The 69,929-nt window shown below is 51.8% G+C and overlaps 1 protein-coding gene across 5 annotated transcripts; it reads left to right on the top strand.

Moving 5' to 3' along the window:
* Positions 1 to 29,800: 29,800 nt before the first annotated feature.
* On the top strand, positions 29,801 to 64,894 carry LOC100598628. Of its 5 annotated transcripts, XR_004028005.1 has the most exons (9): positions 29,801 to 29,910; positions 32,406 to 32,513; positions 32,731 to 33,445; positions 35,136 to 36,356; positions 39,482 to 39,621; positions 39,907 to 40,040; positions 49,338 to 49,413; positions 49,757 to 49,982; positions 64,554 to 64,642. XR_004028005.1 is itself a non-coding variant. In XM_030803879.1 (8 exons), exons 4-8 carry the CDS (start codon positions 36,270 to 36,272, stop codon positions 64,639 to 64,641), a joined length of 525 nt encoding a protein of 174 aa, XP_030659739.1. In that variant the 5' UTR covers positions 29,801 to 29,910; positions 32,406 to 32,513; positions 32,731 to 33,445; positions 35,136 to 36,269; the 3' UTR covers positions 64,642 to 64,894. The 5 variants fall into 5 exon arrangements, 1 of the variants encoding a protein (XP_030659739.1); XR_004028006.1 differs by lacking the exon at positions 39,482 to 39,621 and having other exon boundaries at positions 35,136 to 35,249; positions 56,387 to 64,894; XR_004028008.1 differs by lacking the exon at positions 49,757 to 49,982 and having other exon boundaries at positions 35,136 to 35,249; positions 64,554 to 64,894.
* Positions 64,895 to 69,929: the final 5,035 nt, after the last annotated feature.

Below are 69,929 nucleotides of genomic sequence, written 5' to 3'. Positions count from 1 at the left end.
CAATTTTTTGTATATTTGGTAGAGACAGGGTTTCACTGTGTTAGCCAGGATGGTCTCGATCTCCTGACCTCGTGATCCGCCCGCCTCGGCCTCCCGAAGTGCTGGCATTACAGGCGTGAGCCGCCGCGCCCGGCCGCAGATAGCTCTGTTTCTAATAACAGAGCTGCAAAATACATGAAATAAAGTCTGGGAGAGCTGCAAGGAGAAATTGCCAAGTCTGCAAATAGAGTTGGATATTTCAATATCCCTTTTTCAAAACTTGATGGAACAAGGATATAGGACACTTGAATAACACTATCAGCCAACTTGACCTGACTGACATTTATAGAACACTCCTCCCAACAACAGCAGAATACAAATTCCGTTCAAGCGTACATGGAACATTTATAAAGATAGATCATATTCTGCGTCATAAAATAAGTCTCAGTATATTTAAAAGGATACAAGTCACACAAAGTATATTCTCTGACCACAGCGGAATGAAATTAGAAATCAATAACAGACAGATGTCTGGGAAATTCCCAAGCACTTGGAAACTAAATAACACATTTCTAAATAACTCATGAGTCAAAGAGGAATAAAAAGAGAAAGCAGAAAGTATTTTGCACTGAATGAAAGTTAAAATACAACATAGAGGCCGGTCGCTGTGGCTCACGCCTGTAATCCCGGCACTTTGGGAGGCCGAGGCAGGCGGATCACCTGAGGTCAGGAGTTCGAGACCAGCCTGATCAACATGAAGAAACCCTATCTCTATTAAAAATACAAAATTAGCCAGGCGTGGTGGTGCATGCCTGTAATCCCAGCTACTCGGGAGGCTGAGACAGGAGAATCGCTTGAACCCGGGAGGGAGAGGTTGCGGTGAGCCGAGATTGTGCCATTGCACTCCAGCCTAGGTGACAGAGAGAGACTCCATCTCAAAACAAAACAAACAAAAAACATAGAATTTATGGGATGTCTCTTAAGTTGTACAAAGGCAGAAATTCTTAAATTCCTTTTAAAGAAACACACTATAGGCCGGGCACAGTGGCTAACACCTGTAATCCCAGCCCTTTAGGAGGCCGAGGTGGGCGGATCACCTGAGGTTGGGAGTTCGAGACCAGCCTGACCAACATGGAGAAACTCCATCTCTACTAAAACTACAAAATTAGCTGGGTGTGGTGGTGCATGCCTGTAATCCCAGCTACTCGGGAGGCTGAGGCAGGAGACACCTGAACCTGGGAGGCGGCAGTTGCGGTGAGTCGAGATCGTGCCATTGCACTCCAGCCTGGACAACAAGAGTGAAACTCTGTCTCAAAAAAAAAAACAAACACACACACACACACACACACAATGAAAGCTCATTCAAGTAGATGCAGATCACCTAAATAGTTGTATGTACATGAAAAAAAATTGTTGTTAGAAACTTTCCACCAGAAGGCCTGACATAGTGGCTCATGCCTGTAATCCAAACATTTTGGGAGGCCCAGGTGGGAGGATCGCTTGAGGCCAGGAGTTCAAGACCAGCCTGGAGAACACAGCAAGATTCCTTCTATACGAAAAAAAAAAAAAAAAATTAGCCTGGCATTGTGGCACATGCATGTGGTCCTAGCTACTTGGTATACTGAGGCAGGGGAATCACTTGAACCCAACAGGTTGAGGCTGCAGTGAACTATGATTGTGCCACTACACTCCAGCCTGGGCAAGAGGACAAGAGTCTGTCCCTAAAAATAAAAATTAAATTAAAAAAGAAACTTTCCCACAGAGAAAATTCCAGGTCCAGATGGCTTTGATAGTAAATTCTACCAGACATTTAAGGAAGAAATAATTCCAATTCTACAAAAACTGTTTAGAGGATTCAAGAGGAGGGAATGCATCCTAACTGATTCTAAGAGACCAGCATTAATGTGGCTTTATGAAAACCAGATAAAGTTATTATGAGAAAAGAAAACTGTAGACCAATATCTCTTATTAACATAGACACAAAAATCTTTAGCAAATTTTAACAAATCGAATCAAACAATATGTAACATGAAAAATATTTATTATCAAATGTGGTAATTGTATTTTAAGAATATAGAATTGATTTAACATCTGAAAATCCATCATCAATGTGACCAGGTGCCGTGGCTTACTCCTGTAATTGCAGCACTTTGGGAGGCCGAGGTGGGAGAATTGCTTGAGCACAGGAGTTCAAGACCAGCATGGGCAACATAGTGAGACCCTGTCTCTACTAAAAATAGAAAAAATTAGCCAAGTGTGGTGGTACATGCCTGTGTTTCCAGCTACTCGGGAGGCTGAGATGGGAGGATTGCTTGAGCCCAGGCAGGAGGCGGAGGTTGCAGTGAGCCGAGATTGTGCCACTGCACTCCAGCCTGGGTGATGGAGTGAGATCTTGTCTCAAAAAAGAAAAAAGAAGAATATCCATCAATGTAATTCACCACGTTAATGCATTAAAAAAGAAAAACCATGTGATCATCTTAACCGACATAGAAAATGCATTTAATGAAATTCAACATTCATTTCTAAGAAACACCCTCTGCAACTAGGAATAAAAGAGAACTTCCTCAATGTGCAAAAATCTTATAGCCTCCCTCAGACTTAGTGGTGAAAGATTGAATTCTCTCCCTTTGAGAAAAGTAACGAGACAAGGATGTGTGTTCTCACCACTTACGTTCAACATTGTTCTGGTGCAATGACACCAACAAGACAGATGAGAAAACGGGCAAAAGGAAAAAAAGATAAAGAAATATATGAAAGGCACTCGGATTGAAAAGAAAGCAGTAAAACTTTATTTGCAGATGGCATGATCATCTATGTTGGAAATCTCATGGAATCTATTACAACAAAGCTCCTAGAATCAATAAGTGAGTTTAGCAAGATTGCAGGATACAAGATCAATATAAAAAAATCAATTGCATTTCTACATACTAGCAACAACTAATCAGAAATTGAAGCAAAAAAATGCCAATAACATCAAAATACATGAAATATTTAGGGATAAATCTGACGGGAGATATGACAGGTCTCTACAAGAAAAACTACAAAACATTGCTGAGAGAAATTAAAGATATAAATAGAGAGATACACTTTGTTCATGGGCTGGACGACTTAGTAAGATGTCATTTCTCCTCAAACTATTCTATACACCAACACAATTCCAATCGAAATCCCAGCAGGGCTTTTAAAAATAAAAATTGATAAACTCATTCTAAGTTGGTTCTAGAATTCATATGGAAATTCAAAAAGACCCAGAATAGTCAAAGCAATTCTGAAAAAGAATTTTCATTGTTTATTAGGATAATGCCACTTAAAGCAATTCTGAAGAAGAATAAAATTGGTAGGCTGATACAGCCTGATTTCCAGGCTCATTATAAAGCTATGGAAATTTTTTAAAGCATGGTCTTGGTAAGAAGAGAGACAAACAGATCAATGGGACAGGACAGAGAACACAGAGACAGATCTACACACACAAAGACTCCTAATTTTTGACAAACATGCAAAGGCAATTCAGAAAAGAATGGATAGTCTTTTCAGGCCGGGCGCGGTGGCTCACGCTTGTAATCCCAGCACTTTGGGAGGCCGAGGCGGGCGGATCACGAGGTCAGGAGATCAAGACCACGGTGAAACCCTGTCTCTACTAAAAATACAAAAAATAAAATTAGCCGGGCATGGTGGCGGGCGCCTGTAGTCCCAGCTACTCAGAGAGGCTGAGGCAGGAGAATGGCGTGAACCCGGGAGGCGGAGCTTGCAGTGAGCCGAGATTGCGCCACTGCACTCCAGCCAGGGCGACAGAGCAAGACTCCGTCTCAAAAAAAAAAAAAAAAAAAAAAAAAAGAATGGATAGTCTTTTCAACAAACGATACTGGAACAGTTAGATATTCATATGCAAAAAAAAAAAAGAAAAAACCACAGCCTGGTGTGGTGGCTCATGCCTGTAATCCTAGCACTTTGGGAAGCTGAGGCGAGCAGATCACTTTGAGCTCAGGAGCTTGAGACCGGCCTGGGCAAAATGGCAAAAAATACAAAAAAATTAGCCAGGTGGATGATGTGTGCCTGTAGTTTCAGCTACTTGTGGGGCTGAGGTGGGAAAATCACTTGAGCCCAGGAGGTCGAGGCTGCAGTGAGCCGAGATCATACGAATGCACTCCAGCCTGGGTGACAAAGCAAAACCCTGTCTCAAAAAACAAAACAAAACCACCACAACAAAAAAACTCCCAAAACAATTCATACCATACAACAAATACAAAATACAAAACTTACTTCAAAATACATCATAGACCCGAAGGTAAAACCTAAGACGGTTAAACTTCTATATGAACATACAGGAGAAAATCTTTGTGACACTGGTTAAGATTTCTTAATGATGGGCCGGGCGCGGTGGCTCACGCCTGTAATCCCCGCACTTTGGGAGGCTGAGGCAGGTGGATCACAAGGTCAGGAGATTGAGACCTTCCTAGCTAACACGGTGAAACCCCGTCTCTACTAAAAATACAAAAAAGCCGGGCATGGTGGCCGGCGCCTGTAGTCCCAGCTACTTGGGAGGCCGAGGCAGGAGAATGGCGTGAACCTGGGAGGCGGAGCTTGCAGTGAGCCGAGATCGCACCACTGCACTCCAGCCTGGGCGGCCGAGTGAGACTCCGTCTCAAAAAAAAAAAAAAAAAAAAATTCTTAATGATGATACCATAAAATAATAAATTGATAAATATGACATCATTAAAATCAAAACTTCTCTTCCTGCAACACTTTTAAGAGAATGAAAAGATAAGCCACAGACCTCAGAAAATATTTGCAATGTATGTATTTGAAAAAGAACTTTCATCCAGAATATATAGACCCTTAAAACTTAATAATAAGAAAATTAACAGGCTGGGCACAGTGGCTAACACCTTGAATCCCAGCACTTTGGGAGGCTGAGGTGGGCAGATCACTTGAGTCTAGGAGTTCAAGACCAGCCTGGGCAACATGGTGAAACCCAGTCTCCCAAAAATACAAAAATTAACTGGGCATGGTGGTGTGCACCTGTAGTTCCAGCTACTCGGGAGGGTGAGGCAGGAAGACGGTTTGAGCCCGGAAGGTTGAGGATGCAGTGAGCCATATTTTTGTTTTTGTTTTGTTTTTGTTTGAGACAGGGTCTCGCTCTGTCGCTCAGGCTGGAGTGCAGTTGCACGATCTCCGCTTAAGTGAATGTTGTGCCTCAGCCTCCTGAGTAGCTGAGATTACAGACTTGCATCACCACGCTCAGCTAAGTTTTGTATTTTTAGTAGAGTCGGAGTTTCGCCATGTTGGCCAAGCTGGTCTCGAACTCCTGGCCTCATGTGATCTGCCCACCTTGGCCTCCCAAAGTGCTGGGATTATAGGCATGAGCCACTGTGCCAAGCCTTCAGTGAGCCATGATCATGCCACTGCACTCCAGCCTGGGTGACGAAGTGAGACCCTGTGTTAAAAATAAAAAAGAAAGAAAGAAAACAAACACCTCGATTTAAAAAATGGGCAGAAAATTGGAGCATATGCTACACCAGTGAAGATCTGTGGATGGCAAATCAGTACACAAAAATCTGTTCAACATCATTATTTAATAGGAAAATGTCAATTAAAACCATGATAAGATTCCATCACACAGCTATTAAACTGACACAGAGTTCAAAGATTGACCCTATCAAGTGTGGGTGAAGAGGTGCAGGAACTGAAACTGTAATATATCACTGAGGGGGCTGTAAAATGGTGCTACACTTTAGAAAATAATTTGGCAGTTTTTTTAAAATAAAGAACGATACACGATAGTCCTTCCACCCCTAAAGATTACCCATGAGACATGAAAGCAGATACCCAAGCAAAGAATGAGACCCGAAGGGTCATCCCGGCTTTATTTGTAATAGCTCCAAACTAGAAACAGCTTTAATGTCCATCAACAGGTAAACAGATCAACAGATGGTGGCATTTTCCAACAAGGGAGTTCTCGGGAATGGAAAGGAATGAACTGCTCATATTGGCAACCATGTAGATGCGTTTCAAAATAATTAATGTGCGGGGAGAGAAGCCAGGCTCAAAAGAGTACATTTTTATAAAACTCCGGAAAATTCCAAGGAGTCTATAGAGACAGCACACCAGGGGTTGCTGGGGAACAGTGCAGCAGGGCGGTCAACTGAGGAAAGGGGGCCAGCCTCTGGGGATGATGATCTGTTCCCTGTCCTGACCGTGGTGATGGTGTTACAGTTGTATACCTAAGCTAAAATGGTCCCCTTAGTACAGTTTAAATATAAGCAGTTTATTGTATGCCAAGTCTACCTCCATCAAGTTAAAAAATACAGCTACAAACCCTCGTCCTTTTGGTACCGCTGGGATGGAGTTAAACAGGTCTCCAGGTTTCCAGTGAGAAAGCACCTTCTGGAGAGTTAGGCTTGGAGGAGACTTCCTTGCCCTCAGTAATTACGTGATGGGACTGAGAACCTCGGCTTGGCTGCGGCATCGCCCTGCCCTGCTGGAGGGAGAACATAGCTGGCTAAGTGTGGGTTTGCCAGGAGATGGAAGAATGAGGGCTGTGGCCCCTTTCATCTTCTCTGGGACAATTTCAGTGGGGCCCACAAGGTGAGCAAGAGAAGGTTGAGATGAGGCTGATGGCATGTGTTGTGGGGCACAGAAGTGTCCAGAAGTACCAATAGATAACTCTACACACAGTTTCCATCCTCCACCCACATCACTTTGACATTCATTCGTGCCTGAAAATGCTCCGGAAGGCTCTTACAGAGCCTACCCAAGAGAATCTTATCGTCAGAGAATGTCTCCGTGGGAAAGGGAAACTGGGGGGCGGCCCTGTGGCTGGCTACAGGGCTGAAGAATATGCCCTGGAGCCACCAACCAATGAGAAAACAGCAGAGTTTGCTGGACCCAGAAGCCCATTCCCCTCCCATATCCCTCTGGTGTGGGCCAGTAAGCACCTGTTACTGTCCGTAGTTCCAGCTGGAGTGTCCTGATCACGGAGGAAGCTACCTTCACTTTTTACTCACAGGATTCTCTGCGGTGCAACTCTCTGATAGCCGGGACAAAGCACATGAGAAAATGAAATTAAAATAGCAGAGGCTGGTACGGTGACTCACGCCTGTAATCCCAGCACTTTGACGGCCAAGGTGGGAGGATGGCTTGAGCGTAGGAGTTTGAGACTAGCCTGGGCAACATGGCAAAACCCCATCTCTATACAAAAGTAACTAAGTACATAATTAATTAAAGAAAAATAAATAAAATTGCAGCGTTATTATGAGGCCTAAAGGAGAGATGGTTCCGTCTAGAGCTTGTGCCTGGCCTGTGGGGAGGATTGGCAGGGAGGGCCCCGGCCAGGAGGCTATGGGAAGAGGACGTCGCAGCCGAGCTGTCTTTCTATGGGTATGAGGACAGCGTGGAGGGCCTCCGGGGAAGTGGCTTCTTGGGAAGTGGCTTCCTGGCTCCCTGACTTTCGCTTGCTCCGCATCTCCTGTCCTCTTGGTTGGCTGTGCTGACCTAGGACTGGGGAAGCCCCTGGCCCAGACAGGAAACAAAACGGGACACGTGCCCATGGAGTTGCACGCAGCGGCCTGCGCTGCTAGACCCAAGCCGTCCCCCTGCACAGGGCTTGGGACGAAGGTGCTTGCTCAGCCGTCTCTAGGCCGCCCCTGGGTGCACCCTCCTTCTGAGGGTCTTTCTCCTTGACACCTCCCTCAGGGGCTGCTCCTACCCGGCACAGACAGAGCCCCAACAAGTATTCCCTCTGTCACCTTCTCCTTCTGGTCTTTAGGACACTGGCCAGCGCTGTCTGTGGGCCACACCACCGGGTGGTGTCAGGCATTGTGTTCCAGTGTCCACCACCTGCTGCCCATGCCCACCCTGACCCCTGGGTGCTGGCCCTGGCATGGCTGCCAACCTTCCCTTGGGGACCCAAGGAAAGCTGTGAGGCCGAGCTCAGCCTTGTGCCCTGCAGGTCTCCCTGCTAAATGGCTTCCTGGTCCTCCTTGAAAGGCAGGGGCCGCCCGGAGCTCCCCTGGACCTGACAGGGAGGCTGTCTTGCTCACGTCCGTGGACCATCCACCCACGGTGGAGCCCTAGGGATGAGGAGGGACATGAAGTTGAGTGGTGAAGGGGAGACCCCATGGGAGGTGAGAAGCAAGCCCAGGGAGGAGGGTGTACAAAGTCTCCTTTTTTTTTTTTTTTTTTCCAGGCCCCTTCCAGCCCATGCTACATGACCCATGAGAAAGAATAGAGCTGGGATGCAGGTCCCCGGGACTGGCACCTTCGTGCTGCATCACACAGTGGCCTTTCATCGCCTCCTCTGTTCAAGGGAAACCAGCATACCTGCTCCCTGGACTTTGTGGGACTGAGGCTGCTACTCTGGGGAAACATTCCATCCAGTTCTGGACCCAGAAGGGCTCATCAAGTATTCATCTCACTCCTTTGCATTTCAAAAGGGAAGGTTTGCGGGCAAGGTGAGCTTGCATTCAAAGGAAAGTGCATCTCTCAAAGTCAGCAAAGGCCCCCAATCCTTTCTGGGGTTCAGCTTTTACCCCATGCTTTATGTAATCTACCTGGTCAGGGAGGGATGGCTTCACAAGACACAAAGGTGAATCTGCCCGCATCCTCCCTGGTCCTCCCCTCAGGCCACAACGACACCCCTAGGCCTGTTAGAGCTAGCGGCACCTTAAAACTGAGCATGTCTCCCGGCCCTCCAGGGGTGACATTGAGCTCTATGGAGAAGCCCTTTCCTCCAGGACTGTCTTCTGAAATGCCAGGCACCCAACTGTGTGTGACAGGGCTGGGGGAGGGAGTTTAGAAAGGGGCTGAGAAACCACACTCTGCACAGCCACAGACCATTGCGTTCTTTTTTTGTTTTGTGTTTTCTCTTTTCTTCTTGACTCTCTCTCTCTTTTTTAAACAAGAAACAAGAATTATTCCTGTAATTGTCTTAAAGGTTAAAATATTATGACAGTTCCCTGACTGGGCTGTTGGGAGAATTAAATGCAATGAGGCTCCAGGGAACGTCAGTGTGGCTTTGGGGACCGTTGCGGCTGTGTACGAAAAAGGACGGCACTTCTACCACCAGGATCCTTTCCCTCAGTCATCCACGGGGAGCTGTTTGGGCCTCTCAGTTTGTCACTCGTCAAATCCTGGCTCCTGGCATCTTCCACGCGTCAGAATCCCTTACCAGTACTCCAGGGAGACCCTGCCTGCATCCTAACGGCACACTTAAGTCTTGGAGTGGAATTTTCAGTCATCAAGAACTTTCGGGGCCAAATTCTTACTAGAATATTTAAGCGCTCTGGATCTGACAAGCTCCTGCCCCCAAACTCCTTTCTCCAGCAAGGGCTTGTGGCCCCTGAGCCCCCAACCCCCACGTCAAGTGTTGAGAAGCTCCTCATGGCTGCCCTCCCCATCCCTGTCTCCATGGTTCTGTGATGGGGGATTTTGCACCCCAAAAGTTGCCTTTTCAGCAGCACACAGAGGCCCGGGACTGTCACAGGATTGGGATCTAACCTTAGCGCTGCCAGTGGAAAAAGTCAAGTGACTTCACTTTTCTTTTCTTTTTTGAGACTGAGTCTTGCTCTGTCACCCAGGCTGGAGTGCGGTGGTGCGATCTCGGTTGACTGCAACCTTCGCCTCCCAGGTTCAAGTGATTCTCCTGCTTCAGCCTCCGGAGTAGCTGGGATTACAGGCATGCGCCACCACACGCCTATTTTTTGTATTTTTAGTAGAGACAGGGTTTCACCATGTTGGCCAGTCTGGTCCCAAACTCCTGACCTCGGGTGATCCTCCTGCCTCGGCCTCCCAAAGTGCTGGGATTACAGGCGTGAGACACGGCACCCGGCCGCTTTTCTAGTTAGGCACCTATAATATTGGAGAATAACAAAAATACACCTCCAGGGATTCATGTGAGGATGCAGCAAAATAAATGTCAGGTCAATCCCCCCTGAGATCTCAGCAAATTAAAGAGTTGGCAGCAATCTGGCAATCTGGGGGTCCCTGAAGAGCCCTCCTCACAGTGGAGTTGGGTGGACGTCTCCCCAGCCCCCAGGAGACAGTGATGAGCCGGCCCAGCTCCCAGCCTGAGCTATCCAATCCTCTGAGCTCCCTCTCCCAGCCTGGGGCAGGGGTGGTGCTGGCTTAGCAGGAAGCGAATGGAAGCAAACTGCCCTGGGGGTGGTGGTCTTTGGTCTGAGGAGCGGCTCCTGGCTGTTGCTTTAAGGAGAGAAGCACTGGCCAGGCGCGGTGGCTCCTGCCTGTAATCCCAGCACTTGGGGAGGCTGAGGCGGGTGGATGACCCGGAGGTCAAGAGTTCAAGACCAGCTTGGCCAAAATGGCGGAACCCCGTTTCTACAAAAATACAAAAATTAGGCTGGGCGCGGTGGCTCACACCTGTAATCCCAGCATTTCAGGAGGCCGAGGCAGGTGGATCACCTGAGGTCAGGAGTTTGAGACCAGCCTGGCTAAATGGTGAAACCCTGTCTCTACCAAAAAATACAAACACTAGCTGGGCATGGTGGTGGGCACTTGTAATCCCAGCTACTTGGGAGGCTGAGGCAAAAGAATCTCTCGAACCTGGGAGGAGGAGGCTGCAGTGAGCTGAGATGGCGCCACTGCACTCCAGCCTGAGAGACAGAGCGAGACTCTGTCTCAAAAATAAAAAAAAAATAATAAAAGAAGAGAAGATTGGCTGTGGTGGCTCATGCTTGTAATCCTAGCACTTTGGGAGGCCAAGGGGGGCAGATCACCTGAGGTTGGGCGTTCGAGACCAGCCTGACCAACATGGAGAAACTCCATCTCCACTAAAAGTACAAAATTAGCTGGGCGTGGTGGTGCATGCCTATAATCCCAGCTACTCGGGAGGCTGAGACAGGAGAATCGCTTGAACTCGGGAGGCAGAGGTTGCAGTGAGCTGAGATCGCGCTATTGCACTTTAGCCTGTGCAACAAGAGCAAAACTCCGCCTCAGAAAAAAAAAAAAAAAAAAAAAAAGACGAGAAACAAGCAGAATTCATTTTCCACCACTCTAACCTGGTCATGCTAGCTTGAAAGTGTCCGAAGGTGGTGGGGTTGAGAAGGTAGGTGATCACGACGGGAGGCCTGCCCAGCCCCAACCCCTTCTTAAGTGCAACCCTGGGGAGTTTGGAGTCAGGCTTTAGGGTCACCCAAAGGCTGCTGAGATTGAGAGCAGGGACCCAACCTGCAGTGTTGCGGTTTGCCCTGCATCATGCCGCAGAGTGCCAGGCTCGCTCGGCCCACTGGTCACTGGCACGCTTGCTTCCCACCACTATTCACGGTGTTGTGGTCTTCTGGTTCCCATGCCTGGTGGGGCTTTGGTACCCCGTGACCTCGCGTTGCCATGTGCCTTGACTCTCGGCATCAGCTCACTGCAGGAGGGTCCCCGTGCCCCTTACAGTGCTGGCGCCAACATCGTAGCAGCTACATTGTGTTTCATTCATTTGCTTACCGGCTGGGGATGGGGTTTGGGGTTTGGGATTGCTGGAAGTCTTTGTCCACACTTATGAAATATTCCTCCACGACCCCAAAGAGCTTTGCCCTTCAGGCCCTGGGCGAGAACAAGATAAATATGCTTAGTACTTGCTCCCACTTTGAACTTGGTAAATTTCAATCCCAAACCACCCCTGAGAGCCTGTCTGGAGATACTTGGCTCCTTTAAGAAGAGAAGCCCCACAGGGTTGGAGAAGATCAACAGCCCAAGGAATTACCTTCTGCTCTCCCACTGTCTCGCAAATAGCTCTGTCAGCTGGGGGCCTGAGCACTGAAACTGGCAAAGCACCCCTATGGAATGAGAATGGACTCCTCCCTTGGGGAAGAGTACACTCCTCTTTTGTTTTTTTGGCCCTAGGGACTATAGAATCGAGTTCTGCATTTTTGATGTAATTTGACATTTGCAGGGTCCTCAAGACCTCCAACAGCGCTGAGCCCAGGAGCTGGATTGGGCTACTGGCTACTAGGTGACTAGGAAGTGAGGATTTCATGTCCCAGATCCTAAATAGGGGATCACAAACTTTGCAGGTCTGTGAGAGGCTATTTTCCTCCTGCCATGATTCGCCAGTGGCGCGTGGTTCGCCAGTGGTGCGTGGTTCGCCAGTGGCGCGTGGTTCGCCAGTGGCCCGCGGTCTGGAACACCATAACTGTGCGGGTACAATGACATTCCCTGGGTTCTTCTTTTCTCCCTACTCCACTGCTGCCAGACTGTGTTTTGCTGCTGCTTTTTTTTTCCCCCAAGATGGGGTCTTGTACTGTTGCTCAGGCTGGCCTTGAACTCCTGGCCTCAATGGATCCTGCTGTGTCAGCCTTTTGAGTAGCTAGGATCACAGGTGTGAGCCACCACATCTGGCTCAGACTGTGGTTTGTGCCCTCAGTTCACCATGAATTGCCAGGTGTTCATTCATCTCTGATCCTTGGAGTGGTGTGTGGCCGTTCCCTGATCTAGGGGACTGGTGTCACCAGAACGACTTTCCTCACCCACACCAAACTGTCCAGGGTTCACTCTGTGCTTCTCCGACCTGGGATGAGAGGACTAGAACAACAAGAACAACCCTTCCCTGGGATGACTTTGGTAAATCTCACCCTTCGAGCAGCTCTTTAAAGCCTGCTGGGGATGTTCCTTTAAGAAGAGGAATACTAAAAAGCCCACTGAATTTCAGATGAGGCTTCCCACTCCTCTTACTGTTTTGCAAATGTCTTTCTCTGCCTGAAGGCTCCGCTTTGGGGCTAGCAAAGCGCTCTCCTGGCCCCCTCCGCCCTGAGGGAGACTTGCTGTCCTCTCTTCTTTTCATCTCTGGGGGCCAAGGAATTGAGTTTTGGGGTATTTGAGGAGATTTGGCATCTGCAGCTTCATGCCAAGATGCTAACTTCTCCTTGGACAAGAGAGCACATACTCCTACCACTGAACTGGGTTCGCCAGGAGCCCACGGTTCGCCATTTGCCCGCGCTTCACTGATACACTTTAATTTGCTACAAAGGATCTGAGCTGCCCTGACCCGCTAGGCTTCCTGGCCCTTCTCTCCACCATCCTTCCCTGTGATTCACCACACTTCACCCTGGTTTGCAACTTAACGCGTCTCTGAGATTCTCAGATCCACAGGTTATCATTGCGGGGTATCTGCGTGAAATAATGCCAACCACTAATCCCGGGTAACTTTTTGCACCCTTTCGAGTATTTGCTGAAATTCTGCAGTAGGAATTGCCTCAGACCTTCATCCTGGCTTAGGGAAACCGTTCTGAGGGTCCCAAAGACCCAGTTCTCCTGTCGAAAGCCCACCTGTGACCCCAGTTCTTTTCCTTGATGGTTTTTGCAACCCTGACCTGCTCAGTGAGCGAGAGGTGCCAGCCAGTCTGGTGTTCTGTAAAACTGGAGAACGGAAGACCCATTTCCTAGCATTGTTGTACTGAATAAATGGAATGAATTTCATGGTATAGTCACTGAAAACACTACGAATTGTATAAGCGTTTTGGTACCCATTCCCCTTCAGAACCACAAAATCCCTGATCCGCAGCTGGGGCTTGGGCGACCACACTACACTAGCTTTTCTTCATGTGTAGGGCGGACAGGTGAACCAGGTGAACTTTGCCCGGGTAGCTCCTTAATGTCTTGTGTCCACTCTGAGGCCATCCCATGTGGGATGAGGCAGCATAAGAAAAGCAACAACCATCCTCCCTGCCACCTCAAGATGAACTCTGTAAATTCTGTTCCCTACAGCCTGCCTAGGGACACCCTGTTTTTTTTATTTTTTTTAAAGGGAATCTCACTCTGTTGCCCATGCTGGAGTGCAGTGGCACGATCTCATCTCACTGCAAGCTCCGCCTCCTAGGTTCACGCCATTCTCCTGCCTCAGCCTCCCGAGTAGCTAGGACTACAGGCACCATGCCCGGATAATTTTTTGTATTTTTAGTAGAGATGGGGTTTCACCATGTTAGCCAGGATGGTCTCGATCTCCTGTTCTCGTGATCCGCCCATCTCGGCCTCCCAGATTATTGGGATTACAGGCATGAGCCACTGCGCCTTGGCCTGGACACCCTGTTTTTTAAGAAGAGTAAGATAGGGTAGAGTTTAAAAGGCTAAATAAAGAAAAAAAATAAAGAAAAGAAAGAAGGAAAAAAACCAACTTGAACACTCTTGAACACCAGGGATGGGGCTACCCCCACCTGGCGCTGCTTGTTATGTAAATGACTGTCACCCGAGGAGGCCGGCAGACGCACCTGGCAGCTGGCTTGATCTTCCCTGAGAATGAAACCTGTTTTAGGTCTGAGTCTGAGTTATTGAAATTTGGGGTCTCTGAGGAGATTTGACACCTTTAGCTTCACCCCAAGACTGCTAGCTCCTCCGCGTCCCCAAGTAGAGGGTGGGCAGCTGGGCATCTTGGGAACTGGGGCATTGTTTACACCCCAGGCTGGAATTGCTAAGAGTTTGTGGATCTGTGAGAAATGACTTCGCTCACTGGGCTGGGCCTTGCCAGTTGCCTGTGGTTCACCAGTTGCCCGCGGCTCACCAGTTGTCCGCAGCTCACCAGTTGCCCGAGGCTCACCGGTTGCCCGTGGCTCACCGATTGCCCGCGGCTCACCAGTTGCCCGCGGCTCGCCAGTTGCCCGCGGCTCACCAGTTGCTTGTGGCTCACCAGCTGCCCATGACTCACAGTTGCCCACGGCTTGCTAATTGCCAGCGATTTGCCAATTGCGAGTGGTTCGCCAGTTGCCCGCGGTCCGCTGAACCCGTAATCCCGTGGTACTGTAACTGGCCACAATGGACTCGCCCTCTAGGCTTCCCGGCCCTCTTTTGCCCAAATGCAGTTCTCAGCAGTGCAGTTCACTGTGATTCACCACAATTCGCCATGGTTTGTGATTTCCTGGGTCTTGGTGATTCTCAGACCACAGGTTATCTACGGTCCTCAGGCAACTTCCTGCTTGCCCGTTTGGAGGCAAGCTGCTGCCAAATTGCTCCAGGCTTGTGTCCTGCACCTCCCCCATCTGAAACTCTACATTTCAAGAGAAATGGAAGCTTGATGCTTAGGCAACCCTCCCCCAAAGCTCTTGGTTACAGTGAATTAGCCAGAACTCAGCCCAAGGAATCCCTGCTGGCAGCCAATAGTGGGGGATGGTGGAGTCAGAAGTGGGAAGGGCAGCACCTCCCATTCCCAGGTCCGCTTCTGCTCTCTCTGAGCTGTTTGAGCAGAGGTGGTGGAGACTGGGGGTCCTATCATTGAGGCCTAGGTGGGTGTGGTACTTCTGCAGGCACAACGCTGAGCTATCATAAACTGCAGCCCCAGCCTCATTCTCATTCCAACACACAAGAGCACGCCATGGCCACACGCACACTCACACGTATAATGCACACGCACACTTTTGACTGGAGCAGCTCCATCGCCATGAGATAGATATTGATTGTTTCCTGGATCAAAAGGTGCAGGGGCTCAAGCCGTGTGTTATCTGAGGAGGAGAATGAGTTATTCCTGGTCCCCGCCATTGGACAGAGCTGTGGATCTTGCTTTTCCAAAGGGGAGAGCAGCAAGGCTGTCAGGAGACAGAAGAGGCTGGGAAGACCCAAGCTCACTGGGCAGAGGACCCCTTGGTTCTGTGGCCCCTGAAGCAACTGCCTCAGTGAGATGAGGTTTTTGGGACAGTGGTGTCTCTCTCGGGGAGAAGTCATAGCTTGAAGAATTCTCCTCTGCCCTGGACTTGCCCTACCTTCCCTGGGCTCTTTGTCATCCTGTTTGTGTCAAAAAGGGTGGATCTTGTCCTCTGTTTGAAGCGAGAAAAGGAAGTATCTGAGTGGTTAGCCCTGACGGAGCCTTTTCCTTTTGACCTTTGACATTTGATCTGTTGCCAGTGATGGCAGGAGAGAGATGACTCTACAGGACCCGGCATGGCAGGGCCCCAGTGCTGGGCCTGCTTGTCCTCTCAGTGTCTCCTTCTCAAGCCGGTCACTTCCCTTGGGGCAGTGGAAGGAGGAGAATGACCTGGATGGCCACAGATTGGCACTATCTCAGTGCTCCCATACAGAGCTGGGACAAGTCTCTGGCCCTCTGTAAACCTCGCTTGAGGCATCTGTAAAAGTGGAGGATGGAAGCTCTGTTGGGCAGGATTTGGTGGTAAAAATAAATTTTAAGAGGAGTCCCGAACTAGTAGCACGGGGAGCCCTAAAGAGCCCTGCTCTCCACTGGATGGAGAGCTGGCTCTTCCCAGGTCCCAGGAGGCAACACCGACTTTGCTGAACTCCAAGCCTATCGTGGGCTTTCCCACCCAGCCTGGGGCAAGGAGTGGAATATGCTTAGCCCAGGCAGTGGATGGAAGCAAACTCCCCCAAGGAAGGTGGTATTAGTCTCCCTGGTCATTCCCATTTGGAGTTGATTTGTTCCTTTAAGAAGGGGAAGGATTCTCGAGCACTGGAGTTTTCAGGTCCCCTCCCAGTCTTGCAAGTTTGCAAATGACTCTGTTTTGGGGGAGGGCTGAGGCTGAAGCCCTGTCCATCTCCATCCTCTGACTCTGAGAACTGGAGACTGGGCTTTAGGATCTCTGGGTCTTGAGGAGGCTTGGCACCTGCAGAATCCACTCCAAGACTGCCTGAAGCCTCTCGAGCACTTCTTGCCAGCCACATGTACCCTTTGAGCAAATGAAAAGGGGACTTGGGGATGCACAGATGTGTGACTGGGCTGCTTGGTGGCTTTGCAAATAGGATCAAGGAATGCTTTAGGTTCCCTATCAGTGATTTCAAGCCAGCGGTGGGCCACAGCCGGTGCACCAGGGCCTGCCAGTCTGCTCTGCTGTGGCTCAACAGGATTCACTGTTGCTGCCCCATGGCCCCAAGGTCCCATGGTTGGTAGTGCACGGGCACCCTGTGGCCCTCACTGTGGGGTTGATGTTGACGATCTTTGTGCTGTGATTTGCGGTGTCCCACCATGATTCCTGTGGCAGCGGTCCGGAATGGCATGCTCCTCCTGGGTGTTTGATGAAGAGTTTGAATGGAAGCTGCCACAGGCCTTTCTCCCGAGTTAGGGAAACTGAGAGGCCCCAAGACCCAGCTCCACTGTGGAGAGTCAACTCGAACTGTGATTTCTGCATTGAGCTGCGTCCACCAGAGAGCAGCTAGGGTACGGTGATGCCCCTTTCCTGGGCCAAGTGTGTGTGTGTGGGGGGCGGCCGGAGGGGGCTTATGAGCCTTCTCACAACTGAAGGGAGAATGCTAACTTTGCAATCGGGAGTCTGTGTGCAGATGACACCCCAGCTTCCTTTGGAGTTCTCTGTTATCCGTGTGGCCAAGAACTCAGTTCAACATCCTGAACTTTCCAGTGTCCCTGCCCTCCCAGTGGGCAAAGGGGATGGAAGGATTGTGAATCCACTTCAGCAGGGTGATGCTTCCTGGCATAGATGCCAGGCCTGCTTCTTGCCGGGTAGATCTGTGCCTCAGTTTCCTCATCTGTAAAGCAGGCATGGTCAAGTACCTACCTCTTGGGTGAAGACTAAATGAGCTATTAATAAGTATAAAAAGCTCTTCGAACCCTGCCTGGCGCATACTATGTGCATGCTAAATGCTGTGCTCAGTTTGCAGACTGATAACGCTGTGCTGGATGTCCTTGTCGCTCTGCGTCTCTTCGTGCTGTGCAAGTATTTCTGCAGGAACAATTTCTAGGAGTGAATGTCTGGGCCCAGACTCGTGTGCATTGAAATGCTGGGTACATATTGCCAGAATGCCAACCGAGAAGTCACACCTAGTTAGACTGCAGACATAGTGTAAAGTTGATGAGAGAAGCTTCATGGGATGGGGTGGCCTTCTAATGGTATCTTAAGGAACTAACAGTAGTCCCGCAGGGATATTTTGATATGGTCCCTCCCAATCCAGCCATTCCTCGGACCAGGTGGCTCCCGAGCCACCCCGAGCTGTAGGATGGGGGTGAGAGGTGCTAGATAGTCACAAAACTGAACTTGCCTGAGCTGGGGGCCTAAAGCAAACACAGTCTTAGCACATGGTCTTGCCGGGGGGATTTGAATCTTGGTGTAGAGTGGGAGGGATGGGGAATTTCCACTTTATTTAAAAGGAACATGAGTTCAAGTGTGAAAAATCTTGATCTAAGGGAACATAGCTCGGCTTCTGTGCTCTGTTCAGCATAAACTTTTACTTGGGGGCTTGCTGGCCAGGCTGCTCTCAGATCTCTGGCCCAGGGACCCCTGACCCAGCCTGCCAGGAATGTGGCCTGTGGGGATGAGGCCATCTCGACTTGGCACAAAGGGCTCCTGGAAATCACTCAAATCCCGTTTCTGCCGTGCATTGCCTTCCCCCGGGCTTGGGACCTAGGCACAGCACAGACTTCATTATGCAAATGAGTGATGATTTCCGCCGAGTGCCCAACCCCCTTCCCTAGAGATCTAAGCTGCAAAGCAGACGGTGGCCCAGGAGGTGCCCCAGAAGGGTTGTAGGCTAAGCTGCTTCCTTCCTGCCTTCTGGTCAAAGACATACCCTCACACAGTTCTTGTGCCTTCAAGCTCCCAATTCACAGAATACACAAGGACTTGGGATGAAGCCGGGAGTGACCACAGGCTGCCCTGTGTCTCCCAGGTTTCTGGGGCTGTGTGACTGGGGGCTTCTTGGAGCCAAAATAGTTTCTCATTGGGGTGTCTGACCCATAGGCCTGGGACCCCCATTTCTCCTGGCTCAATCACCCACCAGGGAGGACATGGCACACGCAGAGTCAGCATGGCCGCCAGGTTCCAGGCCCTTGTTACATCTTTGCCTTGTTCATTTGGGGTTGCTTATCTCAAGGCTTTCCCTCCAGGAAGCACTACCTTATGTTCTAAACAAGCCCCATGATGCTACATGTATAATTTGAGATGCTATGATTGGGATGTGGGAGATGGAGCTAGCGCCTGCCTTCTTACCCCTTCCTGGCCCACATTTTTGTGGCCCTGGGATGGGCAGGAGGGAGCCTTCCCATTCCAGGTGGACATGCTCTTCCCCTTCGGTCAGGATGGGAGGCCTGCGGAAACCCCTGCCAGAGAAGCGGTTACCGAGATGGGAGTTGGAGAGGTCTCACCAGGGAGCGCTGGTGACCTTAGCCCCTTCACTTTCTCCCCTCATCTTCCTCCCTCTACCTCCTGCCACCACACTCCCCCTAGCCTCTTGCCCAGCCTGATGGGAGAGGGCTGCTTATATAAGGTCCCCTGGCCACTTCCTGACCTCCTCAGTGGGGATCTTCAGCCTAGGTCCACTCAGATTTCTCCAAATTAGGGCCCCGATATGGGCTGTGGAAACCAGCCCTAAGTCTGGGCCTGAGTCGTGCCTGCTGTTCAGGGCTTACGGGAGGGCCCTTTGTGTAACTCCAAAGCAGGGGACCGGGATTACACACTCAAGCCTTTCAGGAACAGCTCAGGCAACCAGACAGTTTTGCTTGGATCTCTGGGGTGGCCACGTGGCCATACATTCAATGCTCTGAGATGCCTGTGCCCTAAGCTAGGCAGGAAGTGACTTACAGCTGAAAACAGGATTTGAATGACTTCTGCTCCAGGGAGGCCCCTCAGTATAAACAGTGAGAATTTCTGGGAAATGTACATAAGGCCAGACTCTCGGGAAGGGATGTGGGCCCAGATTCCCTATGTTCCCACCGAGGTGAGAGGTACCAACTCTTCCTGGGCATCCCAAACCTCCACGGGCTCTCTCTTGTGGTTAAATGACAACGTCTTACTTCTCATTTCATCCTCCCAGGGAGGGTGTTCACTTACTCTCAGGGCCTGGGCTGAGCAAGCTAGCCATCTAAGATCTAAGCAGAGGCATGTAGAGTGGAGCCTGAACACAGTAGGTGTGCAGCTCAGCTCCCTTGTTGGCTCTGAGCTTAGTGAGGCAGGGTGCTTGTCCCATCACTTGTCATTTTATCCCTAGCCATTGGCATGTAAAATAATGCCAGCCCTAGGCACCCAGGAAGTGCTTCTTGAATGGAATGAATGAATGGATAAGTAAAACAATCTGGAATTGTCTTTTAAAGTTGCCAGAACTCAGGCTAAAGAGGCAAATGCTCTGCTGGTGTATTTTGGAGCAGCCCCTTCCGAGTGTGCCTGGCCTGGCGTCCCTGCCTGTGTTCCCTGTGCCCCCTACTCCAGAGTTCCACCTCCCCAGCCCTGGACCTTGACCCTCAACATCCCTATTTAGTTGGGTAATGTGGGAGGCTTTTAGAAAATAGTCTGTCGCCAGGCGCGGTGGCTCATGCCTGTAATCTCAGCACTTTGGGAGGTTGAGGTAGGAGGATATCTTGAATCTGAGAGTTCCAGACCAGCCTGGGCAACATAGAGAGACCCTGTCTCTTAAAACACAAACAAACAAACAAAAATACTTGATGTAGTGGCAGGTGCCTCTAGTCCCAGCTACTTGGGGTGCTGAGGCAGGAAGATTGCTTGAGCCCAGGAGTTTGAGGCTGCAATGAACCATGATTGCACCACTGTATCCAGCCTGGGCAACAAAGTGAGATCTCGTCCCAAAAAAAGATAAATAAAAAGAAAATAGTCTGTTTTAGTCTGTGTTCAGAGCAAGCCTGTGGCATGAATATCAACTTTCCTATTTTTGCAGGGGGTGAACCGAGGCCTGGCAGGGCGAAGTGGGCAGGACCCTTCTCAAAGGGCCAGGGTGCCAGTGGCCACTGTCCTTCCCCCACCACCTCCAGGCCCCCATCCCCACACAGTTCACAACTGCAAAGGCAGCTTTAGGTTGGGAGCTGGTGGAGCAAAAAGGCCGTTCAAAGGCAGCCTTCGTTTGCTTTTCCTTATCATCACATGTGCGAGGGCAGCTCCGTTTACCTAGAGGCAGGCGTCTTTGAGCTCATCCTTTCCGCAAACACCTAAAGGGTATGTTGAACATTTGAGCCCCTGTCTCAGAGGGCACAGCGTTTGCACAACATAAGCCCCGGCGGCTCGGTAGACGGGTATTGGGGGGTAGACTCAGGTTTCTGGGTGAAGCACTGAGAGCCAAGGTGACCTGCGGTGTTCCGGGATGACCTTTGGTGACCTTCGGTCCTGTCCAGTGACCTGGGGTGGTGAAGTTACCCCAAATGGGAGGAAATGAACTCTGGGTGGGCGAAGGCTGCAGGACGTGTTGGCATGATGGCTGTAGAAAGTGCACACCGGGGCTGGTGTGGAGGGCGCCCCGGCTGCTCTGAGAATCTTCCACTGCCCTGGCCTGGGATTCCCAGGAAGGGCTGGTGATGGAGGCCGGAGAGGCTCACAGCCCTTGTCGGCCAGGCCTGGGGCCATTCCTGCAAACAGGAGACCGATGTAAAGGTTCTGAGCTCTGCATTCTTGTGGAGTGGGTGGCACTGTGAGGCCTGCTCTTCTTGGGGCAGCGGGGGCTGTCTGCAGGAGGAGGGAGGATGCCACTTGGGTTACTGAGCACCTACTGTCTCATTTAACCTTCTCAACACCCCTGGGGGGCAAGTACTATTATCCCTATTTTACAGGTGGAGAAATTGAGGTGCGGAGAGGTGAAAGGATCCCAGCCAAAGTCAAGCGGTGGTATCAGAATTCAAGCCAGGCTGTCTGAGTTGGGAGCCTGTGTTCTCACCCACCTTGCCTCATGGCCTCCTCACTGCCAAATGTCCCATGCCAGGCTGCAGAGTCCCCATCCCAGCCAGGAACAAGAGAGCCACAGGAAAGACAGCAGGGGCAGGCCAAGTGTCCTGGGAATATTTTTATCTGGAATATTTGTTTTCCCACTGAGCTTGTAAATGACATCTCAGATCCCACACTCTGAGACAGGAAGTCTTAAGTAGGAAGACAGCACCCTACACAGCCCTTGCTGGCCATGCGGAGGGAGGGCAAGGGGCCAGGCGGCTGTGTTAGGGTGGCCAGCCTGGGCTGCTGGTGGCCAGTGAGACTTAGCCAAAAGGCTGGGAGTGGGGACGCTTGTTTCTCTTTTCCCTCTGACCGATTATGGGGACCAGCAGAGCCCATCCCCAAAACCTCAGAGGGGCGCAGCTATTTTGCAAGGCATTTCAGAGGAAGCATTCAAGGCTGTTCCAGACTGTCCCACATCCGTGGGAAGGGAAGGGCAGCAGGGCACCCATGGCACAGGCCTTTGCTCACGGACCTAGCTGATATATTGGATTAACTATTTTAACTAAAAATTTTTCTTTTTTGAGACGGAGTTTCGCTCTTGTTGCCCAGGCTGGAGTGCAATGGCACGATCTCGGCTCACTGCAACCTCCGCCTCCCGGGTTCAAGCGATTCTCCTGCCTCAGCCTCCAGAGTAGCTGGGATTATAGGCATGTGCCACCATGCCTGGCTAATTTTGTATTTTTATTAGAGACGGGGTTTCTCCATGTTGGTCAGGCTGGTCTTGAACTCCTGACCTCAGGTGATCCGCCTGCCTTGGCATCCCAAAGTGCTGGGATTACAGACGTGAGCCACTGTGCCCGGCCAAACTTTATTTATTTGTTTATTTATTTATTTATTTTTGAGATAGAGTCTCGCTCTGCCACCCAGGCTGGAGTGCAGTGGCACCATCTCGGCTCACTGCAACCTCTGCCTCCTGGGTTCAAGTGTTTCTCCTGCCTCAGCCTCCCGATTAGCTGGGACTGCAGTCACCTGCCACCATGCCTGGCTAATTTTCGTATTTTTAGTAGAGATGGGGTTTCACTACATTGACCAAGCTGGTCTCTAACTCCTGATCTCAAGTGATCTGCCCGCCTCAGCCTCCCAAAGTGCTGGGATTACAGGCATGAGCCACTGTGCCCAGCCAGATTAACTTTTACAAAATTACAAAATAAAATTTTTCTGGCCGGCCGCGGTGGCTCACGCTTGTAATCCCAGCACTTTGGGAGGCCGAGGCGGGCGGATCACGAGGTCAGGAGCTCGAGACCACGGTGAAACCCTGTCTCTACGAAAAATACAAAAAATTAGCCGGGCGTGGTGGCGGGCGCCTGTAGTCCCAGCTACTCGGAGAGGCTGAGGCAGGAGAATGGCGTGAACCCGAGAGGCGGAGCTTGCAGTGAGCCGAGATCGCGCCACTGCACTCCAACCTGGGCGACAGAGCGAGACTCCGTTTCAAAAAAAAATAAAATAAAATAAAATAAAATTTTTCTTCTTACAAAATCAATGCAAACTACGTGGAAGACAAGAAGGTCTCTTCATCCTCGCTCCATGTCATATGGCTGGGGCCTGCCATGAGTACAGCACACATTTTTCCCCCATTTAATCTTCTCAGCTGAAGAAGGTATTTTGTCCCCATTGTACAGATCATGACAATGAGGTTCGGAGAGGTTAAGTAACCAACCCAAGACCACACAGGTAGCAAGTGGACTAGCACCTGCAGTCTGATCCTGGGGCCCAAACCTTCCATCACCAGGCAAGACTGCTGGTCACCCTGCGAGCTGCACTCAGTGGTTTGAAAGAAAGGCTGCAATCGGCATTTCGACATTGGGCTTATGGGGTGGTCAGCCCTCCCCCCAGGTGCACGAGGTGTGGCTCGGTAGACTCTGGGCAGCACAGGCCACTGCATGGAGTGGCACTCACCCTGCGTTGCCATGTGCTGCCCTCTGTTTGATTCTCATCTCCTTTCAGCGTCAGACAGCGGTGGCAGGCAGTGGTGGCAGACAGCGGTGGCAGACAGCAGTGGTAGGCAGTGGTAGTAGGCAGGGGTGGTAGACTGCCGTGGTAAGCAATGGTGGTATGCAGCGGTGATAGCGGTGGCAGGCAGTGGTGGCAGGCAGCGGTGGCAGTGGTGGCAGTAGTGGTGGCAGGCAGCAGTGGCAGCGGTGGCAGGCAGCGGTGGCAGTGGTGGTAGGCGGTGGTGGCAGGCAGCGGTGGCAGCTGTGGTGGCAGCAGTGGTGGCAGCAGTAGTGGTAGGTAGTGGTGGCAGTGGTGGCAGCGGTGGTGGCAGCAGTGGTGGCAGCAGTGGTGGTAGGCAGCGGTGGCAGGCAGTAGTGGCAGCGGTGGCAGGCAGTAGTGGCAGTGGTGGCAGGCAGTAGTGGCAGTGGTGGCAGGCAGTGGTGGCAGCAGTGGTGGCAGCAGTAGTGGTAGGTAGTGGTGGCAGTGGTGGCAGCGGTGGTGGCAGCAGTGGTGGTAGGCAGCGGTGGCAGGCAGTAGTGGCAGTGGTGGCAGGCAGTGGTGGCAGGCAGTAGTGGCAGTGGTGGCAGGCAGTAGTGGCAGTGGTGGCAGGCAGTGGTGGCAGTGGTGGTAGACTGCCGTGGTGGGTGGAACTCATCATCCTACCTCCCAGGGATTGCCACTTTCCCCATAGCCCTCGTGAGCTTCTGAGCGGCTCTGTGAAGCAAGAGTCACATGGATCTGGGCTTTTTGAAGAAAGTTCAAGGAGATTCCTACCTTTGCTGGTGCCTCCTCTGGGTGTGGGCTGCGACATGGACATCAGCAAACTTAAGCTCAACGAGGGAGGACTGTGTGCCCTCTGGAACCCCTGACCACTGCCTCTATGTGCATGGGCCCCTAATCACAGTGTGTCTCCTATGCACCCTTGGCTCCCCCAGGAGCTGGTGGCTTCTGGGTTAGCTCTGAGACAGAGGTATCACCAGGCTTGGCTCAGGGAGGCCAACTGTGTGCTCTGGAGCCATCCAGACCCTCAATGTTTAAATTGAAAGTGCGCCCAGCATCGGCCTCCTTCCCTTTGACATTAAGACTTAAGAAGTTTCTAGTCCTTGTTGAAACCTAGTACAAATGCCTCCTCTAGGAGCCTCTTGGGTGGGGTGGGAGTTTTTCAACTGTCAGCAATCTTTTAGTTAAAAAAAAAAAAGAAAAAGAGAGCAAACTTTCCAGTCCTGTTCTACCTGGAACACAGTTTCTCCTCTGGGGCTCCTCCCCAGGCCTCTGCAGTTCTCTGTCAACACAGCGAGAGCCACCCCCTCCCTAGCCGCAGGCAGTTGAATGGAGCAGTTCTTTGCTCCACCGAAGGAAATATTTCCATGGAGTGGGGCCAAAAAAACCCCTTGCTTGAATCTGGGCCTGGCCCACACCCAAAGCCAGGGGGCCCCGGGTGGGGGTGGGGTGGGGCAATGTGGCTATCTTTTCCTAGTGTCAAGATGTGACTTCTAAAATCCAACCCATGGCAGTGGTCTGTTTCACCAAGACCCCGTTCTTGGCCTGCTTTGTCTTCTCGTAAATGGATTTCTCTAGGTCCCTCCAGTAGGAATGAAATCATTGAAATGCACTTTTTTTGCTTTTATCAGCTTGGAATTTGTTCACCTCTGTGGCAGGTTCAGGAGAGTCCTTCCAAAGACTGGGCGCAGCTAGGTGACTGCCACTGGCACCCACCTCTGTGCCCACTCCACAGCTACCACTCATGCATGAATGCCTCTGTCCAGGAACTGGGCCTTATGCTATGCAGGACATGAATCCTGGGTCTCTTGATTTTTATTTACTTAACAGAAAAAGATTTTTTAATTGAGGTCAATAAAGAAGAGGCGAAAATAGTCGCTTTTCTTGTACTGTTACATTAAAACGATTTTTTTTTTTAAACAGCTGGGGTCTTATTATGTCGCCTAGGCTGGCCTTGAACTCCTAGGCTCAAGTGATCCTCCTTGCTTCAGCCTTCTGAGTAGCTAGGACTATAGGCACATGCCACTATGCCTGGCTTTGGACTGCAGCATTAAAACACACACATACACACACACACACCACACACACACACACACACACACACACACATACACACACACACTATAAGAGGAATACATGCCGGTAAAGGAATTCATAAAAGTAGAAAGGAAGAAGAAAAATCACTCAGAATCTATGCATCCAGCACAACTAATGGTACCATTTGGGGGCATTACCCTCCAGCTGTTTTTCATTGGCACTAGTTATAAAAAGTAGTCCCAAAGAGCAATGTCCCCTGCCTGTCCACATACCACGCTCCTCCAGAGGCTGATGCGGAAAAGGGCAACTCTGTTGTTGAACATTTACTCTTGGGTTACTGTTGGTCAATGGGGAATGGCTGGAAGTCTAGCTAACTCAAATACACAGATGCGCTGCCTTGAAACCCAGCAGTCTACCTGGAATTAAACTTCATCCTTGGCCTTCTGTGAAAGGCGTTGAACTTTACTTGTCTTTTAGTATCTACAATTTGGCAAACTCTTCTATGCAAGGTTGGGGCTGTGCCCAGAACTCTGGTTTTAAGGGGAGCAGAGTGTTCCTGGCGCTGGGAGCTGGGGTCGGTGTGTTTTCTAGAAGAGCTGCTGTCAATTTCAAGATCCCAGAAGATAGGCCTGGTGTGTTTGATCATTTCCTCCAAATCCTTGACAACTTGATGTCAAGCCTCACCTCTTATGGGAGTTAGAAGTTGTACTTGACAATGACGGGCTTCCCCTTGTCCCACAAGAAGGAAAAACAGCCCCGTGGAAGACTGCCCATGTGCTCAACTGCTTCTCTGACTTGAGCTGAGGTCTATGGCAGAATGGGAGGGGGTTCAGTGATGTTCAGGGGTTTGAATGGCCAGGGGCTGGCACTAGAACTGGGGATTGGGACTGCAGTGGCAGCTTATATAGGAAGAAGCCGAAGCAGCCTCCCTATCCCTGCAGCCCCCCAGGGGGAGTGCAGAAGAGGAACTCAAGAGATCTCTGGTGCATGCTAAATTTCAGGGGTACGTGGAAAACTGGACGTCGGCTTAGAGGGGGAGGCACTTGGGGTTTGCTGTTTGTAAAAGTTCAGAGTATGCTTTTTGAGAAGAGAGTACATTTGCCCATGTCTGGGAGATGGATATAGGAGGACCTTGTCTTCATTTCCTGGCCGGCTCTTAGGAGGTTTGTCCCCTTGCCCATAAGTATGTACATGTGGATAGGAGGCTGCTCACACGGCTTTTGAGGGTTCTCAATATGAATTAAAAAAAGAAGAAAAATGTGTGCTTTGAATTAGATCTATGTGGAAAAAAAAAAAAGGCAGCAAGCTAAGCCATGCGTCTGGGACACTGGCTCGCCTCCAGGATTTCAGGAGAGTTGGGTTTCAGCATGCACAGAGAGAAAGTGCCCCATTTCTCAAACCTGGATTTCCTTGTCTGTTTTCCCCTATAGATACAAATCTGAGCCCTTGAATGTCCTTTCTGAGCGAGGAAGGCATGTACAGCATTGCTGAGACTGAGAAATAGTTCAGACCCAAATATTACTGTAGGTTTGGTTCCTTCAAGAATTTCTTCCATTGCTTTGGACCAATAAATATTTAAAAAGTTAGGTTCTGAGCTCCAGAAAAGCCAACAAAAACATTTAAACATATGGATTTTTTTAAAAAATTGTGGTTAAACCATGTTCAGTGGAGAGTAGTTTGCAGCAGTCTTTTCTTTCTCTCTTTGCCTTGCATTCCCGCTCCCCCTCACCCCCCCATCATTTTCTTTCTTTCTTTTAGGAAGCCAGAAGGGTAAACACGTTGCCATGGAGTTCTGTTTAAAATAAAATACAATGGAAAGAAAAGCAGCATGATGAAGTAACCACATGGACTGCAGGATACACCTGATACTAATTACTGTCATGCAGAATGTTCTGGAAGACATTTGACTCGCCTGATGTATACATTCAAATCAAGCAAAGTAGTACTGGAAGGCTCCTTAGGGACCATCTTGTCCAAGTCTTTCCTTTTTCCAGATGAGGAAGTAGGGGCCCACAGAGAGGGAGGGCCTGGACCTCAGCCTCCCAGCGCGGAGGGAGCAGAGCCGGGATTCAAACCCGTGGTGCTTCGTAGGAAACCCATGATTTCCACGGTCTTTTTCCTTGGGCTGTCAGTAAGGCCCCGAAATAGGAGAGTGGGGTTTCCTGTGAACCTCGAAGGAGCAGGCTCAAGAGCCAGGGGGCCCAGAATAGGGAAGAGGCTGGCTTCTCACTGGGAGGCTCAACTTCCCGCAGGGGCGCCAGGAGCATCCCAACCGAGGCCTGGGGCTCCCACCAGAACGTCAACTCATGTCCTTTTGGGACTGCAGGGCTGACGCGGGCTGGCACGGTGTCTACGACAGCCTCCCGGGCCCCCGGGTGCGTGGCTGCGGATGCTCTCTGGCGGCCACCACAGTTCCCACGCGCGGCGGGTGAATGCGAGCCCCTTGTCAATGCGTGCCCCTCGCCTCTGCCCCCGAGAGGCTAGCAACCGGGCCTGCCGGCGTCTGATTGGCCGTGGGGGCCTGACGACAGGGGCTCCTGGTTGCTGATTGGCCCCGGCCAGCTCTGGCTGTTTCCTAGCTATTAATACTGTGGCTAATAAACGTTCTCCTGTTGACGCGGGTGCTCGGAGCCATGATTTTTTGAAGCGTTCTTGACGTCTGTGGCTGGTGCGGGCGTTTCTGCTGTGCAAGGCCTGCTTCCGGGGCTCTGGTCCCCGGGGCTCCTGGCAAGCTCCACAGGCTGTAAAGGGGGTGTTTTCTTTCTCCTTCGTGTTACCTGACATATTAAAGCAGCGCCCCATGAGGACCCCAACGTCCCACGTCTCTATCTCCCCAACAGTGCGCCTTTTTATGCAAAAACGAGCCCCCCGCACGCGCTCCCAAGGCTCGGCGCGTCTAGTGACCTGGCGGTCAATGTTCACCTCCCTAGTCATTAGCTGTGGACGTAGAAATAGCCTTTCTCCCTTCTTTTCAGCCCCGGAATCTCCCGTCTGATTTACAGTCACCTCGTGGGATCGTTGGGCATGGGGGGCTCCCTCTGACGCAGCTTAAACCCCCCAAAGAAGTGCGGGGGAGCGATTCTGACTTGATGCCCTCGGTGGGGCCTCCCTGCTGTCCTCTTTGGGGCCCCTTGCTCATCCTCACCTGCTTTCTGTCACCGGGCACTCCATCCTTGTCCTCCCGGCTGCCACCCACCTGTCACCCTAAGATAGATCCTCGGTCCTTTTCAACAGCGTTTTGACCTTTGCGAGAGGACATTTGATTGACGGCCCTGCACGCTCTGCCACTCAGAGCCGGGCAAAGCTGCCGAGGGCTCCCACCTGTTAGGGATTAACTCTCATGTGCCAGCCCCGGAGCCGAGGCCGCGGCAGGGCTCGGCGCAACATGTGTCGCTGCCTGTTTTTCGGGGCGGTGGTGGCAGTGGGGCTCTTTCAAAGGGCATGTGTGTGGGGATCACCCCAACTTTGAGGGGTGGCCCAGGCATCTCCACATGGGACACAGTCCGCCCTCTAAAAGTACTTTCCTTAGAGGGCACGGCTCCTGTCTGGATTCTTATTACAACCCTGGTGTGTGTGGGGGGGTATCCCTCGTTAAGGTGGAGGAAACGGACCCAGTGGAAGAGGAAGAGGCATAGCGGGTTCCGTGAACATGAGTTGTAAGCGGCAGAGCCCGGGACTCACAGCCAGGGTTTTCTGACTCGGAGACGCGGAGCTCTGTCTCCCATGTCAAAGAGAACCAGTCAGAAACGCACGGGTGGGCTGGGAGGGGGTGACAGCCTCTGGCTTACATCTGGGAACCAGTTATAACGCCCGGGCATTTTATTTTCCTGAACAATAAGAGAAAGCATAGTTTTCTTTCGCTAAGCCCGCATCCTCCGATGGATGTTCCGAAACCGCCAGGTGTGGGATCTGCGCCCCGACAGCCCCACCTTGGCCATCGGCCGCCTGAGGACGGCCAGCCATCGGGGCGATTCCCCCCACACATTGTGCCTGAATTCACTCTGCCTGGCGAGGCGGGCTCACGCAGGGAAAAAGCACCCGCGACCACAGGGTGTTGGTCATGGCGGCCAGGGGCACTGCGGCAGAATTTTTTCCTCCCTTCTTTGCTGCAATCTGGGTGCGGCTAGAGCAATTTGTCATAGAATCTGGGGGGCTCATTTTTCCGGCCAATCACTTTTAGAGAAATGAGCGCATTGCAGCAGAATGCGCTGACGTCAGAGACCACCCCTTCTGCGCCTCCATATAAACCCCACCCAGCCAGCCCCTAGCGCAGACGGCGGAGAGCAGAGAGGGAGCGCGCCTTGGCTCGCTGGCCTTGGCTGCGGCTCCTTGGGAGAGCTGGGGCGCCCGCGAGAGGATCCCTCACCTGGTGAGTGGTTGGCCATCCTTGCCGCAAAGGACGTGCAAAAGGAAGACGGCATCCGCCTCTGGGATGGGCTCTGTCCTCCTGGACATGCCGAGAGCCTGATCCCGGGTCCTGCTGCTGCTGGAGGCGGCCACTTCGCCTGGTCCCCGAGCGTCCGCAACGAAATTTGTCAGAAGGAAAATCTTGAGGCACATTTCCCTGGGGGGAAGTCAGGGCTCCTCTCTGGAAGGTCCAGTCCTTGAGGGTGGGCTGGGTGGTAGGGACTTCAGTTCAGAGGAGCGGGAGGAATCAGATGGAACCCCTCTTGGATTCGGGTATATGGCAGTCACTGGGGGGGGCGAACCCCGGATTTCCTGTATTGGAAGCCGCTTCTAGAATCGCGTTAATAGTGGGAGATATGGCGGCGATGCCTTCTGCATGCCCCACGAATTAGGGGGGGAAGCACCCGAATAGAAGGGTCTCCTGGGCATATTTGCCTCGCCAGCTCTTGGCCAGGTTTTTGGTGGATCGTGGGCGGGAGGAGTGGAGGTTCCTCTTCGCGAGGTTTTCTGAATCCAAATACACAGGTTTAGTGCAGTGTGGACCCCAGGCAAAATGCAGAGTAAAATTTCTACCCGACATCATCTGGTTCTGCCCTGATCAGCCACTTTCACAGTGGAGAGAGATGGCGCCCAAGTGCAAACCTGCCAGTAGCCCCCTAGGATCAGTCCTTGCCGAAGGGGGGTCGTGGGATTGGGGGCACAGGCAGAATAGATGCAGGGAGTGGGTTGGGGAGGAGAGAAGGCCGTGTCCTTGGATCTGGGAAGAGGGAGGAGAGAAATGCAGAAAAGGGGGTGTGTTGCTGGGGTCTGGACGCTGGGAGCTGGAGATGGGGTGCCACGGGGGTCTTCAGAGCGTTGCGTGGTGGTCGCTCGAAAATCCTGACATGTTGCAGGCTTGGACTTTTGGTCAAGTCGCCTGTTGCCATTGCCTTTGTCCGAGTCAAGCCCCCACAGGCCGCCCCCTCCCACCCTGGGCCGGCGGGCCTGGTGGGGGCGCAGGCGAGTGGCTACGTGGCAGGTTTCTGGCAGGTTTCCTGGCTGGCCGCGAGAGGGCGCTGGCGGCACTGCGGAATTTTGGGGGGCGGGGTGGGGAGGGGAGGTGGCCTTTGTTCTCCCGATGGAGGGGGTCGGGCGCGGGATCTACTGGAGGATCCTGGATTCATTTACCTAAGAGGGAACAGTTTTGAGACCCCCGGATTCACTGCGGAGCGGCCGCAGAGGCCAGGGTCGGCCTTTGCGCCGTGGCTTCGGGTGTCGTGGAGGCGCACAGAGGCACGTTAGTTGATTTCCAGTGGTTTTTGGTTTCGGGGGTCTTAGGAAGGTGTGGCTCATTTGAGCAGGATGGAGAGAGAGGCTGTGACAAGGTCAGTGAGGGGCCATCGCGCGGGGGCTAGAAATTGTTGCTGTGGCGAAGGAGGGAGGCACGACTTTGGAGGCGTGATGTCGATGCCTGGGGGCGAAGGCGGGGAGCGGCGTGGTGGCCTCCTTTGCGTTACTTTCCAGCGATGTCACAGGTTCTGTCTCTCGTTCCGAGACCACCCACATGCGTGACAGCGGTGTCTGGAGGACTGGATCTTTCTGACTTTAGTGAACCTGTGTTTAATTGGATTGACGAAGGTGGGAGTCGGGATTTCTGCTTTTCCCTGTAGCAGGCGGAGCGGCGCTCCAGAGGGGCCTGGCGCGGGTCCGCTGGGTGGCCCACCTTCCTCCGGGGCTGGGGCTCGGTAGCTGAGGGCGCAAGAGGCCCCTGGTGCGGGCGGGAGGCGCTGCGCCGCGGCCACAGGTGGGCTCTGGCTGGTGGTGGCTGGAGAGGCGTCGAGGCGGGTGTAGCGACCCGGCGCGGTGGCCTGGGGTGGGCTGTGGAGCCCTTCCTAGCCTGAGACCTGTTGGGCACCCGCTGTCCATCCAGGCCCGCCGGGCGCGGGCCGGGGCGCCGCAGGTGGCTGCGCTCCTGGGTTACAGGTGCGGGCTGCGCGCCCCCTAGCGGTGTGTGCCTGCCCCGCTACCTTGGGTTTTGAGTTGCGCACACGCACACAGCTAACACTTGTGACCTGTCAGTCAAATCATCCTTACCCCCTCCCACTCCTCTCCTCCACCTCCCATTTCTCCTCTCCCTCCACCCTTTCTCATTTCCTCGTCCCTCCTCCCCCTCCTATTTTTCTTCTCCCTCCTCCCTCTTTCATCTTTCCTCTTCCCTCCTCCCCCTTCCCCCCCCATTTTCCTCATCTCTCTTTTCCCCTCCCCTTCCCTCCTCCCCTCTCCCTGCCCCCCTCCTTCCTCCCTCCATACCCCTCCCTCTTCCCTCCCAGCCCCTCCCTACTGCCTTCCTCAGTCCTCCCCTTTGCCACTCCTCCCTGCCTTTCCCTCTGCCTGCCCCCTTTCGCTCTCTGCTGTTCCGGTGCTGGCCGTTAGAGGTCACGAAGATGGTTTCTAACCTGCCCCCCTCCCATGCCATAGGGTCTCTCCTCAGGGATGACATCATCCGTCCACCTCCTTGTCTTCAAGGACCACCTCCTCTCCATGCCGAGCCGCTCCAAGGGGCCTGCTGCCCATCTACACCTCACGGTACTTCAACCCTCCTGCTATCATTTCATATCCAACGTGGCAGGCAGAATCTCCCAACCCCACCACAATCCTTGCACCACCCCCAGACCCATTAGCAATTAAAAGACAATTTTAAATTTTAACTAATCAGCTTTAATTGTAATTAATTAACTTAAACTGTAATTATGATCTAGGCTTGGGCTTTTAAGCAGGTTCTCTAACCTTTGATCAATTGCAGAGGGCACTAGGAGCACGGATTCCTGGATCCCACCAACATACAAAGCAGCCATTCACTGACCCCCAGGACCAGGATGGCAAAGGATGAAGCGGACCGGAACTGACCAGCCGGCTGTACCTCTTACCTAAAGACTTAAACCAATGCCCTAGTGAGGGGGCATTGGGCATTAAGCCCTGACCTTTGCTATGCTCATGCTTTGACTCTATGAGTACTTTCCTATAAGTCTTTGCTTGTGTTCACCTGCTAGCAAACTGGAGTGTTTCCCTCCCCAAGGGGGTGTCAGTCTTTGTCGACTGACTCTGTCATCACCCTTACAATGTCCTGAATGGAAGGATCCCTTTGGGAAATTCTCAGGAGGGGGACCTGGGCCAAGGGCTTGACCAGCATCCTGCTGGCAACTCCAAGGCCCTGGGTGGGCTTCTGGAATGAGCATGCTACTGAATCACCAAAGGCATGCCCCACCTCTCTGGAGATCTTCCTATCCTTTTCTGGGGAATGGGGTCGATGGAAGCAACCTCCTAGGGTTGTTGTGAGAATTAAATGAGATAAAAGAGGCCTCAGGCAGGATCTGGCATAGAGGAGGTGATCAGCAAATGTTTGTTGAAAAGGTTCGACAGGTCAGTCCCTTCCCACCCCTCTTGCTTGTCTTACTCATCTTATTTATTCTCCAGCAGCACTCCAGGCAGCCCTTGTCCTCGGGCTCTCCTTGCATCAGGTAGGGGCTTTGCAGAGACCATCGACGGGCTGACTTGAGTAAGAACACGAATTATGCATGTGGCCATTTCCAGAGCACTTTCTATGTGATATGAACATGTGATTTTTATGTAATATGTGTATGTAAACGAGGCAGCCTCGTTTCCAGGTGAGGATGCATTTGGTAGTATTGATTTTTGTAATTTAAAAAAGCTGAAAGGGAGAGAGGACCCGTGAGGACTGAACTGTCTGTCCCATGGGGTAGGACTTACATTTACATTAAAGAAACTGAAACTTGTGGGGAGGTGTAAGTATTTGGTCACATTGCTGGCAAGAGAAGGGGTTGGAGTTGGACCCAGGGTGCCACGCTAGCTGCCCTCACCCCTTCTTCCCCTCTGGCCCAGAGTTATACTAAGAGTCCTTTGATTTCAAACCAAATGTTTGACAATGGGACAGTCTGTTTGAAATCCCAGATGCCTGGGGTGGTCTTGGGGGTCTGGGTGGCCCCAGTGCTGGTACCATGTGCTGGCTTCACCTTTTAATAACGGTGTGACCTTAAACAAGTCGCTTAACTTCTCTAAGTTTCAGTTTCTTTCATGGTCTAAATGGAGATTAAAACACACACACTCAAACACACACACACACACACACACACACACACACACACACGCACTCTCTCTCTCATGTATCTACCCCACAGGGCGCTTTTGAAGACCAAATGCTGTAACTACTATGAAAGTGCTTTGTAAATTGCTGTGGAAAGTGCAAGCTACTTAACCACCCGAGGCTGTCCCTCCTTGCTCACATGTCCAGCCCAATTCTCCCTTAGTGAGAACAGCACTCAGTAGGTGCTGTGTGTGTTTGTGTTCAATTAAGAAATTCCAGAATAAATAAAAATGAATTAACTCAACAAACATTTTCTGGAGCACCGACAATCTGCCCAATGCACCAGGCTAGGTATCTGATACAAAGATAATGAAAACAGTCTCTTGGAACCTAATTGGGGTCCTCATTTGACCAGGACTTTCTTTCGTCCCTTTTTAAGCCAACCAGTTTTGTCCGGACAAGACAAAAACAACTTGGGCTGCTTTAGAGGAGCCCAGCTCAGTGTAGACAATAGCTGCCCAGCCTCTGAAAGGGGCTGATTGGATTATGTGGCAAATGGAGGTGCAAGGATGACTTGGACGGTGACAAATGAAGTGGGCGGAGACCTGCTTTGAGTTAATCCAGGCTATTAGGAGGGGACCTTTTGTCTTCCAGAGACTGGCAGGAGCTTTTACCAGTGGTTTTTACATCCTTAATGTTCAGGAGGAATAATTTATGGTCAGTGAAAATCCAGGCCCCAGTGAGATTCGAGTGGGCTGTAAAATTGCGAGGCCTGCTCCCAGTGAGTAACGGTAGTGAATGTTTCGTCACTTTTTGCAACCGTCCATTCATTTGATCCTCACAACTCCCTGTCCTGAGCCAGGGCCGGCCACTGCCACTCCCAGGGAAACAGAGGCTGTCAAGAGGCTCTGCAGGTTGGGCCCCACTGGATCATTGAACCCCTGTTCCCTGAGTTCCAGAGGAAGAATTGTACCTCTCTCAGTCCCGGCCGCCTCCAGAAGGCCTCCCTCTGCATTTCTGACTTTGCTCTGCCCGCAGCCTGGAGCCTCCCAGGTCCCTGCTGTCATCTTTTCTAGCCACTACAGTCTCTGTCTTTCCTTTCACAGCCAAGCTTCTTGAAAGGCCTGTCTACACTTGCTGTCTTCCTTCCTCACCTCCAATTTCCTCTTCAACCCACTGCTTCCTGACTCGCTCTACTCCGTGGAAGGGCTCTCACAAAGGTAAAGACTTTTCTGTAGCTTAATCCTTGTCATGTTTTCGGCTCATGGACACAAGGACACATTTTCATGCCTTCTCTCAGAGGGCTCTGCGGCTCCGGTTCACTTCTGTGTGTTTACACGCCCCTTCAAAGAGACACCTGCTCCCCCTTCTCTCGTTCTTAGCGTCCCCTAGGAACTTGCATAGCCAGGTCTCTCGACTTCTGGACCTGCTTCTTACTATGCTGTCTTAAGCAGTCAGGAGTCACTGCCTGGGTTCGAGTCCTAGTTAAATTACTTAGTGCTGAGACCTTGGGTTAGGTAAACTTTTCCAAGCTAGGTTTATCTCAGTTTCAAAATAGGGTTAATCATCTTTATCTGGCAGGTCAGGTGGGATATCTCACAGGTAAGCACCAGATGCTATTTGAAGGGCTTGAAGCAAAGTCAATAAAGCATTCATGGGAAAATACAACTGGAGGCACCACTAGATTTTCGTATACATTAGGTTCCCACGGGGAGGACCAAAGAGAGAAGAAAGAAGTGGAAAGGGAGGGGTGTGCAGGAGAGACAGGAGAAGAGAATAACTAAACAAAGGCATTAAAGACAAAAAAAGTAGGAAAGGGAGACTTAGAAAATATTAAAAGCCACCAAAAACACATCCAAAGACGGTTTCCCCTTACGTTAGCTTGGGCTAAAAGAAAGCAAACGGGAAGAAGGTTTTAAATTGATTATCCCAATGACAAATCCCAGGAAGCTTTCACATCAAATCACCCTATTTTGGGTTTTTAACTCCTTCCATCGAGTTTAACCTCTTTACCTCCCACATCCTGGTAAACCCTGCCCCCTCCCTACCGCCCCCTTTGCTGGTGATTAAATCCTGAAGGTACACGAAGTATTTCAGTGAATGAAAGGCTAACAGAAAAGGGCCTCCCCTCCCCCTTACCCTGGCGGTGTTTTTCAGTTTTATTCCACTTTCCGCCCTTTTCCCTTAATGAACACAGGGCTAATCTCGGGCCTCGTCGAAGGAAGAGGCTGCAGACGTTAATGAGGTTAGCTGCTGGATTCCAATATTCGTCGCATAAGGAGCCTTCTTTGTCTGCGAAGGAAAAACACACTGATTATCATAATGAGGTGAACTGGCCACCGCCGGGCCGGGGCGATGTGGCTTCTTAAGCCACACTTCTAATTTTGGTGATGGAGCCGACATTTCTTTTGCTCCTCATTTAAGTCTTTGCCTCTGTCCCAGTGCGAAGTCCATTCAGCGGGGTTGAAAGTTGCAGGCAGCTTTGGGAAGGGGGGCTTCGGACAGGGTTGCATTGTAGAAAGTGGCTTTGTTCGATCCTTTGCGCAGATGCAAATGGCCAGAGCATTCATTCCCTTTCTCCAAGAGCTGAGGACTGGGGGTGCCACTGGTGATCAGTTCCCAACTCTAGCTCTCCTCGGACTCATCTCAGGACCCACTGAGGACATCCAAAACTCACTCAAGATTACCAAGTGGTAGGAAAGTACTAACTCCTAGGCATAGCCCTGGGGGAGTGACTACAATGTGAATACTCATGGAATGCCTAGCCAGGTGAAGAAGTGAATGCATGTTGGCATCCCAGAGGGCCCCCCATAAGAGGGCATAGTTTGGGGTTCAGATTTGACTCCAGCATACTGTTGAAATTGGGGCACAGGGGGCTAGTGATTAGTTGGGATCAATCAGTAGAGAGGAGATTAAAACTCACATCTGGGAATCTGGAATCAGAACTCGTAGTTCTTTTTTTTTTTTTTTTTTGAAATGGAGTCTTGCTCTGTCGCCCAGGCTGGAGTGCAGTGGCGTGATCTCGGCTCACTGCAACCTCTGCCTCCCGGGTTCAAGCAATTCTCCCACCTCAGCCTCCTGAGTAGCTGGGATTACAGGCGCCCACCATCACAGCCGGCTAATTTTTGTATTTTTAGGAGATGGGGTTTCACCATGTTGGTCAGGCTGGTCTTGAACTCCTGACCTTGTGATCCACCTGCCTTAGCCTCCCAAAGTGCTGGGATTACAGGCGTGAGCCACCATGCCTGGCCCTATAGTAGTTCTTCTTTTGCCCCTTAATATCCTCACCCACATGTCCTGTACCCTGCCTGAACCCTCCTTCTCTTTGTTCTGATCTTTGAGCTCCCTAGAGCCCATAATTCTTTAGAGCAGGCATGTCCCAAGTCTGAAACATGCCCTTATTTGTCCCAAGCTCTGGACATTTCTCACCCCAAGGTGGATCAATCATGATTAAATCACTCCAATTAAACTTTAGGCTCCAGTCGGGCCTTCAGCCAAACGGAAAAAAAAACTAGGGGATAAGGGAGGTAGTTGGAGCAAGAAAATGTTATTAGTTAAAACCTTATGGGACCTTCCTCCCTTAATGAGTCTGTTGGCTAAAGGTTCTCTGGCTTCGTGAATTAGAATTGGATACTGTTTCCAAGTTAGCAAAAGCAACTGTACCCCAGCACCCCACGAGAAAGAATGTGGAAGGATCTCCCATTGGCCAGTTGGGGCAAAAGCCTGAGGCAATCTTTCATCCCCTTTGCCAAGGCGAGACTTTCCCAGTGATGGTGATGTAGTTGGCCACTCTGTCTAGGGGAGTGTTGAGACTACGGGTGGACTCCGGTAGAGACCTGAAGCTGAGATCACACGAAAACCTGGCCGCCTCGCCATGTAGCTGTTGGAGAGTAGAAAAATAGAGCATGCCTGATGTTTCTAAATGAGAAGACTTTCTTCAATGGTAATGAAGAATCCGTGGCACTCTTCTCACCCTCAAACACATGGCAGTCATAAACATACAGGCCCCAAAGCCACTGTTAGTACTGTAGTAGCTCATGTGGACATTGGAAAGCCCGGACAGGGTGTGGAAGAAATCAGTTGGCCACCGGCAGGTTCTCTGGGGTTTTGTGCCCAAGGCTCCTGGAGCCCTAACAAACTTTCAAAAGTTAACTCCCCACGTCCCCATCCTGCTTGGGTTTCTGGACTTTTCTGAGGCGCCGGGCAGAGGGGTCTCATTGCTCCCTTGAGTCTAGGGATAGCCCTTTAACTTGGCTCCTTGAGTCCCTGCTTTTTCTGCTTCTGTTGCCTTCTTCCTCGTCTGTCCTGTCTCTCAATATCTCCCTCTCTTTGTCCCTCCCCAATTCCTGACCTGGCCTTCCTGGGGTACCCTTGGCCAGCCAGCCCCGTGCCTCCTCAGGGTGTCCCAGCACCAGCCTGGCACAGAGTGGGGCTCAGTTAGAGTATGTGGGATGTTGGTTTCGCCAGGTGAGTGAATGAAAGGACTCGACCACCACAGCTGAGCCACTAGGTGGGCCATGCGAAGAGTTCTAGGTGCAAAGGCTGGAGGGTGGAATTCATTTTTGAGAGGTGCGTGAGCAACTTCCGACCCCTGCCCCATTTGAACGGGGGCCTTGCTGGTCGCGTCCCTGCATTCACCCGCGCGGCCATCCCGTCATCCAACAGTTGATCCTAACTGAGCACGCCCACGGCCCTGGCTCTGGCCTGGGCACCGGCCACCATAGTCCGTCCCTTGATGGCCTCTGTGTCCTCAGGAGGGCAGGCCGGGGGGTTGCCCCAGGGGCTGGAGCAGTGGACTCTGGCTCCATAGAGATCAGGCTGGAGGGTGTGAGGGCAGATTCAAGCTATCCCCAGGGCTCTGCTCTGGTCCGAACCAGCCCCTTCTCCCTCTCTGCCTTCCCTGCCCCATTCCTGATGCTGAGCTGTTCTGGACCCCTGGCCCTGAGTCTCTCAGGACCGAAGTGGGCACGGGAACAGCTGTAGTACGTGCCCCCGGGCTTTGGCCACAGGTCTCCCTCTCGAGGTGTGGTTGTGACTGCGACCCTTCCCTTGCCATGATGCCTTCCTCCCCCGGGGCCTGGTCCAGCTCCTTCACTCTAGCAGCTGCTGGGGCCCATGTCCCATGCCGAGGACCAGCAGGGGAACCCTCCAGGGAGCATCTGCAGGCTCTGCTTCTGCCCAGCTGCTGGCTGGCTCTCCCTGGTGGCTTTCCAGCGGCCAGCTTCCTCACCCACCCGGCACTCTGCTTGCTCTGTCTCCTGAGGTGGGCCTGACCCACTTCCCCTTCTCTGCCTCAATCCCTGGGCTCCAGGGCTCAGCTCCATAGCCCTCTGCCTAGCAGGCTGGTTCTCCCTGCCAAGCCCATACCTGTGGTCACCTGGCCCTCCTGCGGTCTGAGTACCACTCCCCTGCCCCAGGAGCCACTCCCACTCCAGCTGCCTGTTTCCAGCAGGTTCCCAGTGCCCCCGACAAGCCCCTGCTGGTGTCTGCATCTCCTGCCAAGCATCCTCCAGTGCGCCTCCTGTGGGCCTGGCCTCAGGGCTATGGACAGACTCCTGTCCCATCCCAGAGACCCCTCGTGATCGTGCCCTGGTGGGTGTTGCCCCCGCCTGCCTTTGCCTCCGCCGTGGCCCTAAGAGTCCTGGGCTCTGCCCCGCCCGGTCCCTTGCTCCCCACTCAGTTCTGGTTTTGGGGCTGCCCCTAACCCAGCCCGTTGCTGCTTTGCACATTTTCCTGACATTGGGCATCCCCCACTAGTCACCCCACTCCACCAAAAAGCAAACTGCAGGTGAGGCCGTGCCCCTGTCTTTCTTGGTGTGTTTGGCTTTTCTGGGGCACTTGCCTTGCCATGATTCTAACTCTCTGCCCTTCCCCAAGGCACGTGGGCCGTGGCCCGGCTGGGTCGGCTGAAGAACTGCGGATGGAAGCCGCGGAAGAGGCCCTGATGGGGCCCACCATCCCGGACCCAAGTCTTCTTCCTGGCGGGCCTCTCGTCTCCTTCCTGGTTTGGGGTGAGTTTCTTGCTTTCTTGAGCCACCAGGATTTCATTAGGGTTAGCTCATGTCTCTCCTCTCTGATCAACAAGAGTGTCAACATTTAATCTGGGGAGGAGGCAACCTGCCAAAGGTGAATCCTCTTCACATCAGCCCCAGGGGTCTGGGGGCCGGAGAGCTGCCTGGAGTGGAGACCCTTGCTATACCCAGCAGGCATGTGTGGGGGTCCACCCTGGCTGATGGCATGCTGTGGGCCGGCGACGGTAAGTGAGGAGTGTCCACCTCCACTCTAGACCCCTGAGAGCGGCCCGGGCCAGGCACACAGGCGCCCTCAGTACGGCTTTGCTAAACACATTGCCGAAAGGGATCCAGGCGGCACTTGCCCTACTCCCACCCGGCCCAAGGACCCATTCGGAGAGGAGGAAATGGGAATGCTTGCCTGCTCCTCAGCCAGGAAGACATTTCTTTCCAACAGCCACGGTAGCGTCACTCCTTGTGAGAACCATGGTTTCTCACACATGAGGCTTTGATAATGTCCTTTAATCAAATAGTGGTTTTTGAGCAAGTTCTTCTTTTTCCTCCTTTCCTCACCCCTGAAATTGCAATGAGATGGGAATGTTTTTGTTTGTTTAAATAAAATCAGCAATGGTAGAGAAGAAGAAAGCAGGGGATTGGAGCCACACAATTCACTCGAGGACTCATCATTTGTTTATTTGTGTTTTACTAATTCAAGATGCATCCGGGAGCCGTCCAGGGCTCGGGCTTGGGGTTGTTCTGGGGTGCCGAAGGCTGGGCTTTGCACTAAGGACCAGAGGGTCTACTTGGGTGCCCTGGAGCACCCATGCAGCAAGGTGGCTTGCACGGCAGCCAAGCAAGGTGTCGTCGAGGGCGGGGGCTCAGGGTTGGATGTTGGACGGCCACACCAGGGTGAAGGCTGGGCTGGCAGGAAGAGAGGAGGCTCAGCTGAGGCCACTTTCCTTTCTGGGGTCCCAGGGACTGAGCCTGTGGCTCACTCAGGGCAATGGCGTGTTTTTAGAGCCAGCCACCTTGGGAGGCAGTGTCAGGATCCTGGCATCCCTCATATATGACGCCCCCCTGGGGTGGCCATTGTGGTGAATGGGTGCAGTTAGACTTCCCAGAGAATCTAGGTGGGCGCTGAGAAAGGTCTGAACCGTGGGGTGAGGCTGGCTTCATTCCCCCAGACATTTATGGAGCCTTGAGGGGGCCCTAGCACTGTCCTTGGCCCAGATGCCAATACTCCCCTCTGGACACCCACGAATGGGGTCTCTGAGAAGGAAGTGGACGAACAGAGCTGCACGCTGGATGGGGCCCAGCCTCTAGTCCTCAGCCATGTGCACGCATCAGCCCTTGTGCAGGCCTCCGCCCCCCGCCCCCCGCCACCCCCCACCTCTGGAGTGTCTCTGGTTTCCAACGCAGCCTCCGTAATGCTCTTTAATCAAACAGAGGATTTGGAGACAGCTCTTCTGCAGCCCTGCCCTTCTCCCCTGAAATTGAAATGGGATGGGGATATTATTTTTAAACAAAATCTGGCAGCGTAGGCAGAGGCGCTCTAACCTGGGGCTGTTGCCTTTGTGTGCTTGTTTCTGCTCTCTGGAGAGCCCCAGAGCCTGGAGAGACGGGGAGGGGAGTGTGTGCCCAGGGCTAAACCCAGGGAGGGGGCCCAGGAAGGCTCTGCCCCGTGACATTTACTCCAAGGCTAGCATTTGCTGAGCCACCTGCAAACACAGTGATGTGGAGAAGAGGCCTGGGGGAGGGGAGGTTTGCACAGGGGCAGGCTGCTGGGGTCCTGGGGGGATCCTGTCCCAAGCTTACTAGAATGCATTCGAGTAGCTGGTCTGAGCCAGATGCCCTCAGTTCCTGGACTGGTTTCTCACGGACATCTCAGGTCTTTCCCAAGGTGGACTAAGCCCAGGGACAAAGTCAAGGCGAAGGCCAGGGGCACACAGGTGAGGCCCAGGCAGGACCACCAAGCTTTGGCAGCCCCTGGCTCTCAGGGGTTGAAATGGAACCCTCTTTGCACTGAGTTATATTTCAGATACTCATGAGTGTTTCGGTCTCAGGCAAACACGTATTTGGGGTTTTGTGTGTCATTAGGTAGAAAATAGGTAAGATATACCATGTTCTCAGTTGAATAAGTTGAAACGTGACTTACTACGTCAGTCTTGCTGATGATCTTCACGGGAACTGCCGAGAGGCCATTAGTAAGTGCGAAAGACATGATGATTTTCAGGAAAATTCTATTTTGATGGATTGGCCAATGCCTGAGCCACAGTGGGTGGGGATGAGACCCTGGCTGACTAGGCAGTGAGCCCCAGAGGACCCTGTCACGTCGGCGGAGGGCGGTGAGGAGTCTCTGGCCATTTGTCATCATGCTGAGTGATTCCTACGGGGCTGCCTCTAGTGGGACTCTTCTGGGTGGGTGCAAGTGTCAGGGTAAAGGTGGTGGTCTGGTCTGGAAACTGGCTCTCCTCTCGCACCTGCCCGCTCTGGGTGGCTGGGAAAGGAAACCAAGAGGGTAGCTCAGGCCTGAGCTTGTGGAAAGGAAGAAAATGACCCCTCATTCGCTCACTCACCCCCACATTCTCTCACCTGCGAGTTGCTCATTGCTGCTTTCAGGGCCCCTGACCTCATGCCTCCTGAGTTGTGATTCAAACCCCAAATGAATTTCCAAGTACATTTCTCCAAATACTGTCAAAACCTGGCAAGACTTAAGGGCAACAAGATGCATGTGTTTCTTATTCAGTCATTTACATAAAATAACTCAAGTGTGTTTTTTATGAGCAATCTGACTTCCAGAAAGAATGAAAAGGAAAATCTACCCATCTTTAATGAGCTTGCTAATGAATTTTTCCTTGCAAAGAGGAAGGGAGCTTTCTTTTTTTTTTAAGTAGAGGCGAGGTTTCACCGTGTTAGCCAGGATGGTCTCGATCTCCTGACCTTGTGATCCACCCGCCTCGGCCTCCCAAAGTGCTGGGATTACAGGCGTGAGCCACCGCGCCCGGCCGAGGAAGGGAGCTTTCTACAGAAGGGGGTGTGGAGGGAGACAGATTCAGTTCCCAAAGGGTTAAAGGGCAGTGGACAATGTGGAAGCCGGCATTGTGAGCTGCAGTGGAAAAGCCCTGGGTAGCTGGGAGTGGCTTCTTTTTAGGAGACTGGAATTAATGAGTTGTGAATTGTCCCAAGGACTGGCTCCCCCTCCCCGCTGTTTCTCTGAGCCCTGTCCCCTCTTCCAAAGGAGGAAGAAGGAAGTCTAGCTTCGCCTCCCATCCCCGATTTGAGCAGATGGAAAAGTCTAGAAAAGAGGTGTACCTTTTGAAACGAGGCCTCTCAAGTGTGGGGTTCCTGGTCTGGAAAGGAGAAGGATGAATCTGGGGTAGGAGAGGGTCTCGTATGGAGCCCCATTCAGACAGGGCAGTCCCACACCTGGGCTGCCCACAGGTTCTTGGGGGAGTCTAAGGAAAGGGGAGCCACAGAACACGTTTGCCTCCTTGGCATGGATTGGGTCAGTGTTTCAGAGCCAGGAAAGGTGGGAGTGTGGGGGGCCCTTGGGGGCTGATGAGGGCATGCGGCCCCTCCCCTCCCAGGAGCCCGGCAGGCACTGCAGCAGGAGGGCACTCTGCCAGAAGAGGGGTCCCAACTTCAGCTGGATCTAGCAGACATGGAGAGACCCCTTATCTGTGCCAAGACGAGCTCTGCGGTGCCTGAGAGGCCCGTAGATCTGGAATTCTAGGGCCTTCTGGGTTTGAGTCAGGTCCTGAGGCCAGGGCCTGGGCCCCGATCCTCACCATGGAAAACTGTGGTCACTTTACTCAGGACAAACTGTGATGAGGACTTGGGACATATCTCTGTCTGTCCTCTCAGCTCCCGTCACCCCCGAGCCCTTGGCGATCGTGGGCGGCCCGTGTACAGAGCAGGTGCTGGGTCACTGGGGCCGCCGTGGGCCTCCCAACATGAGGGACTGTGTGTGAGAGAGGAGTTCATTAAGGGGGAGGATGGTGGTGGAGGGTGTAGCCATGACTTTCTTAATTGCTCTCCAGTTTCTTTGAGCTTAAAAATAAATCCAGATGGAGAGTTCTTAAGTCCCCTACCCTGGGAGAAAGGAAGGCTGCCCACCACCTTCGGCTTGCCTCGACTCTGAGCAGTGAATAGGGTCTTTGGCAGGGGCTTAAGGAGGAGACTCTTAGCCCGGGAGCTCCCAGGGCCGTTTCAGACGGAAACAAAGGCTCAGGCCGAGAGGAATGTGGGGGAGCCCCCCGTGGGGAACAGCCACCTGGGGATAATTGGGAGGGCTGAGCGCAGATGAGTTTTCCCAGGTTCTGTGAATGCGCCCTTTCAATGGAAGGTGCCTTTTCTTCAGATGAAAAGAAAACGTCAATTACCTTCCCCTGAAACGGAGTGTGTGTGTGTTCCCTCCCAGGGGTTGCGTGGGGCCCCTTGCCCTTGTGTGTGTGTCAGGAGCTCCAAGGCTGCACAGTGACGCGCTTAACCAGCCACCGGGTTTGCGTGACCCTGGGATGCTCACGCTCTTAGATTCTAGGGCTTGATTTTGAAAGTTTCTTAGCAAAGGGGAATCAGAGTGGTTGTGCCTGTAAACAAAAATTTGATCAACCTGGGCCTGATGCCCGAAATATAGCCAAAGAGACAGAGTGGGGCTGCGGGGAGAGAGGTCCAGGATGGAAAGTTGGGGAAGGAGGACAGTCGGGGGCCAAAGGCTGACCGCATGTCTGCGCCGGCCTCCACGCTCACAGCTGGGCTGCTCCTTCTGCCACTCCAGCCCTTTCTCTGGGCCCTTCTGGCAGTGGAAACAGAGTGATTCCCTACTCAGGAAGTTGGCGGTAGGGGGCTCAGAAATCCACAGGACTGTTGTTTCACGGTTAGCCAGGAGAGGAGGGGTCATCATGGCCCGCAGGGATGGTGGGCAGCTGTGAGAGAGGGGACCCTTTAGGTTAGAGCCAAGCTGTTTGCACCACCACTGCCCCAGACTGCCGTGTAAGGGTAGGGCCACTCCGGAGGCACCAGGGACAAAGTCTCTGCCATGACAGGAAGGGGGCCCAGGTCTCAGTCTTGGCTGGTCACTGACTTTGCTGCTGCTGGCTTCCGAGCCTCAGAGAGGTCAGCAGTCTTCCAGAGACCTGGTTACAGCCTGTGCTCAGCCCTGACTATGGATGTGACATTGGCCCCTGTCTCCAGCCCCCCAGGCCTCAGTTTTCCCATCTACGAAATGGGCAAGCGCAGGCCCATGGTCGTCCGAGTGGCCTTGGCGCTCCCGCAGTCTCGGGGTTTCTTCAGGCTTCCCTGGAGGTCATCTGTCGTTTGTTTGCTGGGTCTTTGGAGTTGAGACTTTGGGGGTCACTTGTCCACTGCCCCCTCTGCTTTAGAGGTGGGGAAACCAGAGATCCCAGAGGCCCGGAGCCTTGCCCAAGGTTGCACGGTGAGCTGGCAGCAGGCCCTGGAGGTGAAGCCCTTGCCAGTTGCCAGCTCCTGTGTGACCTGTGTGGTCAGGGGGGTCACAGTCACTGGTCATTAGTGTGGGTCAGAGCTCTTGCCCGAAGAAGGTTCCGAGGAGCTGCCCCATGAGCTGGGCTGCAGGGATCGTGTTTTATGGGGCATTATTCCAAACAGGCAGGCTGCTGGGCTGGTCTGGAACCCCTTTTTGGTCTGTAGAGTGACTCTGGTTTAGTGAGACTGGACCTGTGGCTTCAGAACCAGGAGATGTTCGTTCCCCCCACCCCCGTGGCTCACCTTGTGCCTTTTGGGTCCTGAGGCCCTCGCCAGCGCCTCTGTTGGCACGGTGGCCCAGTCAGCGGAGAACTTCCTGAAAAAGCCAACAGGATGACAACTTCTGGTAAAGTGATCATCACCCGCCTGCACTGGCTGCCCGTCTTAGACTCGGCTTTGCAAACGTTTCCAGCTATCTCTTTGTGCTGCAGTGTGTAGTAATGAACAGCTCACAAAACCTCCGGTCGGGCCTGTACCTGGTTATTACCATGGTGGGCTGCAGCTTTTGTTTTGTGACCTTGGTTGCTACAATACCTGCGAGCTGAAATGAGGAATCGAAAAATTTCCAGCTTCAATTAGACGGGCAGACTGCTTTCCCAAGGCTGCCTCCGCCACTCCATCCATTAACGGTAAACAGGCACCAAATAGGCCCTAATTCTCTCTAATTGCCCACTCCTGAAGCAAAGAGGTGAAATTCCAGGAAGAGGCGTATGTAAACATCCTCTGTAACCTGACCAAGTAAAATTAGAGGGCTGATGGGGGCCTGCGAGAGAGAGGGGACATGATTTCAAAAGATGTCCCAATTACCTCTCCTATTTTCATAAATGGGTCTGTAATGTCCAGGGCCCCGGCCTCACAAAGGTACAGGAAATTAGCTCTGCAAAGAGCTTGCATTTGTCAGGGGAAGCTGTAAGGGGGTGGTATTTACTCAACAGGTAGGAAGTATGACATCTGAGGCAAGACTGATTATTTGTGTAACGACAGGCTCTATTTCTTGAGATCAACATTTTAATAAAAATCATCCTTTTAGGTCCTTTTGTGTTTGAAACAGCCATAAGTTGTTTATACCAAAGACATGCCAGATCCATTAGGTGCTGTTTGCCTCCAGAAAAGAGTAACTTTTAAACTCCTAAGATGCAGAGCTAGAGTTTTCTAATCCCATTAAGCTGTGGAGGATGTGTTTGGAGTGTTCGCCAGTGCTTTTTGCGTGGGTCATGAGCTCACTGCACGCACTTATGAGGTCTTCCATCAAATGCTTGTGACAATTACTCCTCTGGACTCTATAAGGAGGCCTCGTGTTTTTCTTTGGTTCCAGACAGTGACTCATCTCTGCAGCTTTTCTGACATTTGTTAAGATTCTAGCCCAGCACTGCGTTATTAACACATCACAGCAAGCCCAGAGCTGGCATACACAGCTTTTAAACCGAGGCACGAATTTGCTGGGGCTTCACTGTAGCAGAGCAGCCTGGGGTCTGCACACAGAGTTAATTAAGGATGGTCAGGGACTATGAGGGTTCATGGGGTCCCTGGAGCAGAAGCAGGAAAAAACCCAGATGCTCCTTCCTGCTTCTGATTTCTCCGCTGCTATTAAAAACACAAAAAAGAACAAAACAAAAACAGCAAAACAAAGCACCCGCCTCTGACTCCTGCGGGAAATGGCAGTGCCTTTGGTCGCACTGTGTGTTCTTGGCCTGAGTCTCGTTGCCACCTTAGGATGTGGCGATGGTGAGGGGCCACCCCAGTCACGCACAGTCTCGGAGGGAGGGTGGGAAACGGTCTCGAGTGGTGGTCAGTAGATAATGGGTGGTCTGGCAGCCTTTAGGTAACCGAAGTCAGCCCCTCAGTCACCCATGCACTGATCATTGCTTCACTAACACTTATTTTAAGACTCGATGTTTCTTGGTTATCAAATTAACCAGTTATGGCAAAACAGGGTTTATGAAGGGCAAGGCCAGGGAAGGAGATTTTAGGAGGATTTGGAGGCAAAAAGTGTCCCCAGTGCCCTGGCCGGGTCTTGGACACCCTGGCTGGAGACATGAGTAGGAATAGAGAGGCAGAGGCAGCAGGGGTGGTCCAGATGGCAGGGGTGGGTTGGAGAGATCCCTGAGAGGCCTGGGCACAGGCAGTCTTGGGAGTCCCTGAAGACCTGCAGTGGGGCAGGCAGCTGGAGTCACGTGTCTCCCGGGACCTGTTTTTTTTTTTATTTTTTTGAGACAAGAGTCTTGCTCTGTCGTCCAGGCTGGAGGGTAGTGGCGCAGTCTTGGCTCACTGTAACCTCTGCCTCCCACGTTCAAGCGATTCTCCTGTCTCAGCCTCCCGAGTAGCTGAGACTATAGGCTCGTACTACCACACCCAGCTAGTTTTTAGTAGAGACGGGGTTTCACCGTGTTGGTCAGGCTGGTCTCGAACTCCTGACCGCAGGCGATCCACCCGCCTCGGCCTCCCAAAGCGCTGGGATGACAGGCATGAGCCACCCCCCTGGGGCTGGGACCTGTGGTCTGTGGCTTCTGCCTGCCCCGGTGTCCCTACATCCCTCTCGTGGCCTTTCTGTTTCCTGGGTGGCTTTGTGGGGGTATCCCATGGTCCCCCCTGGCTTCCTGTCTCCACCTGTGCCTGACCCAGGAAATAGTCCCTAGAGAGGGTATTTTCAAACAGACCTTGGCCCTGTCTTCCTCCTGGCCCAAGCCCTGGCTGCCCCATCACCCAGCTTGCTGCGTTGGTGGGACCTCAGCCGTCACAGGCTACCTTTCTATGAGACCTCCTCACCTTAAGTAGACTCTGTGAACAGATTTTAAAAGCCATTCATTCAACACATTTTTCAAATGAATAAACTGTTTTTTTTTCTGTGTAGTTTTCAGTTTACAGAAACACTGGTGGGAAAGTACAGAGAATTCCCAGACCCTGTCCCCACCATCTCCCCTCTCATTCACACGTTGCCTCTGTGTGGTGTGGGCTGTTTGTTCCAATCGATGGAAGGACTCTGATACATGATTAACTAAAGGCCTTGGTTCACATCATTAGGGCTCACTCTCTGTGGCGCACATCCTGTGGGTCTTGACAAATGTGTCATGATATGTGTCTGACATTGCTGAAGTCACCTTTTCTTAAAACTTAAAATTGTGAGAGTATTCTGAACCATGCTTGGCCCAGCCTGCTGCCTGATTAAAAAAGGGAAAAACAAAACGAAACAAAAAACCAAGTTAAAACGTAAGGCAAATCTTGACACTGAAGACTCGATGTGCCTGGCCATGGTACTTCCCGGTGCCTACTGCACTGTGAACAGAATTGCCACGGTGGAGTTGTCTGTCCAGGCACACAACGTGTATGCCATGGTTTTGGGAAACGCTGCCGGTTAGTAGCCCTGCAGCCCTCTGTGGGCTGCCCTCCTGGCCACACCCCGCTTCTCTGGTCTCCTTCAGGGCCAGCCGTCCTGCTGGCCGACCTGGGCACCTTGCTTCTGCCAGAGCACAGGGGCCTGGGCCACCCCCGTTTCTCATCTATGCAGTGTCCTAAGCCGTTGGGTCCCACAGAGCACGACTTAGCTCCATGAACAGCAGCAACCCAAGTCTGTTCCATGTCTCCACACCTGCCCCTTCCGCTCCATAGGCAGCTGGTGGGTGAGTGGAGTCAGGAGAGAAATGCATGGCTTCCCCAATTCCACACTTGCTGGAGGTTGGGGAGTCCCTACTCCAGGCCACCACTGCCCCCCGCAGAGCTGTTGTCCTCATCCGCCCTCCTCCTCCTCGCCGGCCTGAGTGAGGTTCTACTCTGTGACCTAGTGCCTTCTTCTTACAGCCGAAGCCATCACCTGGATTCCTGCGTGGGAAGGGACCTCGAATGTGGGACCCCAGCCCCTCTCCAGCTCGAAATCGTAAGTGGCTGGAGTGCAAAGAACACACACGTGGCCTTGCTGCTGAGGGTGGGGCCAGCCGCCGGGAGCACACCGCCAGGCAGACCTCATGGAGGGGCTAGCGGGCACTGGCCGGGGGGGTCTGTGCACTGGGAGGTGGGTGCCCATCGAGTCAAGCCAAGTGCAGACCTGGGGTCTCCTGTTTTCTAAGACAGGAGCCCCCAGCCTCCTTGTGTTGTCTCTGTGGCAAAAGAATTCTATAGGCGGCTTCAAATGTCGGACCCCAAAAGAATTTCTTCTTTTTCACTCTTCTAAATGAATGGCTCTTTCTTTACTGAGTCTCCCTTTGGCTCTTGTGCCGCAGGGCAGACTAGGATGGAAGTGCCCTGCGAGCTGGGGGGCCCTTCAAAGGGCCAAGGAGAAAACGCAGGCCAAGGGACCAGCCTTCCAAATGGGCTTCGAGCTCCAATGACCTCCGCTCACCCCCTCGAAATGTCTGGAAAACATAATGGGCAGATTTTCTGTCTTCAAAGTTTCCGGCTAAACCTCTTCAAGTTCTTTATTGTTTGGGACTGAGACACTCAGCCATGGTAATGGGTAGTTTCTTTTGTATTTGCCTTGAAAGGCCAAAATATTTTTATATTGCCACAGACAAAGCCACCTATTTAAAAGTGAACTCCATGTCCGTCGTTTCCCACCAGGAGACTATGTACCATGTGTGTGTCTCTATGTATTCTGGGGTCTTGAAACAGGTTTCTCATGGGGATGGTCATTCACCACGGTCCAGACGGGCAGAACGGGCGGCGCTTGCCCTGCCCAGGGGGCCTGGGGAACGTGGACCCTCATCTCAGATCTGCCCCCAGTATGTCTAGGACGTGAGCCCCAGAAGGATCTGGGAGTAAACTTAACATTCACTGTGTCTCTGCTCTGCATCCGCCATTTGTGTGTGTTTCAGGACTGTGGGCTGTGTGTACCTTGGTGGGTGACTCAGTGAGAAGAAGCAGGAATGCCAAAGATACTGTGAATGTTCTGGGTTTTGTTGTTGTTGGTGGTGAGAGGTTGTTTCACTGGTATCTATTGCATTATATAATAAGTGACTGGATGAATGAATGAGTGAAGCAAGAGGGAATGAATAAACAAGTAAATAGGTAAAGAAGTAAGCAAGCCAGGATGAGAGTGTGTGTACACGAGACCATGGTTCATCCACTTTGATGCCTAGGCGATCAATACATAAATAGAAAAAACCCGGTGAATCACTAAGTAATAGGGCAACACACAAAGCGATATCAGGTGATTATGGACTAAGGGATATGTGTAATTCAAATATATGCCTCTGACATTTGACAATGAAAAAGAACCTAAATAAAAGAAAGAATGGATGTATGAGTAGTGAAGTGCAGAATGAGACATAGATTTTGAGGCCTATCAAAATGAAAAGATGCAAGTTAGGGAACAAGTGATCAAAAAGGAGAGGGGAAAGGTTTTTTTTAAAAAACCAAAACAAGAAATAGAAGAAAGGTAAAAAAAAAAAACAAACAAAAACTAGAGGATGAGTAATGAGTAACTCTATAAGGAGGACCATGTCAGGCTATTGTAAGCCAAGCATTAGGACTGATACAAATAATATATGCTCCTGGCAGAAAAATAAACCACAGAGAACGAGTTCAAAGAATAGCAAAGAAAGAAAGAGGACCCAGTGGGCGAAAGATGAGAGTGTGCTTTTACCAAAAGTTATCTAAGCCTGAGCACTTGAAGTTTGCACATAAATAAATAAATGATAAAAGAAAGAAAAAAAGGCCAAAAAGTCTACATTGCGTGTGTGGATGGATGAATGAGCAGTGGGAGTGCAGTGCCAGGTGACAAGATGTGGTGAGGGGTTTTGAGTCATCCAGTCCTGGGCACTGAGGTCTGTTAGATGAAAGGATATGAGAAAGTTAATATTGGTAAATAAAGAAATAGGAAAAAACGTAACAAATGTTAAGTACAGAAATACATTAATGATTGGTAAATAAAGACGTAAAAGAAGGCAAAATGCGGTCGATGGTGGCAAAAGATCATCACAAATTAAGGGCTGTGGCTGATCCACTTCTAGAAAACCACGGGCTGTCCATTAAATAATGAACATCTAAGTGAACAAGTCAGTGAGTGTCTAAATAGACAAGGATGAGGTGAATGAGAAGACGTGGCCCCATGGGTCCTCCTGATGAGGGTGTTGGTCCCCCCGGGCACACCAGCTGCGTGAGAATGAAGGACAGGAGGTATGGAAAGCTATGACAGAAGAGAGAAAGGAATGGTAAAAAGAAATAACAACCAAATGGATAAATGGGTAGGTCCACGAGAAGAGTTAGGCTAGGACTTGTCATAAGGGCACCTGACTCCACTAATAGAGGAATAAATATCTAATAAAAAGAGAGCAAGCAGGAAGGAAGGATGCTATGAGTGCAGGAAGGAAGGAGTGAGTGAGACATGGAACTGCACGGCCAAGGATGGGTGTCTGCAGGTGGCTTTATGATGTGTACAGCCAAGCCACTCCGTGGCATTGAGCTCCGAAGACAAAGAGTGCAAGAGAGAATGAGTGAGAGAGTGAGAGAGAGAGAAACAATAAAAAATGGGAAGACATGTAAAAAGGAAGAAAGGAAGAGAGGTAATATATTAAGGAATAAATACATGCATGCAGATTTAAGCCAGAGCCATGCTAGAACAGGAATGAAAGGCTGTGTGAACCAAGCAGACCACTTAATTGGCATCGGTGCTGCTGGTATGGTAAATCACCTACTCAACTAAGGAACGGCTCAAAGCATACACATGGAAGGGAGGAGTGGGGCCACTTAGAGAGAGCCCATTAGTTGCAGATTATGATGTATCCAGTTAGGTGCACCTGCCGTCTAGAAGTGTAAAAATAAGTATTTACATAGAAAGACTGAATGGATGCATGGTGAATGCATGCATGAATGAACAACAGAAAACATTTGCATTGACCGATGAGGAGGGCATTGTAGAGAGGGATGAGGGTCATTGATCCTGGGTGCAGATCTCCAAAAGAATGACAGAAAGAAAGAAGGAGTGGTGGAAAGAAACAATAGGATGGGAAAAAATGAAAATGGGAAAAAAGGAAGTGAAAAAGGTAATAAATAAGTAGATCGAACAAGTTGATGAAAGGGGACTGGTTTAGCACAAGCCATCCACATTAATTCAAATCTGCAGCTCTGAAGTTTGTTTTAAAAATGACCACAAGTGTAAGACTGAATGAAAGAATAAATGCATGCATTCCATAGGAATGCAAGAAAAGGAGTGAGGAATGGAAAAATTGGAAAAACTAGAGGGAGAGATGTAAGAAAAGAGAAGAAAAGTGAAGTAGGCATATGAAAGAAAAGGCGCTTCTTGGACAAACACTGAAATATAATGAGACAATTTTATCCATTAAATACGATAGATAGTAAACATTGAGGTTCATCAATAAAAGCACAGATACCTGAATAGAGGAGTGACTGACTGAATGAGTGAGAATGGATGATTTTCACTATCCTCTGCACTCAAGGCCCAAAAGAATGAAAAGAGAAAGCAAGAGAGGAGAGAACATGGAAACATATAACAGGATGTATATAAGCAATACAAACATACTGAATGAATGAATAAAGACATAAATATGTGGGAGAATGGATCATGCAAGGACAAAAAGAGGAGAGAAGGCAGCAAGAATTATGACTAATTCAAAACTGGGTTCCTGAGAGAGTTAAATAAATCCTGCACCAAATCCCCAGGGGGAGGAATTAAGGAACAAAAGACAGCCCCACACGGACCAGTGTGCAGAAGGCTCCCGGAACCGCAGATTATGGTTAATCCAATTCTGCGCACCTGAGGTCCATAAATAAAAGAATAAGTATTGAAATGAAAGAACGACAGAAAGAATGAATGGACACGTGAACGACTGAATTAGAAATGGAAATGCCTGGCACAGCCAGGAAGGAGCTGCCCATGGGATTGTCATTCATCTCACTCCGGGCACCTGAGGCCCATAAGCGCGAAAAGAGGCAAGAAGAGAAGTGTCAGGGAGTCAAAGATAGAGATAAGGAAAGGCAAAAATGAAACGAAATGAAAGCGAAAGGGAAAATAAAGAAAAACCAATAAAAAAGGGAAGGAATACGTGGGTGTATCTGTAAGAGTAGGATCTGTTAGGATTAGTCATAAGACTGTCAGTAATCCTGAAGATGGATGAGATAATCCAGGCCCAGGCTCCCAGGGGGAGGGAAAATGGAGAAAATATAAAAAGAAGTGAAAAAGGAAAAAGGAAAGGTAATAAACAAACAACCAAAGTGATAAATGGATAGTTAAGGGAGGTTGTCTGAACAGGGATTATAATTAGTTTACATACATACTCCTTAAATAGATAAATACATTACACCTTTCAAAGAATAAATGAAAAATAGAGAGACATACCTGGCTCCAAAACAAGGCTGTATCTTCTGCCACTGTAATAAAATAGATGCAATTGAGGTTCATAAATAAAAGAATAAATACTTAAACGTAAAAGGTGACTAAATGCGGGGAAGAAAGATTGCAAATAAATACGTGGGCCAAAGATGTTTGTTTTGCCCATGGAGTTTTAATTAAAACAATTAATAAGGAAAACAAATACCCAAAATAAGGAAGACGGACAAATGAGTGAGTGGATGAGAGAGTGAGTGGTGCTTGACATAGGAGCAGTGGTGCTTTAGGGACCAGCATGAAGGTGATGACCGGGGAGCCCTGATTCATGGGATTCTGTCCACCTGACTTTATGAGAACCAGAGAATGGCTGGGAATGGTGGCTCATGCCTGTAATCCCAGCACTTTGGGAGGCCGAGGTGGGCGGATCATGAGGTCAGGAGTTTGAGACCAGCCAGTTTGAGATCAGCCTGGCCAACATGGTGAAATTCCATCTCTACTAAAAAAATACAAAAATTACAGGCGTGGTGGCACTCGCCTGTAATCCCAGCTACTCGGGAGGCTGGGGGAGGAGAATTGCTTGAACCCGGGAGGCGGTGGTTGTAGTGAGCCAAGATTGCACCACTGCACACCAGCCTGGGCTACAGAGCAAGACTCTGTCTCAGATTTAAAAAAAAAAAAAAAAAAGGAGAAAGAACCAGAGAAATGTAAGGAAGAGTGACAGAAAGAAAGAAAGAAAGAAAGAAAGGTGCAATTTGGGAAGAAATGAAAAAGAAATGAATAAAGAATAAAATAATGTAACGGTCCATAAACAGGACTTGTGAATGGAGGCCTTTAGGCCAAAGGTTATGATTAATTTCAAGCTGTGTTACTGAAGTCCATAAACAAAGGACTCAGATCTAAATGGATGAATGAATGACTGGAAGAAAGGGTGGTAGGAAGGTAGGAAGAAAGGAAGGAGGGAAAAAGGGAAGAGAGGAAGGACCCTTCTTTCCAGTCCTGTGTTCTAGACAGTGGAATGAAGTGGTCCCCAGGGAGGGTGGCTGTTGGCATGTCACGTGCTTGTCACATGCACTTGCGCTGGCAGGGAGGAGCTGCCTCAGGAAGACTCGGGTCTTGGGGTGCTGTTGCCCTATCTTGGCTGTGTGGGCCATTTCACTGCATCTGTCTTTTCCTCAGTTTCCCCATCTGTAAACCTGGAGTGGCACCAGCTGCCTACTTGGGTTGATCTTATATGTCCCTGTTGATGGTACCCCATCTATGGCCTGGGTAGGCAGGAAGGGCTTGGACCCTGGGCCCTGCAGAAGGTTGCATGAGCAAGTGGTGTGAAGCCTGTTGGGTAGCTTGGCCCCTCCCGCGGCATGGGTCACCTGCGCAGGAGGTGTTGCCCACCAGGGGGCAGCAGAGGGTCAGGGAGCAATAGGCCCTGGGTGGAGCATGGGCCCCGCCTGCTGTGTGCCACACTGGGTGAGGCGCCTACTCACATCCAGGGGTTTGTGCAGGGAAAGGCCAGAAGGTGGCCAGGCTCATCTGAGAAGGGGGACCCAGAAGTCCCGGGACCCAGGAGCCCTGGGCAAGCCACCAGAAACCTTGTTCTTGCAACTCTCTGTAATGTGCCCAGGCCACCCTCTGGCCTGGTCTTCCATAGGGCAGGGCGCCCACCCTTCTCAACTCAGGTTTCCCTGGGCAGCAGGTGCACCTCAGCACCCCTGGGGTTGCAGAAGTGGTCCAGGGACCCTGGCTCCCTTGACATGCCATCCCCAGAGCCTGGTTCAAGGCCTCTCTGTCTTCTCGGCTGTTTCACGATGTGTTTTGTAACTTGGCGGGATTGCGTTTCACTGTGTTGAGGTTGTCTCTTTGACTCGCCCTCCGGGGGACTGCAGGGGCAAATCTGGAGAGTTGCTCGTGCTGACAGTCCTCCCCCAGGGCCTCCCCGGTTCTGTTGAGTCTCCTTTCTCTGCAGTGGAGGAAATGTGCGTAGTGTTGTGTCGTGTGCCTGTGTTTGTCTGTAAAAGCAAGGACCAAAGTCTCCCTTGTTGACCTCTCAATTCCTATTTGGGACATTTAAAAACACTGGATTCTTCAGTGCCCGGAGCAGTAGGAGCACAGCTTGGGTGGACTCAGGACTCGTGGCAGGGAGCACGTGGGAGACAGGGGAGTGGGGTGGGGCCAGGCCGTCTGGAACAGGGGGCGTCATGCTCAGAGTGACTCTGTAGACACTGGGTGGGATGGGGGGGATGCGGGCGCAGGCATGGATGGGGCTGTTACTCTAGTGTGATGCTTGAGGTCTGAGCTGATGGCGGCAAAGTGGGGTGCTCAGGAATCAAAGCTATGGAGTTATAGACGGGACATGAAGGAGGGAGGGAGGCAAGAAGAAGGGGGTGGTTCTCACACTTCCAGCTCCGGCCGAGTGGATGGCAACAGCATTTAGAAGGCGGAGGACATGGAATTCATGTGTCAGGAGCCACCTTCCGAGCCTCCAGTACCACGTGTCAGGGCCACATGAGCTGGGCCTCGTGGGCCTGATGTGGTGCTGGGGCCTCAGGGGTCTGCTCTTCTTCTCTTTCAGAATCTGGGGCTCCAGGCTATGCCTTGGTTGGACTGAGGTCTGGGGGTGCACTTTATCCCTGGGGACACCTGCTGAAGCTTCTCCCTGACAAGCCAAGTGTCACCGTTGGATGAGGATGGGGCGGGAGGGGCCCAGGGCAGAAGAAGACCGGGGGGGGTCTTTCAAAAAAACTCCTGTATGGCTGTTAAAAAAAGTCAGCAGAGGCTCGGAAGACTTAAAGTGTGCAGAAGGCGGGGAAGGGAGGGCCCGTCGCATGCACCAAGAGGAAATCGGAAGGAACAGGTGGCTTTGGCTGTCAGGAGAGCCTTCTCCCAACATCTAGGGGCTGTCCTGACAGGTCACAGTGGGTCGAACTGAGTCAATAGGAGAAGCTCTGGGGAGACCCACTGGTGCCCTGGAGGGTAGGTGGGTTTGGGTGGGATGAATTCTCTGTGTTCTTTTGGAAATGTGGAGGCCGCGAGGGGGGATCAGGGCTCTTAGGGTCTTTGACTCTTAAGAGTTTTGCATCTGGAATTCAAAGGGTCTTTAGTTCTGGGATGCTGAGATTCGGGATAGGGTTCCTAACGGCACAAAAGCCAGAGATAAAATGTCCTTCACGTGCTCCCCACCCGGTTCTTTCTGTTCCAGACCCACAAGGTCCGAGTTGGGATCTTAGTGCTCCTGTCTGGTCAGGGCCTCTCTTTATGTGTTCGTTAAACAATGAGAGTAAATTCTGTCCCTTGACATTGTCGTTTGCGTGCGCCCCACACGCAAATCCTTTCCTGGTGACACCAGGAGCTACAACTCTCCTTGGCCTCCTCTTGTGACTCCCAGCTCCCTCCTTGGGAAGCTTGGCCTCAGGACCTCCTAGACCGACAGGCCATGAATCCCCCTGCGTCCTGTTGTGTTCCTAATGTAAATGGTGTGGATGGCACTTGACCTAGAGCAGTGGGAAACGCATCCACCACTCAACATTCTGACATGTCACCCATTTTACATTCTTACAGGCCTACTTTTTTTTTAAAAAAAGAGTGTCTATTTTTAAATGAGCATCCCTTCTTTAAAAAAACCTAGTTGCCGTTATTCGCCACATACACTTTTTTTTTGGCATCCTGCCTCTTCTATTTAATATTCTGTCATCAACATTTTCCCTTGTTTCATTCATCTTCACAACCTCACTGGCTGCATTGTGCCTTGCTGAGTGGCTATGGCGTCATTCACAGAACCATTCTGTTATTCTTATGTATAATCACCTTTTAAAAATATTATGAATAATGCCACAACTAACTGCTTAAAACACCCTTTTTTTTCATTCTTAAGAATTATGTTCTTCCACCCAGAAATTATCATTGCTTCATTACAGATCAGTTTCCCCTGCTAGACTGTGAGCCCCATAAGGGCAAGGAGCTTATTGAATTGGCCTTTGTATCTCTGATGCCCAACATGTTGTAGACGCTAAATAAATGACGAATGAGTGGATGGAAGAATGGAGGAAGGAGCGAGTGAGTGAGTGTTTGGCTGATGGATAAGAGGGCGGAAGGATGGGTGAATCCATGGATTGGTGAATGAACGAATGAATTTCCTTCGGTTAAGTCTCTTGAAAGAAACGCTATGGATCTTTGTATGGATATTGATTAATTTCAGAAGGCTTACAGCGTTTTGCAATGTTCAGCAATGTATGACCATTTAATTAAGATATGGCTAGTTTGTCTCTGTTATAAAGTACTTTTGCATTACTTTAACTTGCATTGCTTTAATTACTAATGACGGGCGAACACTTTGACCTATGTTTGTTAACAAATTGTATTTTATCTTCTGTGAACTGTTTGTCCAAGTCCCTTGGGTCATGGCTTTCTGAAGAGACTGGTCCCAGATGCCCTTGGGATGTAGGGAGCCCTTAGCTCACTGGAGGCATTCAAGGAACCAGCCAGGCAGCCCTCGGAGAAGGTAGCGTTTAGGAGATTCTCATGGTGTGGGGTTGGCCTAGGTGGACTTTCAGGTCTGTTTGATGTTAGGATTTGCTTCTCCCTGGGAAGTGGGTGATGGGGACAAGGACACCTTCCATTGGCAGGTGTAGACACTGCAGGCTGGACCTCCTGGGTGTGCTCGTGGACTCCGATCTTGCCCTCAATAAAACCCCAGTGGGACAGGAATAGCTCTTTGAACCTCCAAGGTCCAGACAGCCACATCCTAGCACCCTGTACAATCAGTTAGTGGGCTTCCCACCAGCGCAGTCACTCATTCCTATTAGATCCCGATGAAGCCAGGCCCTGGGGTTTCCATTTTCCCACCTCTTAGGGGAATTGGGTTCCCAGCGTCCTGTGATGTGTCAACAAATGTCCTCAGCCCTGGCCTGCACATGTGGCCTCAATGGTGGTCTTTGGGGTTTAACTGACGAATGGAACATTTTGGATCGGGACTGATGGGAGAATCCCCTTTCATTTTTCTTCACCTGGGGCAATTACCTTCCAAGGAGCAGAATAGAGGGCAGTTCTGCCCAAAGCATCAGGGCTCACAGGTCAGTCACAGCCATTTAGGGAGGGCACGTCGCCGAAGGAGGGCTCGCCCTTCTTTCCAGAGCATCCTCCGCTCTCAGCAGAGCTGCTTCTGCCCACCCATCCCTCTACTATAGCACTGAGCACTGTTTTTGCCTGTGTCAGAATCCCTCACCCACATGTATAGCTTGGTATCCAAGCTTGGGAGGCCGGCAATGACTTTCAACATGAATTGCTCCATCTATCCATCCATGCATTCAGCCTACTTATCTTGACCCTGTTCTTTTGGCCTTTTCTTCTCCTGAAAGCAAACCCTTTCATTTTGGGTGGGCTGTGTAGCGCCATGGGCTGTGGTTATGAAGCAAACACCTTTTCTCGTAGCTGCCTCCTCCGGGGTTACTGCTCTGAGCACATCCCAGCTGGATCTCATCTGCCACTGTCACCCACAGCTTCTTCCCCATGGTGCTTTCCATGTGTCACACACCATGACTATGACCCAGGGTCGGGGTCGCAGAGTAGCCTGGGGCCAAGCCCTCCCAACCATGAGCGGAGAGGTCCTCCCCAGGCCTCACCTTGCCTGGTGCATGGTCCCTGCCATGAGCTTTGCGTTCAGCCTTTCAGCTTCCTCCACCGGATGGCAGTGGTTGTAACTCATCTATTCATCGCTTCATTCCTTCGTTCATTCACTCACAGCCAACAAACATTTAAAAAAAATTAGCCAGTGCTATACTAGAGCTGGCTCCCAAGGACCCGCTGCCTCATTGCCTTTTGAAAGAAAACAATGAACACGTTGGTAAAGGGGCCGTGCTTGTGTGTCGGTGACAAGGCGAGATCCCTGAGTCAGCTCGGGCTTGTAGATTCGAGGAGTGTTGCGAGTTTGATTGCCCCTCTGACTTTGTCCCCTGTACAACTAGGTTGATTAGGAATCAGCCAACTGTGTTCCCTGGGTGCTCGGAAATCACAGCCCATATCCTCGAGAGGCCAAAATGAGAGCTGGGGGGTTCCAAGATGAGTGGCTGCTTCTGGCCGTGAGCAGGCTTTCAAGTCATTAGAACACTCTGGCCTTTCCTGGAGGTGATCTTGGAGCCATTCCTGCCCCTTTCAAGAGGAGTTAATGCCCAGCTCTGTTTAGAGAAAATTGGGGGAGATGATTGCTCATGTGGGTGGTAAGAGTCACCTCCCGTTCGGGGGTCTGCGTAGAACACTCCATTGGCAAACCTGGGTGTCCAAGGCACGTGGCATTTTGCAAACTCTGGGTGCAGCTCCAAGCTGTCCTGCAGGTCCCAGACCAGGTGAGAACTCCCTGAGTTCCTGCTGCCTGGGTGGGGGGTGAGGCATAGGTCTTGGGGGTTCGACTGGAATTCTGAATGTTATTCATTGCATTGGAGAGGAAGGAGAGTAGGCAAAGCCAAGACCCTGGAACTGGACAAACTCGTGTGGTTTAAAGTCATTGTGAGAGCTGGAGTTGAGTCTGCCTACAGGGGAGGACTGCGGCACCTACCTCGCAGGGCTGTTGTGAGGAGCAATGTAACGGTGATTTTGAACTGTGATTCTGGAAGGGCGGTGTGCGTGTCCCCGGGGGTGTGCCAAGGGGAGACAGCCTCACTCAGGCAGCTGAGTGGGAAGGCGTTCATCTCTAAACGTTGGGGGGTATATGGTGGGACAGGAAGAATTTTGGCAGGAACTTTCATGCTAGGGGTTTGGGGGACTCTTTGGACAATGCCCCTGGACCCCCCGGGGGTACACGTTCACGCTCACCTCTGAGAGGCTGGAAACGCCTGGCTGTGCTTTCTGAATGCTGTGTGCTTCCTGCCTCTGTGCCTGGCCTGTGGGCAGCACCTACTTGTGTCCGCCTTCAAAAGGCCCTTCTGGGTGGTGTCCTTTTCCCCAAAATATTAGGCACCAGCCATCAAAGATGCTGCATTGTTCCCTCCCTCACCCCTCCCCCAACTGACAACATTTGGGCTCAAATGCCAGCAGGCTGGGTGCCCAACACAGTGCCTGGCGAGTGGCAGTGCTTGCCTTTCTTTTCTGTTGAATGGATGGATAGCTAATGAAATTGTAACCAATGACAAGCCTCGATGTTTATAACCTTTACCAAGAGATTATTATTTTGCTCTTCATGGACCTGTTAACTGCCATATTGTGTCTTACGGACGTTTGTATGCCACGTTGGAAGAGCAGAAGCCTTGTTTCGGCGTCATGTTGATGGAACTTGAGCTGTCTGATGCGAATCTGTGTTTTATGTTAGAAAGAGCCTAGCCTTAGGATCTGGCAGACCCAGGGACCACTTAATTAGCCCTTTGCCTCTTTGACCCTCAATCTCCTTTTCTCTAAGCCATAGGTCACCAGAAAGCCTACCTCACAGGGCTGTTGTGAGGGCCGAGGGTGGGTGTGCTGCAACAGTGCTGTGCAGATGCTGGCTTTCCCTGGGAATGGGCATATGTTGAGATTTGTCTTGAAAGCATGAGTGATGGCTTTACTAGTCCTAAGTGAATAAAAAGTCAGCCCTGACCTTACACTGGGATTGCATTTCCCACAGTCAGTGGCATGTGCAAACCACTGGCAGAGCAGCCTGCAGGTGCTTAGCGATGTGGGCCCAGAGTAAATATTTGTTTGATTGATGAGTGATGGCTTTTTCCTTCCTCAGAGGTTGCCCTGCCCCCCATTCCAACGTGGGCTGCTGCTTCTCCCCAGCAGGTTGTAGCTGGCAGGGCCGTTGTGCCTTGGGGTTTGCTGTACCCGTTGGTGCCATGAGGGGACGGTCTGTTTGCTTGGAGGGGTTTCTGCAAACGTTCATGTATGCCCCTGGTTTTGTTTGTTAGGGAGAAGGAGGGGGTGACCTAGAGAGAGGATGAGGAAGGGGTTCTGGGTGGCATCCTTGGGGTGGCAACCCTCCTTCCACCCTGTGCTGTGAATTTCCTCACGGCCCTTTTCTGTCCCTGGTAGAAGGTGCAGAAGGTAGGCTTTGCTGCCTTCCCTGGGCCTGGCACCAAGCTCGGGGGTCTTGTACACGTTCCCTTCTCTAACTGGGGTGTGGGCCCATTTCCTAGATGAGCTTGCTGAGAATCAGGACAGCTCGTATCAGAGCCAGGACTTCCCAGTCTTGCACATACAACCTGTGCATTTTCGAGTCCACCAAATAAGGCCTCCTACCTGGTCCGGCTCACCCCTGCCAGCCCCCAGCAAATGCAGCCTGGTGCGTCCCCACCCCTGCCAAGCGCCCAGGAGTGCTCTGGCAGAGGAGTGCAGGGATGAGGAAGGAGGCTGTGCTCTCCTGGGGACTCAGCTGCATTACAGGAGGTGCCGCTGCGCTGGCAGGGGTCTCCAGACATCCCAGGCAGGGGTCCTTTCAGAGCAGGCGTCTCTTCACCAGACCACCCGTATTCCTTTTCCAGCCCTCGTCTCTTGCACTGTGGGGGTGCAGTGTTTGGCTCTCACATCCCCACATTCCAGCTGGTGGGGGTTTGAGCTGGGTGTTCCTTCTGTTCCCCACTCCCCACTCCCAGCCCCCACCCCGTGCAAGCCTCCCTTGCCCCCACTCTTTGTCTCCAGCTTTCACAGCCTTGGGGGGCAGGCTGCTGGGTCTGTTGCAGCCCCGGCTCTCTTCCACCCGCCTCTTCTTTCTCAGCCTGAACTTTACTGTGAGGTCTGAGCACCACACCTTGGCCCCTGCCATGCCTGCCCCCAGAAGCACCCAGGGGTCCCCTGATTCTCTCCTCCCCTGGGCTTTGCTGAGGAGCCCTTGCATTGTGGCCTGTGGTGTCTGCCCCATGCCCATCCCCTGTTCTTTAGAACTTAGAAGCAGAGGGGGCCCCTCCTATTGCTCCCAAGGGGCTCCACAGTAGGGAGCCCCTCCCAGGAGATTCTGAGTCTGTGTTTAGGTGTTGATTCCTGGGTGGGCCTTGGGGTCCCCTCAGGCCAGGCCTGTGTGTGACCTAAGGCTGGGGGGCTCTATCAGGCACCTAGCGTCCCTTGGAGGTGGGCGGGGCTGGGTCCTGGTCTCCTGAGGGTGGGTGGGGAGACAGGCTCAGGGAGATTTCCACGAAGCTGCCCTTGAACCCCTGCTCTGAGGCCCGCACTGCCTTGGCCCTTTACACCCTGCCTCCTGCACTAGGAGGCACATAATAGATGCTCGCCACCTGTGGAGGGCAGGGTTTAAATGGCTGGAAAGAGCTGAGTGGGCTGTTTGGCTAGTGTACGCGCATTTGTTTAAAAGGAAAGGGTGTGTTTCTTGGCAAAGACTCTTCGGAGGAAACGCTGACCTGGGGAAGGGTCTCTACCTGTTCTGGGGCCTCACTGCCCTTCCTGCCGGGGACAGGCAGTCACTGGTGGGTTTCCCCCCAGTGGAAACACAGTATTTTGGAAATATTTATATCTAGGATAAAACTTCATCTGGACCAACATGTCTTTGTTGGTGTTGTGGCCCAGGTGATTTTGAGAATGTACAATACATTTGGCAATTTCCAAATGGAGGGATGACCTGCTCCCCCGCCCCCATGCCCTCCCTCCCTGAGGCTGGAGGCTTCAGAAGCCCCTGCCTTGGGAGGAGGCTGTTCTACCTGAGAAGTCTTTGTCCCCACCATTGGTGACAATCAGCATTGACCTGTGAGGCACCTGCCGGGTTTGGGATGCAGCCTTAGACATCCAGAAAACCAGGGGTGGAGGGGTGCGGTGGGGGCTTCAGACCCCAGAACTTGATTCCTTTTATCTGTCTCAGCCCCAAAGAGTGGTACGTGGGTACCAGGTAGGTTACTTGAACCACCCTGAGCCTCGATTTTCCCACCCGTTAGAAACGGGGTAATTCATGGCAGTGTCTGCTTGGGAGATGGCTGTGACCCCTGAGAATCCCCGCTGCATGCCGTAGGCTGGCTCGTGAGACTCAAGGTCTGGGTTCAAGGCCCCCCCAACCCCTTCTGACTGTGTGGCCTGGGCGAGTTTGCCGTTTGTAACCTGGAAAGCGTCACACCTGCCTGGCACGGTTATTGTGGGATTCAATGAGATTGTTTGTGTGAAATAAATGCTTTGTGACTGGCACACAGGCTCTCTCATCCCGGCTCTCCTGGTGGTTCCGGACCCCTGAGTGCTGGCTGCAGAGGCCCTGTGCTCCCTGGAACCGTCTGCGCTGGTCCCAGGGACTCTTGGGCAGAGTGGAGGGCAAGGGGGGATGCACCAGCCCGCTCTGGGGAGACAGTGGCATAGAGAAGGGTTTGCTTTTAAATACACTCAGCAGGTTCAGACAGGAGAGGATCAGACGGGAAATGTTTAGAGCCCTCAGGAGGAGGAAGAGCCCGAGTTTTAAGAAAAACACGAGAGCTGGACAGGTTGGGCAGAACAGCTGGGGACAGCATTTAGAAAGGCCGAGAGTCCTGGGTTCTGGGTTATCAAGATGAGAGAAACCAGAGGTTGCCAACTGTGGGTGGGCGTCAGTACTAGAGTGATGCTTCCAGAAGTTCCTGCAAGTGGGCAGAGTCCAAGGTAGGGCAGGGTACACCAGAAGTTGAAGGGCACTAGGTAGACGGGCCGAGCTGGTGGCTGGGTGCTCCCCTCACCCTCCATGCTGCTAGGAGCCCCTGAGCACGGACTCGCTCTCCTCTCCCTACCTCCTGGGGCCTGCCTGTCTGTCTGTGAACTCTTGTCGGCCAGCGAGGCTGGGAGCAGGTGGCCTTCATCTGCAACTGTGTCTCTCTCAGCCTCCACAGCCACGGGGACGCCTTGCACCTATTCCCACGGGACAGGCTGGACCCAGAGACTCTGGACCCGGGGCCTCCCCTTGAGTAGAGACCCGCCCTCTGACTGATGGACGCCGCTGACCTGGGGTCAGACTCAGACCCGCGGGCTGGACCCCTGCCCACCCCTCAGGAACCCTGAGGCCTAGGGAGCTGTTGAGCCTTCAGTGTCTGCATGTGGGAAGTGGGCTCGTTCACCTACCTCACAGGGCTGTTGTGAGGGGCGCTGTGATGCAGTTCCAAAGCACAGGGCTTGGCGCACCCCACTGTGCTCTCAATAAATGTGTTACCTGTCTTAACAAAAACAGTGATGGATGTGCTACTAATATAAGGAGGGGCGAGTGTTGGGCATCCTGTCTCGCTGGGCAGTGTGACGGGTGGGAGGGCGGGGAGCCGGCTTGAACCCCACACAGCTGCCAGCACCCTACCCTGCCCACTGGGCTCTCAAAGGGGAGGGTGGCTCTCGGAGGTCCGGAGGTTGACACGTGCTTGGATGAACTAACATCTGCCTGGTCCCCTCCTTCTACTGATCGTGGGATGCCAGGCTTCTTTCCAGAAGGGACTGCACAGGAGGAGGAGGTGGTGGAGAGGGGTTCTGAGTTGAGCTCACTGCGTGAGTTCCTGGAGCCCCAGAGAGGAAGCTCCCCTGGGGCTCTGAGTCTTCCTCCTCCTCTTCTCACATTCCCCGGGGCTGGGCTGAGTGGTCATCATGCTTGAACTGATGTTGAGTGATGGCCAAGATGGCCCAGCCAGGCTGTGGCTAGACCCATTCCTCAAAATGCCTCCTGAGCAAGGCTCTGCGTGTAGACTCCTGAGCAGGGCCGCGAAGGTGGAGCCTCAGACCCATCCCTGCCCGCGGCAGCAATGCTGGCTGAGCTGGGGAGGTGAGCCTTGCACCCCTCAGACTGGCTTTCTCTGAGCAGCTTGTGGCTGGGCTGAGCGGGGGCACTGAGGGGCAAGGGACTGGAGGGCACTAGACCCGAGTCAAGATGCATCCTGAGTCTGCACACCTGGCTTTGCTGCAGCGGATGATAAGGACATGCTCCCTATGGGGAAGGAGAGACCGACTGCTTTTGCTGCCACAGCCACCACGGCCATCACAGCTACCACGGCCGCCACAGCCACCACCACTACCACCACCATCACAGCCATGGCCGCCACTGCCACCTCCTGCCTCTTCTGCTTCCTCTCCTCCTCCTTCTCTTCTTCTTCCTCCTCTTCCTTCCTCTTTTCCTTCCATCTCCTCCTCCCTCCTTTTCCTCCTCCTCTTCCTCCCACCTTCTCTTCTTCCTCCTCCTCCTCCTTCTTCCTCCTCCTCTTCCTCCCTCTTCTTCTTCCTCCTTCCTCCTTCTCCCTCCTCCTCTTTCTCCCTCTTCCCCTTCCTTTCCTGCCTTCTTCTCCTCTTCCTTTTCCTCCTTCCTTTTTCCTTTCCTTCTCCCTCCTCCTCCTCTTTCTCCCTCTTCTTCCTTTTTGTCCTCCTCCTTCCTTCCCATCATTTGTTTCTCCCTCCTCCCCCTCCTCCTCTCTCTTTTTCTTCTCCTTCTTTCTCCTCCTGCTTCTTCTCCTCCTCTCCCTCACAGGGAGGTACCTCAAGAGAACTGCAGGCAAGTCCAGCCGTAAGTGCACAGGACTGAGCATGGCCCCTTTGCTGAGGGAAACAACCGCGTTGGGGATCATGGCCATGACTTGGCAAAGGAGACCTGACCCAGCCCCTGATGGAGACGGTGACGTGGATGGCGTTGAGTCAGCAGTGAGAAGAGGAGGAGATGGCCTTCAGAGTGCACCCCACCTAGATGAATCAGCCTGTGCTCAGCCAAGACCAGGCTGAGAGTCCAGGAGAATCCTGTGTGGTGAGCAGAGTGTCAGCCTTTGATGAAGCTCAGGTGTCCAGAACAAGCCACCCACTGATGTTCCGGAGCCAAGACCCCAGCTCCAGCCTCTGTTGAACCTTGGGCATTCAGAATGAGCCAACCGACTTTTGATGTCCCAGAGCTAAGACTCAGTTCCTGCCTCTGATGAAGCTCAGATGTCCAGAAAGAGGGACCTCCTTGATGTTCTAGAGCCAGGACTCCAGATCCAGCATCAGGTGATGCTCAGATGTCTAGAAAGAGGAACTTCCTTGATGTTCTAAAGCCAAGACTCCAGATCCAGCATCTGATGCTCAGATATCCAGAAAGAGGGACCTCCTTGATGTTCTAGAGCCAGGACTCCAGATCCAGCATCCGATGATGCTGAGATGTCCAGAAAGAGAGACCTCTTGATGTTCTAAGCCAGGACTCCAGATCCAGCATCCGATGATGCTGAGATGTCCAGAAAGAGAGACCTCTTGATGTTCTAGAGCCAGGATTTCCAGATCCAGCATCTGAAGAAGCTCAGAGGTCCAGAAAGAGGGACCTCCTTGATATTCTAGAGCCAGGACTCCAGTTCCAGCCTCCAGTGAAGCTCAGATGTCCAGAAAGAGGGACTACCTTGATGTTTTAGAGCCAGGACTCCAGCTCCAGCCTCCGATAAAGCTCGGATGTTCAGAATGAGGGACGTCCTTGATGTTCTAGAGCCAAGACCTAGCTGTAGCACGTAACGAAGCTCGTGTCCAGAAAGAAGTGCCTCTTTGATGTTCCAAAGCCAAGATTCCAACTCTATCATTTGATAAAGATCAAGTGTACAGGAAGAGGGACCTCCTTGATGTTCTAAAGCCAGGACTTCAGCTCTAGCTTTCGAAGAAGCGCAGATGTCCAGAAAGAGGGACCTCTTTGATGTTCTAGGGCTGGGACCCAGCTCCAACATCTGACAAAGCCCAGATTTCCAGAAAGAGGGGCCTCCTTGATGTTCCAGAGCTGCGGGACCTCCTTGATGTTCCAAAGCTAGGACTTTAGCTCTAGTTTTTGATGAAGCTCAGATGTGCAGAAAGAGAGACTTCCTTGATGTTCTAGGGCTGGGACTCAGCTCCAACTTCTGACAAAGCTCAGATGTCCAAAAAGAAGAGTTTCCTTGATGTTCTAGAACCCAGACTCTAGCCCTAGCCTCTAATGAAGCTCAGATGTCCAGAAAGAAGGACTTTCTTGAAATTCTAGAGCCAGCACTCCAGCTCTAGCCTCTGATGAAGCTCAGATGTTCAGAAAGGGGGACTTCCTTTATGTTCCGGAGCTCCAACCTCTGACAAAGCCCAGATGTCCAGAAGGAGGGACCCCCTTGATGTTCTAGAGCTGGAACCCAGATCCAGCCTCTGAGGAAACCCAGGTGTCCAGAACTGGAGAGAAAACCTCAAGCCTGTGGGCTTCCCTGGGCAGGGATAGGTGTGGCCAAGTTTGACTTGAGACTGGAGAGGGCAGACAACACTCTTCTGTGCAAGGGTGGCCTGCAACATTGCTCAATAGTGACACTGGCATAAAGATGGGTCCCAGTTGCAGAAGGAGAGATGTGGAGAGGGGACTCCTTGTGGGAGGAAGCGTATTAGGAAGAACATGGCAGCAGAAATCATGGATTGCAAATGGGGTGCCTTCGATGAAGCCTGCCTGAGGGCGTGTAACACTGCAGCAAAGTGCTGTTTTATGCCTTTTAGTTGTGCTGGACTCATGGCTGGCCACACACCAGCCTTGACCCACAGGGCTGCCAAATTGGCTGGACCCCGGAATGTAACCCAAGCTAGTTTCTGCGGCTTAGCTCCTCTCCCAGTGGAAGGTGCTAAACCCCCACTTGCCAGCCCAGAGTAAAGCTGCAACCTTGGGGCGAGTCAGATCTGGTTGCCTCCTTCTAGCAACGGAAATTCATCTAGGTTAGGACTGGGACAGGGCCAGGCTATCGCAATGGGTGTGAAGACAGCATGAACGGCAAAGGAGGCCCCCGAATACGTGGGGATATGGATGCTAATGTCTCAGGTGAAGCTGCATTTGGGGCTGCAGCCCTGCCCTGAGCACCTTGACTCTACCACTTGCCCCCCAGGAGCTCCACTGACACCAGACTGTCCATTAAGCTGGAGAGAGATGGCAAGTAAAGAAATAGGCCAGGAATACTGACTTGCTCAGAAGCCATAAGAGCGTCACAGGTAGATAGAATCCAAGTGACGAAAAATGTAGACTTGGGGAGGAGAGAGTGCTGAATGCTATTTGGGATGTTTGAGCTCTGCAATATCCAGATTGGGAGAGAATCTGATCTCACCAGTTTTGCCGTTCAGACACAGCTATGAGAATGGATCCTAGAAGATGACTTACTTCTTTCAGCTGGAGTCTGGAGCAAAAGGGAGCAGCTAACAAGAATTCTTGAAAAACACGCCCTAGTGATGCCACATCATTCTGGTGATATTTCCTAGAAACTCATTAGAACTTGGAACTATGCAAACAAGAACTTCTTTGATGAGTAACTGGAACTTGAGACTTGGGATTGAATGAAGGAGAAATGTCATCTTAGAGGACTGCCCCCCCGCTCCCCACCCTCATTTGGCCAAGTTATTTTAGGAAATTTCCAAGAACAAGCAATTAGAATCACTCATTGCTGATTTCCTAGAAGTCTGCACAACAGATTCTGAAGCCAAATGCAAAATGGGTGAGCCCAGCTTGTGAGGCTTGTGAAGAAAATGTGAATCCTACTCTGTAAAGTCGTTGGCCTCAGGGAGCAAGACTCAGAAGTAGAGCTGCGTTAGGGAAAATGAGGACGGAACAGAAGGTCTAGATGGCCAGGCACAGCCCCGTGGCAAAGACAAGCCTTGAGATGACTGTGGGCCCTCCCCTGCTGGCAGCCACAGCTTTTCGCAGACTCATCCCTCAGAGCCTGTTTCTCCATCACTCCCTTTGTCCTTCTGTCCATCAGAGGGATGTTCTCCAGGCTTCTGTGTTGCCACCTGGCTTCCATGGGCCATGGCCTGAGCCAGGCTGTGGGCTCCGGGTGACTGTCCCTGAGGTATGGTGAGCTTCCTGAGTGGTGGCCACTTGGCAAAGTGGATCTGTCACAGGGAAGTGGGTAATTACCAGGGGAGAGAAAAATCATGGCTTTCTTCCTTCCCAAGAGGGGCTGAACTGGGCTCCCAGTTTCCCTGACACTCCCAGCTCAGCTTGTAGAGGAATCAGGGAATGGAGATGCCTTGGGCTGCAATTTTCTTTCAGATGACTGTAATTTTCCCCTCTTATCCTCACCGGTAGCTGCTGTGGGACAGGGGCAGGCGGGGGCTCTGAAAGCTTTTCCTCAAGCTCCTCTTCAATGCAGAGCTGTTTTCACGTGCCCACCAGCCAGCAGGAGGTTGTGCTTCTAATTGTGACCCCTACTTCTCAGAAGACACTTCGGACTCCACCCCCGCCTCCATACCCAACAATGCCATGCAGCATTTCATGTGACTGAAATGGAAATCCA

Source organism: Nomascus leucogenys, chromosome 22a, assembly GCF_006542625.1.
Source record: "Nomascus leucogenys isolate Asia chromosome 22a, Asia_NLE_v1, whole genome shotgun sequence".
In the NCBI taxonomy this organism is placed as follows: Eukaryota; Metazoa; Chordata; class Mammalia; order Primates; family Hylobatidae; genus Nomascus; species Nomascus leucogenys.
Note: the sequence above shows the minus strand (reverse complement) of the source record. Positions and strands in the feature narration are given on the sequence as shown.

Excerpts from the sequence above, each read along its gene's own strand:
- LOC100598628 (XM_030803879.1), top strand. The coding sequence starts at position 36,270 with ATGAGGTTAGCTGCTGGATTCCAATATTCGTCGCATAAGGAGCCTTCT. Across the intron at positions 40,041-49,337 it reads CGTCTCCTTCCTGGTTTGGG|CCGAAGCCATCACCTGGATT; the intron begins GTGAGTTTCTTG and ends TTCTTCTTACAG. Across the intron at positions 49,414-64,553 it reads CCCCTCTCCAGCTCGAAATC|CCTCCACAGCCACGGGGACG; the intron begins GTAAGTGGCTGG and ends TGTCTCTCTCAG.